Source organism: Narcine bancroftii, chromosome 2 (genome assembly GCF_036971445.1).
Source record: "Narcine bancroftii isolate sNarBan1 chromosome 2, sNarBan1.hap1, whole genome shotgun sequence".
NCBI lineage: Eukaryota > Metazoa > Chordata > Chondrichthyes > Torpediniformes > Narcinidae > Narcine > Narcine bancroftii.
The window spans coordinates 139,632,655-139,702,219 of record NC_091470.1 but is presented as its reverse complement, the minus strand read 5'-3'; the positions used below and the strand labels follow the sequence as shown (position 1 = coordinate 139,702,219).

Genomic DNA, 69,565 nt, shown 5'->3' with positions numbered 1-69,565 from the left:
GAGACCGGCAGTGCGCATGCGGAAGAGACGCACGGCGGCCGTGAACATCCGCATTGTGGTGGTGTGCGAACGATCTGCGAAGGGGTTCCGCTGCGCAGGCGCCGTCCGGACCCCCGCCAGCCTCAAAGATGACGGCAGTGGATGCTGCCAGTCTTGGGGAAACTTCCGGCGCCGGGAAGGAGGGTCTCCCTGACAACCGGAGGCAAGATGGCGGCGGGGATGTACCTGGAGCATTATCTGGATAGTGAGTAATACGGCCTCAAATGGGGGCAAATAAGGCCTCAAATAGGAGAAGGGCAAATACAGGCTCATATAGGGGCAGGGGGCAAATAGAGGTTCAAATAGGGGCAGAGGGCAAATAAAGGCTCAAATAGGGGCAGGGGGTCAAATTCAGGCTCAAAGAGGGGCAAGGGCAAATAAGGCCTCAAATAAGTGCAGGGGGGCAAATACAAGCTCAAAGAGGAGCAGGGGGTAAATATGGTCTCAAATAGGGGCCAGGGGGTAAATATGGTCTCAAATAGGGGCAGGGGGCAATTACGCCTCAAATTGGGGCAGGGGCAATTACACCTCAAATTTGGGCAGTGTGGCAAATAGGGGCAGGGGACAAATAGTGCCACAAATAGGGATAGGGGACAAATACAGGCTCAAATAAAGGCAGTAGGGCAAATAAGGCCTCAAATAAAGACAGGGGGTGTAAATACAAGCTCAAATAAGGGTGGGGGGTGCAAATAAGGCCTCAAATAGGGGCAGGGAAGCAAATACAGGCTCAAAGGGGCAGGGGGTAAATATGGCCTCAAATAGGGCAAGGGACAATTACGCCTCAAATTGGGGTATGGGGGGCAAATATGGCTTCAAATAGGGGTAGGGATGCAAATACAAGCTCAAATGGCGCAGGGGGCAAATGCAGGCTTATATAGGGGCAGGGGGTAAATAGGGCATCAAATAGGGGCAGGGGGCAAATACAAGCCAAATAGCAGGGGCAAAAACAGGCTCAAATAGGGGAAGGGGGAAAATATGGCCTCAAATAGGAGCAGGGGGGGCAAATACAGGCTCAAATAGGGGAAGAGGGGGCAAATATAGCCTCAAATAGGAGCAGGGGGGCAAATACATCCTCAACTATGGGTGGGGTGGAGGCGAGTGGGTATTAAAGGGGAGGGGGTGAGATTTTAAAGGGGAGGTTGGAGATTTTATAGAGGGGGAGTAAATGGGAAGGGGCAGGGGCAAATAGGGACAGGGGCAAATATGGCCTCAAATAGGGGCAGGGGGAAAATACAGGCTGAAATAGGGGCAAGGGCAAATAGGGGAAGGGGGCCAAATAGTGCCTCAAATAGGGATGGGGGCAAATATGGCCTCTGATAGGAGCAGGGGGGAAAATACAGGGTCAAATAGGGGCAGAGGGAGCAAATATGGTCTCAAGTAGGGGTGGGTGGAAAATACAGGCTAAAATAGGGGCAGGGATCAAATACAGCCTCAAATAGGGGCAGGAGGCAAATACAGCCTCAACTAGGGCCAGGGTGGAGGTGAGAGAGTATTAAAGGGGAGGGAAGCAGTTAAAGGGGAGGTTGGAGATTTTATAGAGGGGGGCATTCCCGCCCACCCCGTCAACCCCGTCACAGAGGCCGATCGTTACTTGGGTTGGTGGGGATGAGACGAGACCATGGCAGGGCGGATGGGAGATCACAGAGAGAAGGGCAGAAGAGCCTGGACTGGGAATTGTGAGGGGAGGAGTAGGAAAGTGGAACCGAGACATGAGCTTCTCTCTGTATCAGCCCCCACTCACTCACTCCTGTCACTCCTCCTTCTCCCAATCCCCTAGGTATTGAGAACCTTCCCTTTGAGCTACAGCGGAACTTCCAACTGATGCGGGACTTAGATCAAAGAACGGAAGGTGAGGACTGCCCCCCAAAACCCCATCCTCCCCATGTCTCCCCTTCCCCCACACTGTCATCTTCACTCGCCCCCCATAATATCCCCCCTTTCCCCCTCAATCCTGAGAGTCCATTACCCTCCTCAATCCAAAGGACCGACACTCTTCCCCGCTCTATCTCACAGGTTCCGAGACTCTCTCCCTTCAATACTGGGGAGTCCGAGACCCTCCATACCACACCCAGCAGACCATTCATCCCCTCACCCGATCCTACACTGTCAATTGTCACCACCCCCCGATCCCACACTGTCGATCATCGCCACCTCCTGATCCCACACCGTCAATCATCAACACTCCCCGATCCCGCACCGTCGATCGTCAACACTGCCCGATCCTACACCATCAATTGTCACCACCCCCCGATCCCACACCGTCGATCGTCACTACCCCCCCTGAACCTGCACCGTCAATTATCAATGTCTCCTGATCCCACCCCGTCGATCGTCAACACAATCCCGCCCCGTCGATCGTTAGTGGAAAGAAAATGGTCTAGAACCACTGTTTTAACCTGGTGCTTCTCAACCATCTTCCTTTCCACTCACACGCCACTTTAAGTCATCCCTCTGCCCTCAGGGCTCTGTGATTAGTCAGGGATACCAACACTTCAAAACAAACCTCATTTTAAAATGCCAGAGCTCTGCTCAAGCCAGACACTCCGGAACTTTGAAGAACGCCTAAAGGTTGGTGTTAATCGGACACACTGTGGAGTAAATGGATGGTGGTTTTGGAAAGCAACAGAGTATCGGGGTCTGGAGCCGCAACCTATCGCCTGCAGTGGTCTCTCTGGAAGCTTGGCTGTAAACCCGATTTTTGGAAGACAAGTTCTGAGCTCAGAACCACCACCCCCCTCGGTGATGACCTGGAAGAAAAAGGTCGCCGTTCCGGGGAAAAAAACCCGGCAAGACCCTTGAGTGGCCAATCGGGAGGGAATCGGCCTGCGCGTGAGTGAGATTGGACTGTGAACCTCTTCTGGACTTTCACGATCATAATCTGTTCCAGAATTCAATAAAAGTTTTCACTTAATAATAAGCAAAACTAAAAGAGTATTATTTGAGACATTATATTTCTCTTTCGTTCGTCGAAAGGAAATAATGAGCTTTGGAAGCATCTTCTACCATTCAGAGCCCCATTTGACTCCTTATCATTAAGAATTAATGATGAAGAGTAAAAAGAAGCTCTTTTTGATGTCATGGTTTTTTACGTGAAATCTTGCTCATAATCCCTTCTGTTTCATACAATTCAATTCAATGTTTCCACCCCATCGGCCACACCGGTGTCTCTCCCCCACCCCAAAATCAGGGGTTTTCCAGACAATTGCCTCTTTGATTTTTCCGCTTTGATTTGTTGCTGACGTGAATGATTTTAAAAGAAACCGCCACAATCCATCCCCTTTTAAAACATATCAAATATAACCTTTCCAGACCTGCGGATTTATTTCCTTGCCTCCCCATGGTGTCCCTATGAGCCCGCAACCCCTTCTCAGAGCAACAAGGCCCGGATCCAGTCTGGTGGAGAGCGGACTTTACGAAGTCCCCGTCGAAGTCCCGCTGCGGGTCGTGAAAGCTCTCCTTTCCCCCTCCCATCCACGGACCGCCCCAGTTTCTCCCAAGGTGGCCAAATGGATGTGGCCGCCACCTCCTCTCCCGGAAGCTCATCCCCTTCACCGAGAAAAGACGTTCCACCTTCCCCCCCCCCCCCGTGTTCCTTCTAAACTTTTGCCCCTTAACTGTTTCAGTCTCTCCTCCTCTCACTTGACAAAGCCTCTCCATGTCAACTCTACCCACCTCTCCCCCTCTTAATACCTCCCCTCAACCTTCTACGCACCTAATCTGCTCAATGTAATCTAGACGCTGAAATCGAGGTCAATCTTCTCTGCACTCTCCCCACCTTTTTGATCCTCCTTCCTGTAATTCAGTGACCCAGATCTACGCGCTCTGCAGCAAATTTGGCCTCACAAATGCCTCAAGCGGTCTTGCTGTTATCTCCCGGCTTCGATCAATAAAGCCCAGCATCCCAAAGGCCCTCTTCACCGCACTGAGACCCTGCCTTCAGGGAAAAGATGCACCATGGCTCTGCTCCCTGATGCCCTCCCGGGTCCTTCCAAACTGAAGCATGTCTCAGCATGAAATGCCGTCCCCTTCCGATCTGTCCCGCAATCGTTGCAAATCTCCCTCACTGTCTGCGACCTCAGTATCATCCACACACTTACTGATCCATTCCTCTCCCCCCCCCATCATTAATGTATTGTTATGAGTCCAGAGGACCCCAAAACCAAGCAGCAAAGGATATTCACTGAGCAAAGGGTTACTTAAACAAAAGTTGCTTTTAATTATCTTTAAGCATGAAAACAGAATCACACTTTAACTAACTTAACCCCTTTCTAGTTCTAAGCGCATGTGTATGATGTATGTGTAAGTTCAGAAGAGTTCTTTGGTTCACAGTCCAATCTCACTCCTCCTTCACTGGTTGCAGGCAATTCTCAAGACTGTGTGCAGAATTTAACATTTATAAAGTTCACCAGGCTTTGGTGAATGATTAATGGTTACCACTCAGGAAGGCTCTTGTTGGTTTTCAAAGAGGGACTTATTGTTCGCTGGATGCCACCACTGATTCCTTGTAATCAGCCTCGTCAGCATCTCGCCGAAGAAACCTGCCACATCAGGTCACCACAGAATTCCTTTTTGTTCCAAGTTAAACATTAGGCAGCCAGTCCTCTCCTCTTATGTGGACCACAAGGCTGAACTAAGCACTCACAACCCGTCTTCCAAGTGGGGTTTTTTTGCAAGCTTGCCCTGTTCCAGTCCCAGCTGCTGACTGTAGCACTGCAGAACTCAATCCTCTCTCTCAGAGAGAAAGCCTGTTTTACTCTCTCTTGGCTTGTAAAATCACATGACCCTCTTAGACCAGCAAGTTCCCCTCCAGACAGCCTGCAGCTCCAATGAGTTCTTTCATCTGTTGCCTTTTTGCAAATGACAATCCATCAGTGACATCTCTTGGACACTCTCCAAAGCTTTTGCAAAGGCTCTTGGCACCCAGATGACTGGCATGAGCAGAAGTCCGGTATTTTAAAGTGTTGGTATGTGACCTACACTTAAAAAGCCTGCCCCAATTTATCTCCCAAAAACATGTCTATAATCTGTCACCTTCCTAACTAACCTTCCATGTGGGACCTTATTGAAGTCCATATAGACAGCATCCACTGCTCTATTCTCATCAACATTCCTGCTCCCCACTTCCAAAAAAAATCCAACAAGATTGGTCAACCGTGACCTTCCACGCACAAATCCATGTTGAGTATTCCTGATCAGACCCTGTCTCTCCAGGTACTATCTCCAAGAACACTTTCCATTAATTTACCTACCACCGACGTCAAACTTACAGGATGTAGAATCTGAATTGAAAAATGAATGACGAGCATCTAAAGAAGATGAATTCACCATGTCGGGGCTGAAAATTATCTTTCTTTCCATCTCCCCCCTCCCCCCCTCTCCCCCCCCCCCCCCCACCACAACAGACCTGAAGGCAGAGATCGATGAGCTGGCGGGCGAGTACATGAACCGGTCGCGGACGTTGGGCCCCGAGCGGAGGCTGCAGCTGCTCCAGCGGATCCAGGGGGCCTATGGCAAGTGCAAGGAGTTCGGCGACGACAAGGTGCAGCTGGCCATGCAGACATATGAGATGGTGGGTGCCCCCAGAACCTTTGTGGAGGATGGGGAATGGTGCCAGGTTCCCCACTTCCACCCCTGGGAATGAGGGGAGGGTGTCCCGGACCCCCAGGGTAAGGTCGAAAGGGTCTCAGGCCCCCAGGATCAAGGGGAAAGGTTCTGATTGCCTGGGAATGAGGGGAGGGGGTGTCGGTCCCCCCGGGAATGAAGGGAGGGTTTTCTCAGACCCCCTCCAGAAGGAGAGGAGAGGGTCTTGAACCCCTGGGAATGAGGGGAGAAGGTTTTGGACCCCCAGGATTGAGGCGAGGAGGGGCTCTTCACCCAGGCTGATACCCCCACAGGTGGACAAACACATCCGGAGGCTGGACACAGACCTTGCTCGGTTCGAGGCTGACCTCAAGGAGAAGCACATCGAGTCGAGTGACTGTGACAGCACATCCAGCAAGGGGAAGAAGAGTAGGTGCCCTCTTCCCCAGTCCCTCACTCCCCCTCCCACTTCTCTCCGCCCTCTCTTCTCTATCTCTCTCTCTCCCACCCCCCACTCTCTATCTCCTGCCCCCCCCCCCCACTCTCTATTTGAAACGCTATGGGCAGATGGGCGGGATGCATCCATGGACAGGATGGGTCTGGAGGGACGTGGGACAGGTCCGTGGTCGAGATGAGTCTGGGGGCACGTGGGTGGGACAGTTCCATGGATGGGGCAGGTCTGGAGGGTCGTGGGGCAGGTGTGAGAGACAGATCCGTGGACAGGAAGTGTCTGGGGAATGTGGGGCAGGTGGGAGGGACGGACCCATAGATGAGACAGGTCTGGAGGGTCGTCGGGCAGGTGAGAGCAACAGACCTGTGGACGGGACATGTCTGGGGAACATGGGGCAGGTGAGAGGGACAGACCCGTGGACGGGACAGGTTTGGGGGAGCGTGGGGCAGGTGGGAGGGATGGATCCATGGACGGGATGAGTCTGGAGGGACGTGGAGTAGGTTGGATCCGTGGACGTGACAGGTCTGGAGGGACGTGGGGCAGGCGTGCCGGTCGGATTCCACCCCATCCCCTCCGGTGACCGGCTCTCGCTCCCCCCCCCCCCCCCCCCACACACAGAGGGCCGGGGTCACCGGGAGAAGAAGACGGCTCGGAATCGGTCGAAGATGAAGGGCTCCGACGAAGAGGCGCCAAAGATCGGGCAGAAGAAGCTGAAGATGGCTCACACGTGAGGATCAGGGAAGCCCCCCCTTGTCCGTCTACTGCCCCTTCGTCCGTCCCGGGGTGAATGTATGCGAGGGAGGGTAAGATTGTACTCTTACCTCCCCCCCCCCCCCTCACTATCTGTCCATCTCCCCACCCCGCAGGGTGGAGTTCGTGGCTCCCTCCATCAGTTTCGGGAACGTGCACCCATCAGACGTCCTGGACATGCCGGTCGATCCCAACGAACCGACCTACTGCCTCTGCCACCAGGTGTCGTACGGAGAGATGATCGGGTGTGATAATGCTGATGTGAGTGTGTCAGATAGGGGGGAGAGAGACGGGGGGGAGGGCAGAAGGGGAGGGGGGATGTGTCGCATTAATCTTAATCATATATTTAACCTCTCTCTTCCTATCTGTCTCTCCTCCCCATTTCTCTCTCCACCATCTGTCTCTCTCCCCATCTCTCCCACTTTCTACCTCACCTCTACCCCGTCTCTCTCTCTCTCATCTCTCCCTCTTTCCACCTCACCTCTACCCCGTCTCTCTCTCTCATCTCTCCCTCTTTCCACCTCACCTCTATCCCGTCTCTCTCTCTCCCCTCATCTCTCCCTCCACCTCATCTCTACCCTGCCTCTCTCCTCGTCACTCTCTCCCTCTTTCCACCTCACCTCTACCCCGTCGCTCTCTCTCCCTCATCTCTCCCTCTTTCCACCTCACCTCTACCCCGTCTCTCTCATCTCTCCCTCTTTCCACCTCACCTCTACCCCGTCTCTCTCTCCCCTCATCTCTCCCTCTCTCCACCTCATCTCTACCCTGCCTCTCTCCTCGTCCCTCTCTCCCTCTTTCCACCTCACCTCTACCCCGTCGCTCTCTCTCCCTCATCTCTCCCTCTTTCCACCTCACCTCTACCCCGTCTCTCTCTCTCATCTCTCCCTCTTTCCACCTCACCTCTACCCCGTCTCTCTCTCTCCCTCATCTCCCTCTTTCCACCTCACCTCTACCCCGTCTCTCTCTCTCTCTCCCCTCATCTCTCCCTCTCTCCACCTCATCTCTACCCCGCCTCTCTCTCTCTCCTCGTCCCTCTCTCCCTCTCTCCACCTCATCTGTACACCCATCTCTCTCTGTGCACCCCCCTCTCTAACCCTCAGTGCTCCATCGAATGGTTCCACTTTGCTTGTGTTGGACTCACAACGAAACCGCGAGGAAAATGGTGAGAGTGTGTTGGTACCTGCAGGGACTGTGATGGGGCTGGCGGGGATTCCACTGGGACCTGCAGGGACTGTGATGGGGTTGTGGGGATTCTACTGGGACCTGCAGGAACTGTGATAGGGCCTGCGGGACTGTGATGGGGCCTGCAGGGACTGTGATGGTATGAGAAACAGAAGTACCTTCACAGATTTCGCTCGAGACAAAAATTGAGAACAAAGAACATTTATTGTACAACAGTGCAAAGTTGGGTGCTTCCCCTTACCATGGGAATGCACACACATACTGGGGCTCACCCAACTTTTATACAGTTCATTTCAGTGTAAAGATACCCTCCCCCCTCTTAACATTCTTCTGCCTCCTGGATTGATTTGGCATTTGGTAATTCTGTCTGCCTACTGCAGTTTCTGTAAACTTGAAAGACCATGGGGTATCCTGTCTGGGTCCCATCATGTCATTGTCCTTATTCATGAATCTGCCTTTGTTCTTATTCACACATCTCAACCCCCAGGACTTACTACCAGAATTTGCTAATTCTTTCTATCACTATAAGACCCTTCTTCTATTATACTTGCGTAACCCTTCCTCACACTCTTTATCGGAATTCATCCCTATTCAGCACTTACTTAACTTCCTCTAGTCTAGTCTATTATTCTTTATTTCATTCATACTAACTTTACTTCCTATATTCTATTATCTTTCACAATGGGGTTGTGGGGATTCTACTGGGACCTGCAGGAACTGTGATGGGGCATCCAGGGATTCTACTGGGACCTGCAGGACTGATGAGGCCTTTTGGGATTCTATGGTACTTGCAAGAACTGTGATGGGGCCTGCGGGGATAATACTGTGCTGTGGGGACTGCGCTGGGAATACGTCGTGGACTCTTCTGGACAAGAGAACAGTGTGTTTGACCCTCCTCTCTCTCCCCCCACTCCCCTCTCTTACACCCCCCTCCCCCCCCCCCCCCACCTACATCGCAGGTACTGTCCCAGATGCCTTCAGGAGAGGAAGCGGAAGTAACCGGAGATCACGGCTGGTTCCCCACCCGCTGCGCCCTTCTCCCCCACCTTCGGGCGGGGGGGGAGGGAGAAGAAGTCCCCTCCCCGACCACCACATCCTCCGCGTCCTAACCCCCCTTCTCCCACCTCCCCCTACAGAATGCAAAACTCTGGCTCGTCCAGACTCTCTCCCCCCACCCCCACCTCCGTTCACCGGTGTGGGAGCCCAGGGAAGAAGTGGGAGCAGGGAGGGATGGTGCAGGAAGTCAGCAAATTCAGAATAAAGCCAGTTCAAGATTTCGGCGTCTGGTCCTTTAAAACAATTGTTAATTGATGGGTAAGAAACTTTCTCTGTTCTCACAAAGGAACAGCAGTTGGCCAAAGATTCGTGCTCGGACCCCGTCCCACGGCCCTATGGCCGGGCGCAGTCCCGACGACCTTGCCGCGGTTGCTGGCAGACAGCCACGAGGGAAGAGTCCAGGGAGGGAGGACGATCGGCAGGAACTTCGCAAGGTGTCTGTGGAGATTCGGAGGCTCCTGCTGGCGGGGGAGGGTGGGGGCCAGGACATCGCCGCCAATGCTCAGGAGAGTGGGAGGGTGTTATTCACTCAGCTTGCTACGCCAGACTTTACTCCGTTGAGAGGACGTTGACACGAGGCGACGTCTTGGTCAAAGCTGCCTCAGTCACTACTACCATCGGTGGAGGAAGTGTGAGAAATGCCTTCGCGTTCACAAAATATGCTCGAGACAAAAGATGAGAACAAAGAACATTTATTAATATTTACAACATTGCAAGGTTGGGTACTCTTCCCTTACCTCGGGGAAAGTACCCCGAGGGTGGAAAGCTTCTTTGTTTTTATACAATTTTCACTTCACCTCCCCTTACGTTTGTCCTTCTTGGATTGGTTTGGCACTTTTCCCTATTCGTCTGAGTCTTGACTGACTCCAACTTTCTCTTATCCCGTGCTCACACCTCCTTTCCCCACCCCCTATTAAACAAGCTCTTTATGTGTACGTGCATATTTCTATGTCTGCTTAAATTCCTGTTATCTTGTTTACTTTGTTCTGCTTTTTTCATGCGCCATTTTACACAAAGAACATTTTAGCTTTTTCCTTGCTATTTCTGTCTACCTTCTATAACTGTTTCAGAACTCCTACCATTAAAATGATAACTGTTTCTAAACTACAATTAAAATAATAACCATTAAAATAACTGTTTCTAAACTCTTACAATCCACCCCTTAAAAAGAGCTACGCTTTCAAACCTGTCTAAATAATAGAAGTTTCTTTTTCCCATAGTTTCAGAAGGTTCTTTGCCGCCTCAGCATAATCCTGTTGTTGCAGAACCGTAATGGGACTGATTTGTCGAATGGCTCGTCTAACCAAACACTGGAGGCAAGGAAGGATGCAAGGGGTCAGTATTAAGGCAAGAAGTATAAAGGCAGAAAAGATAAGTGCTGAATGTATCCATGACCAGGAGCCACTAAACCATTTATACAACCATGAGCCAACGGCGGGGTGCCATGTTTGCACAGGCACATGGGAGAGTTTCCGTATACCTGAAGAAATATCTTTAACAGCTTGTCCATTATTATCAATTTTAAGGCAGCAATTAAGAGAGATTCAGCTTGCCACACACACCACCTTCTGCAGCCAATAAATAGTCCAGGGCTAGGCGGTTCTGATAAACGGTAGCCCGGATTTGCTGTTGTTCCTCTGCCAACAAATCTAAGGCAGTAGCTGTCTGGTTAGTAATTATTTCTAGGACAGCCTGCAAACGAATTAAACAATCAAGCATGTAGATTGGACTTCAGTACCCCCATGAGCCATCCCGTGCCCACGTAGCTGGTCCATAGTACAAAATTATGCGTTCAGGGGGCCAGTCATCCCCCCATTTGCCGATCTCAACCGAACGGCGTCGTATGGGGGAATGTAATCGAGTGGAAATATGTTCATCGGAATCTGGAGGAAGAAGATGAAAATGTGGTTGAATCATACCAATACAACAAGTCCCACTCCAGTCGGGTTCAAGGTGTGTATAAGCCATATTCCCACAAATCCAATATAATCCGTCGGGTGCATAGCCGGAAGGACTAGAATCTTCCCAGTAGGATCTCAGTGCAGGAATAGCCTGATACGGATTGAAACCAGTGCAATTCCAAAACTCAATGTCAGCAAGGTCAGAAGTGTCATTAATGGGAACCGGGGGTACACAGGGAACATCTGATCAATTAGAAAGGGACAGGAAACCGGTAGGAAGGGTTGGAACTCAATTTCCACTAGTAATATTTTTCCAGCGCCGGCAAGCCAAATCACCCTTTGGGTACCTGCCGTGTTCTTTTACCAAGCACTCAAAGCCTTGTGGATGATTTTCCATCTTTCAAGACTCACGGGATTGACCAGAAGTGCTAGTGGAAAGATTGGAGGCAAGAAGTGTACGATCATCTAATGGCTCACCTCTCCATGGCCAAGTTCCATCCCGGGTTGGTCCACTACAAATCCAACAGTTACGGACCCAAAGCTCCTGGACTGTAAGCTGGTGTAAATCAACCCATAAGTTATCCCCAAGTCTGTGTCTATTCACCTGTTTCCTGGCCCTCTCATACAGGCTCCTGCGGACTCCATGTGGGGAGGTGGTAGTTGGAGCCATGGTCGTTTCCAGTTCCAGGTACGTTGCCGTTCGAACTAAGGGGTCCCCTGGATTGCCGAAGCCAGGAGACATACATATCCGGCCCCGGGGTGGACAGCCACGAGACCCACCGCCCCCATGACAACAAAGAGCCAAAAACGTCCTGCCCCCGAAGGAGCAAATCTTAAAGATAACATTCGCTACGCATTGGACTGGCACATTTGACCAAGCCTCAAAGATCCTCTCCTGTCTCATTCCACCTCCCTTCTCACCTCCCTCAGTGCTGCCCTGTATCCAGTAGGACTTTTCACAACCCAGCTGGGAACAGAGGGGTAAGGTAGTCCTCTTACAAATATTTTTCACACAGCTTGTAACATCGATTAGTTTATCAGCAGCAATGAAACAACCCATCCCCACAATAGAGAGTAAAAGACACATTTTTAACATTTTCTTGGATCCTTCTTTCGCAAAGTCAATTTAAGTCTATTGGGGTGTAACTCGGACCACCACTCGGAGTCCCATGGGTCCTCGTGAGTCTCGGGGGGCGAACGATACCACTTTACTCGCTGAACATGCGTCCAACCCTTTTCTCGAGTGCGAACTGCAGTGCCTGTAACAAGAAGGATACAAAAAGGACCATCCCAGGTTGGCATCAACTTAACATCTTTCCAACTCTTTATCAATACCCAGTCACTGGGTTGAATGGTATGTATGGGGAATTCCAAAGGCGGCGTCTGTGCTAGAAACCCCCTTCTCAGATCAGCCAACGTGGTGGAAAGTTCCTGCAGATACTTAGATATAAATTGGTCATTTGCCTCCGGTATTGGGAGGTCTGTATGGGAGCCCAGATAAGGAAGGCCGAACATCATTTCATACGGGGAGACGGCAATATCACGACGGGGAGCGGTACGAATATGAATCAAAGCCAGGGGTAAACATTTAAACCAGGAGAGACCTGTCTCAGCACACAGGCGGGTGAGCTGAAGTTTAAGCGTCTGATTCATACGTTCTACACGTCCTGAACTCTGAGGGTGCCATGGGGTATGTAATTGCCAATCTATGCCCAAAAATCTACAGACCTCTTGCAGCACACGGGACGTAAAGTGCGGTCCTCTATCCGAGTCAATGGTCTCGATAATTCCGTATCGTAGAATTAATCGAACCACTGTTCTGGCTCGGTCATTTGAAGTAGGACAAGCCTCAACCCAAAGGGTAAAGTGGTCCATCATTACTAACAGGTACTTATAATTACTGGACCTGGGTAATTCAGTGAAATCAACCTGCATGCGCTGAAAGGGGCGCATAGTCAAGCCACGACCGCCACTCATGGACTTACGCATGGAGGCTTTATTTACCCATTGACAATAGGGGACACCCCTGAACACTTTGCTTAGCGAAGGTATAAATACCAAAGCAATAGTACCGGCTACTAAAGGCATCAACCAATGCCTATGTTCCCCAGTGTGATTGCAGAAGGAGTCCGGTTATAACCTGTCTTGCTACTGCCGGATTTAATACTTTAACCCGCCTGTTGTCCACCACAGTCCATCTCGGATCTTATACATCCCCTGTGTCTCCATCTGCCTCTGCTCTGCCTCGGTAAAAATAGGATTTTTCTGTAACTCCTGGGGTACAGGTAACAACACGTACATTTGTATAGTCTCTCCCATGGATGCTTCCTTTGCGACCTCATCTGCCTGTCTATTACCTCAGGCTTCGGGGCTTTCCCCTATCTGATGTCCCCGTACATGGATCATGGCCACCTCCTTAGGCAGCATTAAAGCATCCAAACATTTGATTATTAAATTTTCATGGACTAATTTTTGGCCCTTTCCTGTAATTAACCCCCGTTCCTTCCAAATTTTTCCAAAGGTTATGTACAACTCCAAAAGCATATTTAGAATCTGTGTAAATTGTTCCTACTTTCCCCTGTAGTCCCTGGAGGGCTCGACACAGTGCATATAATTCACATGTCTGAGCCGACCAGGGACCAGGGAGGTGACCAGCTTCGATAACAGAACCATCTTTTCCATCCACTATGCCATATCCACTGTAATGAGTTCCTTCTATACAACGAGAAGAACCATCTATAAACCATCTCTCTCCCTCACATAGAGGCTCATCCCCTAGATCGCTCTGGATCTTAGTTTGCAAATCTATTATTTCCAAGCACTCATGTTCCAGCTGATCATAAGCCGTCTCACTTGATGGAGATACTAAGAATGCAGCTGGGTTCTGGTCCCGATTAGTAACCAGCGTCAAGTCATCTCGGTCCATCAAAATTGCCTCATATTTTAGAATTCTCGAATCAGTCAACCATCTACCCGCACGCTGTAACAGAATAGTTCTAACTGTGTGCGGGGTATGGACAGTCATGGGTGCGCCAAAGGTAATCTTTCGACCCTCTTCTACCAGGACAGCGGTGGCAGCAATAGCCTGGACACACTCCGGCCATCCGTGGCAAACTGGGTCCAATACTTTGGACAAAAACGCCACTGGTTGCCAGAGCCCCATTCGCTCCTGGGTCAATACACCTGTAGCTGCCCCATCCTTTGCATTAGTAAATAAGTCAAATGGTTTATTCAAATCACTGGAGCCTTGGCGAGACAACTCTTTATCCTCTTAAATCCCTCCATTTCTTCCTCTGTCCAGACAACAAGAGAATTATCTAGGCCAGCTAACTTATCATACAAAAATTTTTACCAAACTAGAATAATTTTCTATCCAAATTCGGCAATATCCCACCAGACCAAGGAAGTTCCTGAGCTCCTTGGGAGGTGGGACCTGCAAAATACCATGTATTCTCTCCGGGCTTATTCGCCGACACCTCTGACTAATTAGATGGACCAGGTATTTTACCTCTGGCTGCACAAATTGCAATTTCGCCTCACTTACTCTCAGCCCCTTTTCTCCCAGAAAGTTTAACATATCCACCGTATATTGTTTGACAGCCTCCTGTTCTTTTCCTGTGATTAATAAATCATCTACATATTGTATTAGTTGACAGACTGATCTTTTTGGAGCTTCTTCCAACACTTGTTCTAATACCTGGCCAAACAGATTAGGGGACTCTGTAAAGCCTTGTGGGAGAACTGTCCAGCGATACTGGTTCTTTCATCCAGTATATGGATTTTCCCATTCAAAGGCAAACATGTCCCTATTACCCTCATCCAGAGGGCAAGCCCAAAATGCATCTTTCAGGTCTATCACACTAAACCATTTACTATTTGGATCTATTTTTCCCATAATAGTATATGGATTAGGCACAACGGGCTATCGGGCAGAATTACCTTATTTAACTCTCGTAGGTCCTGTACCAGCCGATAAGTACCGTCTGGTTTTTGAACTGGCACTATTGGGTTGTTAAAGGGGGACATACAGGGTTCAAGTAACCCGTCCAATAATAATTGATCAATTACGGGTTGCAGCCCCTTCCTTCCCTCCATTGGGATGGGATATTGCTTTCGTCTGACGATCTGACTGGGGTCTTTTAGCGTGACCCGAAGTGGGGGAACATCCAACCCCCCTCTATTTCCCTTCTTGGCCCACACCTTGGGATCGATCAACTCACGATCTTCTTGTGTCAATGTGTAGAACTGGACCCCAATTCCCTTTCCTTGAGGCCGGGTCCCGATACCCAATAAATCATGCAAATCTCGTCCCAGCAGGCAGACTCCTGCCTGGGGAACCAGTAGAAGGTCTCCCGTTATTACTTTTCTCCCTATTTGTATCCTGAGGCCCCTTACTTCTGGAACCTCAAAATTAGATCCCCCAACTCCCGAAATGACTACTTTTCCATTAGGCACCGTTCCTTTGGGTTTGGTTAGAATGCTAGAACGAGCTGCTCCTGAGTCTACCATAAAGATCATGTCCTCTTCGTGGGGTCCTATGCTTAAGTTTACCAATGGTTCTCCATGCAGTCCCATGGCACTCTTTACGGGAGAACCCTGACTTCCCTAATCTTCCTCCTCCATCAGGGCATAGGACCGTGTGTCCCTAGCCCTCTGGGGGCATTCCCTCTTGAAGTGTCCCTCTCTCTTACAATAGTAACAAACCTTGGGCCCTGTCTGCCATCCTTTGTTGGGACCACCTCTTGGGGCCCCCGCTTGTGGTCGGGGACCCTGTTGTTCATCCCATCCTGGCCCTCCTCTTTCTCTCATTCCCATCCATCCACTTTGACTTCCCTGCTGTCCATCTACGACTTCCTTTCCCGCCTGCATTAATATCTTCACCTTTCTTTTCTGCTTATCCTCACTTCTCTGAACGTAAGCTCTCTGGGCTATTTGTAGAAGTTGTGATAATCCCTGTTTGTGCCAATTTTTAGTCTTTTGGAGTTTCTTTCTTACGTCTGGGGCTGAATTTGTAACAAATCCTGTCAAAACTAACTGTTCCCCCGCCGGCGACTCTATATCTAACCCCCCATATTGCTGTATTGCCGCCCGCAATCCAGTCAGAAAGCTGAAGGAGGGAGGAGTCACGTGATGGAGTAGTGGCCGGACGGTGAACTCCAGCCCTCTCCAGAAAAGTCAGAAAAAACAAAGCAAAACACAAAGGCACAGAAATAAAAATCAAAGTAAAGTGAATATAAAGGTGGAAAGAAGATGGCGACGAAAAAAGAAAAGTTGAAACCAACGGTAAGAAGAGAGGAAGAGAAGACAACGGAAGATGAAGGAAAAGGCCTTACCTGTTCGAAGAGGCCCGCGGTGGAGAGAGAAACCCGCTCCCTCAGGTTGGTCGAATATGGACTACAAAAATGGCTCACTGAGCCGAGTAAAAGTGCGCAACCGCGCATGCGCGATACGCATGAAAAAAAACACTCCGACGGGATGGGTGACCAGCTGGGGAGTCGATCTCCACAGCCGGCAACGACAGCTGCAGAACACCTGCAGCAAGAGGAGAACACAGAAGACAACGAAAACAAGAAAGAAGAGAAGAAAAGGGCAACAAAGAAACAACAGATGGCCAACCCAGAGGAAGAAGAAGAGGAAGAGTACAGTGAAATAGAAGAAGAAGGGAAAGGCAAGATAAAGGATTTACTTTCTCTTATTAAAGAATACATGGAGTAATTTAAAGAATGGCAAGCGCAGGAATTTGATGATTTAAGAAGAAGTATAAACAATACAGAAGAGAAAATGAATAAAATAGATATGACCTTATCAGAAATGGGAAAAAGAATGGACAAGGTGCAAGAACGAGAAGCAGCAGTAGTAAAAAAGAAATTAGAGGAATCTAATAAAAAAGTTAAAGAGACACAAGAACTGTTAGCCCAGAAAATAGATATAATGGAAAATTCTTCTTCTTCTTTGGCTTGGCTTCGCGGACGAAGATTTATGGAGGGGGTAAAAAGTCCACGTCAGCTGCAGGCTCGTTTGTGGCTGACAAGTCCGATAACATAAAGATAGTGGGCCTTAAGGAAGATGAAGAAGGCAAGAATATGAGAGAGTTTATAAAAGATTGGATCCCTAGGATCCTAGGATGTCCAGAACTACAGCAAGAAATGGAAATAGAAAGGGCACATAGAGCATTGGCCTTTAAACCACAATCACATCAAAAGCCAAGATCTGTTTTAGTAAAATTCCTAAGATATACTACAAGAGAAAAGGTACTGGAGAAAACAATGGAAAAAGTAAGAGAGGACAATAAGCCACTGGAGTACAAAGGGCAAAAAAAATCTTCATTTATCCAGATATAAGTTTTGAACTCCTGAAGAAGAGAAAGGAGTTCAATACAGCAAAGGCGATTTTATGGAAGAAAGGGTATAAATTTATACTAAAGCATCCAGCGGTATTGAAAATATTTATTCCAGGACAACAAAACAGACTATTCTCGGATCCAGAGGAAGCACGAAAATTTGCAGAACAATTACAAAATAGACTGAGAGATGAAGACGTGTAACGAGAGTACAAAAGACTGCAAACTAAAAAGACATAAGGTTTGAGCTCCTGAAGAGGAGGAAAGAGTTCAAAACATCGAAAACGATCTTATGGGAAAAAAAAACTATTCTCGGATCCAGAGGAAGCAAGGAAATTTGCAGAACTACAAAACAAACAGAGAGATAAAGACATGTAATAAGAGTAAAAATGACCACGATTTATATGTATGTGGGTAAAGAGGTATATGTGTGTATATGTATAATGTGCATACATGAATGTATCCGTATTTAGAGGGAAATATAGATAGTATAGACAAGAATTAATAAGGGAAGGAAAAGGAATAGAGGGAATAAGGAGGGAATTAAAAGAGTGACCTTTGTCACATATGAAAAGCAAAACCTTTTCTGGGGGGGGCTGGGTGGGGGGGTATTATGGTCACTGCAAAATCAGCTGACGCTTGCGAGTGAATTCGCAAATCCAAATGGAGAGGGGAGATGTGGTTGTCCGACAAGGGATAAAGGACAACTCAGGAGGGGAAGGGGGGATTGGGGCTAAAGAAGTTTTAAATAGGAGAATAAGGAAAATGTTTGATGTTTTAGGAATGTTGTCTTATAAAGGATTCAAAACAAGAAAACAGAAATGGATAAGAAGGAAAAGTAATGATGGAGAAACGGAAAGGGAAGATAAACAAAGTATAAAATGGCTACATTGAACTATATGACTTTAAATATTAATGGAATACATAACCAAATTAAAAGGAAGAAACTGCTAAATTTACTGAAAAAAAATTGATATAGCATTTGTGCTATAAGAAACACATTTAACTGAATTGGAACATAAGAAATTAAAGAGAGATTGGGTAGGACACGTAACAGCAGCATCGTATAATTCAAAAGCAAGAGGAGTAGCTATATTAATTAGTAAAAATGTGTCATTTAAAATAGAAGAGGAAATAATAGATCCAGCAGGGAGATATGTAATGATAAAATGTCAGATATATTCGGAGTTTTGGAATCTACTCAATGTATATTCACCTAACGAAGAAGATCAAAAGTTCATGCAAGATATCTTTTTGAAGATAGCAGATACGCAAGGGAACATATTAATAGGAGGGGATTTCAACCTGAATTTGGATTCAAATATGGACAAAACTGGGAAAAAAATTAACAGAAAGAACAAAGTAACCAAATTTATAATTAAATCGATGGAAGAAATGCAACTTTTGGATATATGGAGGAAACAACACCCAAAGGAAAAGGAATATTCATATTACTCGGCTAGACATAAAACATACTCAAGAATAGACCTATTTTTGTTATCAGCTCGAATGCAAGATAGAGTAAAAAAAACAGAATATAAAGCTAGAATACTATCGGACCATTCACCCTTAATATTGACAGTAAAGTTAGAGGACATCCCTCCAAGAATGAATAGATGGAGATTAAACCCCATGTTGCTTAAAAGGCAGGATTTTAGAGAATTTATTGAAAAACAAATAAAAATGTATTTTGAAATAAATACGGAATCAGTGGAAGATAAGTTTATACTATGGGATGCAATGAAAGCATTCATTAGAGGGCAAATAATAAGTTATGTAACCAAGATGAAGAAGGACTATCATCTGGAAACAGAGCAGTTGGAAAGGGAAATAGTAAATATAGAAAAAGAATTAGTAATGAAGGAAGATATTACTAAAAGAAGAGAATTGGCGGATAAAAAAATAAAATATGAAACACTACAAACATATAAGGTGGAGAAAAATATAATGAAGACAAAACAGAAATATTATGAACTAGGTGAAAAAACGCACAAAATCCTAGCATGGCAGCTTAAGACAGAACAAGCTAAGAAAATGGTATTGGCATCAAGGAAAAAAGACAAACAAATTACATATAATCCAAAAGAAATTAAGGAAAACTTTAGAGAATTCTATGAACAATTATACCGAACTGAAAATGAAGGGAAAGAAGGGAAAATAGATGAATTTCTGACTAAAATTGAACTACCAAAACTACAAATAGAGGAACAAAATAAATTAACAGAGCCATTTGGAATAGTAGAAATACAAGAGATAATAAAAAAACTACCAAATAAGAAGACACCAGGAGAGGATGGATTCCCAATAGAATTCTACAAAACATTTAAAGACTTATTAATTCCGCCCCTCCTGGAAGTAATCAACCAGATTGATGAAACACAAAGCTTACCAGATTCATTTAAAACTGCAATAATTACAGTAATACTAAAGCAAGGGAAAGATCCACTCTCACCAGCATCATATAGACCAATATCTTTACTTAACACAGATTATAAGATAATAGCTAAACTATTAGCAAACAGATTAGCAGAGCATGTCCCAAAAATGGTAAATTTAGACCAAACTGGATTTATCAAAAAAAGACGCACAACAAACAATATTTGTAAATTTATTAACTTAATTCATGCAGTAGAAGGAAATAAAGCACCTACAGTAGCAGTTGCTTTAGACGCAGAGAAGGCCTTTGACAGAGTAGAATGGAATTATTTGTTCAAAGTATTGCAAAAATTCAGTTTACCGGAGAAGTATATTAATTGGATTAAAGCATTATATAAGGGACCGTTAGCGAAAGTGACAGTAAATGGACATGTATCAAAGCAATTTAACTTAAGCAGGTCAACACGGCAGGGATGCCCACTATCACCTTTATTGTTTGCGTTAGCTATAGAACCACTAGCAGAACTGATAAGAATAGATAATAATATAAAAGGAATAAAAATAAAAGACAAGGAATATAAAATCAGTTTATTTGCGGATGATGTTATAGTGTACTTAACACAACCAGAACTATCAATAAAAGAATTATATAAGAAATTGAAGGAATATGGAGAAGTGTCGGGTTACAAGATAAACGTAAATAAAAGTGAAGCAATGCCTATGAATAATGCGGATTTCTCAAAATTTAAGAAGGAATCACCATTTAGATGGCAAATGCAAGCAATAAGATACCTAGGTGTACAAATAAACAAAAATCTCGGCCAACTATATAAACTCAATTATTATCCACTAATGAAAAAATTACAGGACGATTTAGAGCATTGGAAAGATTTACCACTAACACTAATAGGAAGGATAAACTGTATAAAAATGAACATTTTTCCAAGGATATTATACTTATTTCAGGCATTGCCAATACAACTGACAGAGAAATTCTTCAAGGAGTTAAAGAAAATAATAAGGAAATTTTTATGGAGAGGGGGGAAACCGAGGATAGCACTAGATAAATTAACAGAATGGTATAAACAAGGAGGCTTACAACTGCCAAACTTTAAAAATTATTATAGAGCCGCACAATTAAGATACCTATCAGATTTTTATCAAACAAGGGAAAAGCCAGATTGGACGAGATTAGAATTAGATAAAATAGGGGAAAAGATACCTGAACACATATTATATAAATGGGATGAAAAATTGGTACAACATAGAAGTTCTCCAGTATTACATCATCTCCTCAATATTTGGAAGAAGATTCATGTAGAAAGAAATAAAACAAATTATCAATTACCAAAACTAATATTGACGCAAAACAAGTTACTCCCTTTTACAATAGATAACCTTTCCTTTAGAGAATGGGAAAAAAAGGGGATTAAAAGAATAGAAAATTGTTTTTCAGGAAATAGATTCTTATCCTTTGAACAAATGAAAGATAAGTACAATATAACTCAAGATACAGCGCTGGCATATTACCAATTGAGATCCTACTTGAAGGATAAATTAGGAAGCAGTTTGAGTTTGCTAGAGGTAAGTAACTTTGAATATGTGATTACAGATACAATGATAATCAAAAGATTTATAACAAATATGTATATTAAACTGCAAGAAAAGGAGAATGAGGAAACAAATGGTAAAACTAAACAAAAATGGGAACAAGATTTAAATATAAAGATAAAAAAGGAAACATGGGAGAAATTATGTTCTGGAACGATGAGAAATACAATAAATACGAGGTTACGTATGATACAATATAACGGAAACACAGGCTATACATTACACCTCAAAAGTTAAATAAATGGGACCCAACAGTATCTGATAGATGTTTTCGATGTAAAAAAGAAATGGGAACAACAATTCATGCAATCTGGACATGTGAGAAAGTAGAAAAACTTTGGGAAGATCTAAACCAGATATTAAATAAAATTACAGAAAACAATATACCAAAAAATCCAGAGATCTTCCTCCTAAGTAACATAAAAAACAAAGAATTTGGAATTGATTTGGATGGTGCACAAAAAAGATTTGTTAAGATAGCTCTAGCCGTAGCAAAAAAATGTATTATGTCAACCTGGAAATCGGAAGATAATTTGAAAATACAACAATGGTATATAGAAATGAATAAATGTATTCCATTAGAAAAAATAACATATAGTTTAAGAAATAATATTGAAATATTCGAACAAATATGGGAGCCTTATATTAAATACAATAGCGAAAACCTACCGGGGACAATCATTACCTAAGTTGATGGAAGGAGAAGGAAATGAAAAGAATGGACTCAGTAGAATTTCTGGTGTATTTTTGTTGAGTGACAACATTGTCTGACTGGTTAAATGTATCCTAGATTGTATACCTTAAATGGACGGGAGTGGGGGGTGGGGAGGGTGGGTTGGGAGGGGGGGGGAGAAAATGGCACTGTATATGTGTGAAAAGGAAAAAGTGTGTACCATGGTTAATGTGATTTATGGTGTGAAAAATAAAAAATTAAAATAAAAGAAAGCTGAAGGAGTCTCCTCTGGGCCCTGAGAGACTTCAAAAGCCTTTTTAAAATTTTGCCCCTTGGATACCGACTCTCTCATTCCCTTTATTAAATTAACCCTATATTCTTCCATTCGAGTTCGGCCTTCAGCAGTTTCTTTATCCCAATTTGGATTCACCAAGGGAAACTTATCTTCTCCTGTCATAGCTCCTGGACCTCCTTGGTGTTCCCGATCCCATACTCTAATTCCCGCTTGTCTAATCATTCCCCTCTCATCTAGAGTAAACAAAACCTTAAAAATGGACATTAAGTTCATCCCAGGTGTAAATATTTGGTCCCAAAAACTGATCTAATTGCTCTGCACAGGCTTGGGGGTCTTCTATCAAATACTTCATTTCTCGTTTAAAATTCCTCACTTCCATACGAGTTAGCAGAACGTTAACAAATCCCATCGCACCTCCTGGACCCCCCAAAGGGGACACGTGCACCTGGGACGGGTCCAGTCCCCAGGCTCCTGGTGAAGCGGGGTCTCCCTTATGTCATCTAGGACTCAAATCAAATTCCCCGGCTTCTTCCTCACAGAGGGTTTCACACTGCTCTTCCGATAATCCCGTACAACCTGGGTTATATGCCTGGGGGGTAAGAGGCGGCGGAGGGCCCTTAGTTTGTAACCTAGTCCTTATCGTATTTTCTCGTTCATTTTCATTAATGAATCGTGGAGGGGTTGGAGTGGAAAACGTAGGGAGGGAAGGATAAAGCGGGCGGGGAGGAGAGGGCAAGGGAAGAGCTGGCTCGGGATATAGTGGAGGTAATGCCTACAAGGGGTCCCAATTATCAGGGAGAGGAGCCAAGGGCTCCTGTTCCTTAGGTTTTGCCGGATCCCTTGTAGTCATTACCATTTGGTTCGATTCTACAAATAACCAACAGGCAGCGTAATCCCTGCTCTCGGAGTCATCAGGTCTATTTTCATAAAGCCACGTATTCTGTGCCTGACATACCCAATCCTTATCTGAACCGTATTTTGGCCAAAATACTGAAGACCCCTTAATTGGATTCTCAGGCCACTCATGGCAACAGTACTAGATCATTTTCTTTTTATCTTTCCTCCGGATCTTTCCTGCACCCCAATTCATCAATTGCCTCCCCAATGGGCTTCCCGGGGGGAATTCTGTCAACTGGTCCTATTCTCAGACCTTTCTTTTTGCTCCCTCCCCCACCCATGGTGGAAAAAATAAATCTTACCCGGCTGTTGAGCCTTCCCAGCTGTCCCGTTGTTTGTTCTCAACGCCTCTTCTCGGATATCACTCGCTACTTCCACTGGCCGGACACTCGATGACCAGGAGTCCGGCTAAATCAGCCGGGGTGCACCAACCCCCTTTCAGACAAGCACCAGTCAGTGGAGGGAATGTGATCCCGGACGAACCCCCAAGTTGTGAGAAGTGCCTTCGCGTTCACAAAATATGCTCGAGACAAAAGTTGAGAACAAAGAACATTTATTTATATTTACAACATTGCAAGGTTGGGTACTCTCCCCTTACCTCGGGAAAGTACCCCGAGGGTGGGAAGCCTCTTTGTTTTTATACAATTTTCACTTCACCTCCTCTTACGTTTGTCCTTCTTGGATTGGTTTGGCACTTTTCCCAATTCGTCTGACTCTTGACTGACTCCAACTTTCTCTTATCCTGTGCTCACACCTCCTTTCCCCACCCCTTATTAAACAAGGTCTTTGTGTGTACGTGCATATTTCTATGTCTGCTTAAATTCCTCTGTTATCTTGTTTACTTAGTTCTGCTTTTTCATGCGCCATTTTACACAAAGAACATTTTAGCTTTTTCCTTGCTGTTTCTGACGACCTTCTATAACTGTTTCAGAACTCCTACCATTAAAATGATAAGTTTCTAAACTCCTACAGAAGAGTACAGGAGCCTAAAAGATGAGCTCCTTCCCTCCTGCCACCAGATCCCTGAATGGTCGACGAACCAAAGACGCTGCCTTACTTTTAGTGCGCTACTTTTTATATATAGTATTGTTGAAAGATGGTTCACAACACGTTTGCATTCCAACGTTGCTACAAAAATAACGAATTTCCATGAGAGTAGGTCCTGGTTCTGAATCCGACACGTTACGTAGGCCCTACCCCGACCGTCTCGGATCATCGGAAGCGATCACCCAAAGACAAAACGATGGGAACCGGCAGAAAATTGCGCAGTTCCAGGCCACTGGATGCGCTGACATTGCAGAAGATCCCCCAGATGCGAGGGAGGGCCCATCAGGGGGGTCACCGGCGAGACTCCACGGGGAGTTCTGGGCCCCTCGTCCTGGAAGGGGAAGGACTGTGTTGGAATCTAGGGGTTAAAACAGTATGAAATAAATGATTAATTAATAAGTGTATATTTACTGCATGGTTCGGGGAAAAGAGGAATGTGATTAAGTGGCAATCACAGCATGGAGCAAAGTTGGCTGAGCAAAATTGTCTGCTCCAAAATACAGGGAGAGGAAATGCATAAAACGATTTAGGAGGAATGCTCAAACTAAAGGAGGTGGTGAGTTGCACAGGAGACACAGGCCAGACCAGAACAAAGAATGGCCTGCAAGAAACAAAGGGAATGGAAAGCCAGTCTAGGAGGAAGATTAAGGCAGGAGGAGGTGTTAAAGAGAACAGCAGAAATTGGCCAGACAAGAACAGAATGGTGATTAGAAATATCTGGGGATGAATTAATTTCTGATCAACACAACAGGATAGTCTGGCCTGGAGGATTAAGATGGGAGTGCTACACCCCAGATATCTGCAAAACAGGAGATGACTTGTGATAACCCTTATGCAAAAAGATCTAGCAAAGGAAGACAACTTTGGTTCTGTATGAAAATGAAATCTAGCAAAGGAAGCCAACTTTTGTTCTGTACGATAAGGTTGATCTATATAAGCTGAGCCAACTGGACAATAGGGGTCAGTCTTGGGGAGTAGCTCACTGTGCAGGTGACCTATGAACTAACGACTGACCCAGAGCTCTGTTAAGTTTTATTCTTGTGCTTGGTGTTAGAAATTAAAGTACCTTTAAAGAAATTGCTCGAGACAAAAATTGAGAACAAAGAACATTTATTACTACAACAATGCAAAGTTGGGTGCTTCCCCTTACCCTGGGAATACACACATACACTGGGGCTCACCCAACTTTTATACAGTCAATTTCAGTATCAGAGTGCCCTCCCCCTTACATTCTTCTGCCCCCTGGATGGGTTTGGCATAGGCAATCCTTCCTGCCTACGTGCAGTTTCAGTACACTTGGAGGACCAGGGGGTATCCTGTGGGTGCCCCATCATGTCATTGTCCTTATTCACACCTTCCTGATTCTCTGGGCTACAGTCTCTTGATATGCAGAGTTGACTCATTCTATCTAGGGTTGGCTAATTTCATATGTATAAATCTGTGTATGGTTAGCTAATTAGAAATGTATGACTTGGTACTTCTGTCCAGGGCTAGGAGACCCTTATCTGATCCAGACTACCTCAACTTCCTACATTCTATTGTACCTTACCATTCCTTATCTTAGTCCTATGGTCTTGTCACAAAGACTAGAAGATTCTTATGTTAATCGTGCTGACTCTGCTTTCCTGCATCCTAAGCCCCAAGCTTATCCTGTTTGAACTGGTTACAGCCATTTTACTGATGAACTTTAGTTTCTTCCATGTTCATAATTTTAGATCAATTTTCCCATCTCTCACATTGGTAATAAACTGACTGTTGAACCGAATACCTTCTCCTATCACTTCATTCAAAGAACACGCTGGACTCAGACCACACATAGACTAAATTAAGAGTAAGGTAAAGCCAGAGTCCGACAACTGGCGTTGGAGAGGATGAGAGGAAGATCGGCCAGAAAGACTGGGGCTAATGCACGAGGAATGTTTCACGACCCTTGGACTCCGTTGGAGTGGAGAAGAAGGAGAGGGGTTTAAACCCGTCAGAACCCAAAACCTATCGAACCGGGAGACGTGACGATCAGAGACGCCGGTGAGAGGGCTTGCAGGAGAAGATGGGTCGAAGGGAACCATACCCCGCCGGCGCCAACGGGAACAGCAGGAAAGGATGGCGGGGAAAGGCCGAACTGTCTTTTCCTACTACCGGGCAGGTCAGAAGCGCGATTCGGGCCAGAAACTCGGCGGTCCGTCATCCTGACGTAATTAAACTAGTTAAAACCTAGTTAAGAGCTAGTTAAGGGGGTCGACTGCGCCACGTGGAGGCGGGCTCCACCGCGACGCTGAGGGGCGCCAAGGAGCACAAGTCGTCACCCCATCACGTGAGCCTGTCACCTCTCCGCGACCGAAACGCGTCGTTAGATCAAACGTCTCGACCCACGCCGCCATCGGTCGGTCGGCAACGTGTATCTGGGTGAGTTGCGGAGAGGAGGGGGGGGTGGGGTGGCGGCGGAAAAGCGAGCCCGCCCATTAGTCGACTGCACACCCTTCGCCCACGGTGATTGGTGAACCGGGAACAGCGGCGATTGTTTGGTGGTGAAGCCAAAACCTCACGTGGGGCAGCGATTGGAGCAAGGCGAGGGTGTGGGTACAGGCGCGGTCCCATTGGTCAGGTAGACCGCGCAGGGATCATGACGTCACGAAGTTGCGGTGGAAGGTGCAGGCCATTGGTCTATTCGAATTCTGCGCAATTAACGGCAGTGAAACTAACTCGACGGCCATTGGTCGGATAGCAAGCAGCCTCAGGGGGACCGCCTCTGCCCCACCGTAGCGAGGTGTTCAACCCCATTGGTCGGTCGTGCGGGCCAGTGCTGTCTGCCAACTGAAGGCGTGGGGGAGGGTGGTGCGACCATTGGTCGGCGCTGAGGCTGACCGGGCGGGATTGGATGGGAGGGAGAGAACAGTGACGGCGCAGGCGGGATTGGTCGAGCGGGACGCGGGATTCGGGCGGACGACGTAGGCGGGATTGGTCGAGCGGGACGCGGGATCCGGGCGCTGATCGGTGGTGGAGCGGCCTCGAGGGAGAGAGAGAGTGTGTGTGTGAGTGAGAGAGAGAGAGAGAGAGAAAGAGAGCGAAGTGGAGGAGAAGAAGGGGGAGGTGGGGGCGAAGGGGGAGGTGGGGGCGAAGGGGGAGGTGGGGGCGAAGGGGGAGGTGGGGGCGAAGGGGGAGGTGGGGGCGAAGGGGGAGGTGGGGGCGAAGGGGGAGGTGGGGGCGAAGGGGGAGGTGGGGGCGAAGGGGGAGGTGGGGGCGAAGGGGGAGGTGGGGGCGAAGGGGGAGGTGGGGGCGAAGGGGGAGGTGGGGGCGAAGGGGGAGGTGGGGGCGAAGGGGGAGGTGGGGGCATGGATGTTCACTGTCTCTTCCCCCATCCCCCACAGGCGATGGAGTTCGATTTCGTTATCCCCCAGGTTCGATCGGAGTTACTGAGGAGTGGGCGGGTGAACCAGTACGTGGTGGAGGAGCTCCTGCCTGTTAGACAAATGGCAGTGCGGTTGACCGGTAGGGTACAGGTCTTCTCCCCTCCCTCTCTTCATCTCCCCAACCCCTCTCCGTGCCCCCTCTGGGTTTTGGGGGGAGGGGTGGTCAAGGGGAGGTGATCGAAGGCGGGGGCCTTGGGCCACAGGGCAGAGGCGGTGTCTCCTGTCAGCAGTGGGGGAAGCGGGCGGGAGCCTGGGGACGGGTGGACATTGTCTTCCTCACTAGCCGTGCCCCTCTTTTTCTCCCCCATCCGCTCTCATCTGCGTCCCGAGCAGCTTTCGAGTCAGACCTGTGTTCTCAAGGACCGACAGCCATCCTGCAACATTTCGATGTCCTCTACAGTGTCTTGTGGTGAGAGTCTAAACCCAACCCCCTTCCCCCCGCTCCAACCCCCCGCTCCAACCCCCCGCTCCAACCCCCCGCTCCAACCCCCCGCTCCAACCCCCCGCTCCAACCCCCCGCTCCAACCCCCCGCTCCAACCCCCCGCTCCAACCCCCCGCTCCAACCCCCCGCTCCAACCCCCCGCTCCAACCCCCCGCTCCAACCCCCCGCTCCAACCCCCCGCTCCAACCCCCCGCTCCAACCCCCCGCTCCAACCCCCCGCTCCAACCCCCCGCTCCAACCCCCCGCTCCAACCCCCCGCTCCAACCCCCCGCTCCAACCCCCCGCTCCAACCCCCCGCTCCAACCCCCCGCTCCAACCCCCCGCTCCAACCCCCCGCTCCAACCCCCCGCTCCAACCCCCCGCTCCAACCCCCCGCTCCAACCCCCTTCCCCCTCTGCCCATTCCCAATACTACTTTCCACACCTTCATCTTTCCTAATTACATGCTCTTTTCTGCAGTCAATTTAAGTCAGTCCAACCTAAAGTCCAGCAACTCACATTGGACCTTGTGATGAAAGGTGAGAGAAGTTCTCCTGCACTGTCCTGTCACTTACTCCTGGGATGGGGAGACAGTGCGAAGCCCCGTCCCCGTCACACCCTCCCGGGGTGGGGACACGGAGCGAATCCCTGTCATGTCACACATTCTCCTCCAGAAGGCTGCGTGATGAGGCAAAGGCGAGTGTGACCTCCAGTGAACTGCAATCTCTGACCTAGGGGGAGTGGGGGCTGGAGGATGGTCCGTAATCTTGGCGAGCGCGTATGAGACCCGCGCATTCACTGTAAGGCCGGACCAACAGGGAGGGGGTCGCGATCGCCAATCTCTTCCGTGGGCGGTTCGAGATCTTCGCCCCCGGCTGTGGCAGTTCGCGGACACGGGTCAGAGGTCGGAGGTCAGCCGGAGAGAGTGATCGCACATCTTTGGTAATCTGATGGCAATCGGAGGTGTGTGTTTTTCCCAACTCCCCCCCCGACTCACTACACCCACTGGATAGGAGCAACAGGCCAAGGTGGGACGCGTGCCTTGAACGGTCGGCCCTGAGGAGTGCGGTGGGACAGAGGGATCTGGGAATGAGGGCAGAGAAGATTTACGAGGATGCTGCCTGGACGTCAGGGACCGAGGTTCGGGAAAGGATCAACAGGTTCTGGACTTTATGCCCTTAAGCCCGGCCTTGGTCTGTCCATCGATGTCCCTCCCGCACCACCCACCCCCACCGCGTTGTTCCCAGCGGGGGGCCTCGTGTTGTGGGGGATTGGGCTTCTTGCTGGCTGACTGTCCCTCTGCCATTCCAGCCGTTTCCCGCCACACTGAAGAGCTACCCTGCATGCTGGGGGACGGGGCGCTGATGCCTGCTGACAAGGCCCGCTGCCTCAACGCCCTCAAGATGGGCGTATACCTCCTGACGCAGCTGGCCGAGGCGTTCGAGGAGCGCGCAGCAAGGGGGGCCAGAGTGGGCCCCTCGGGTAAGGTGAGGGGGTGGAGTGGGAGTGGGGGGTGAGAGAGCGATGGAGGTGAGAGATGGGGGTATGGAGGGGGAGAGAGAGGGACGGGACAGAAGGGGAGGGAGGATAGAGAGAAGGGGAAAGAGGAGACAGGTGAGAGAGAAGGGGAAACCGGGGAGTGAGGGTAGAGTGGGAGAGAGATAGAGGGGAGTGTGAGTGGGGGAGAGAAGGCATTGGGAGGGGAGTGGGAGAGAGGGAGGGAAGAAATGTGATGGGAAGTGAGCAGGGTGAGAAAGGGGGGGGAAGAGAGAGGGAGAAAGAAGGGGACAGAGAGGGAGGGGAGAGAATGCACCCCCACCCCTCACCTGTAGCCTCCTGTTCCAGGTGCGGAGAGCCCAGGCCGCAGTGGGTGAGGACGACTGGGAGTTGGGGAGGGTGGAGGTTGTCCACCTGCTCAGCCACCTCCTTCAGCTGGAACTGAGGCCACTCTGGGCACTGGGTCTGGTGGAGGCCGACTTCACCCGGTGAGTCTCTTTCTCTATTCCCCCCCACCATCCTCTGTCTCCTGCCGCTCACTGTCTATCTCCCCACCAGCGTGGTGTCCAGCTGCTGCTACCGACTGCTGGAGAACCCGTCGGTCACGTCAGCCCGCAGCCGGCCCCTCCGTGAGGCTGTGGCACATCTCCTGGGGATGTTGGTCAAACGTTACAACCACATGATGGGTGAGTCCCTCTCCTTCCCCCCCTCTCTCCCTTCCCCCCCTTCTCTCCCTCCACCCCCCCTCTCCCCAGCACTCTCTCCACCCCCATATGCTCTCTTTCCTCCCCGTACCCCAACTGACGGCTCTCTCTCTCTCTCTCTCTCTCTCTCTCTCTCTCTCTCTCTCTCTCTCTCTCTCTCTCTCGCCCTCCCACCCACCCCAGGGGCCACACTCAACGTCATCCAGATGCTCCAGCAGTTCGAGCACGTGCCCGGCATTCTGGCTCAAGTTGTGGGCATCTGGGCCACAGACTACGGGGCGAAGACGATCGTGGGTGAGATCATGAGGTATGGGGAGCCCCGAGACCCCCTCGCTCCCTGCCCCTCCCCCAACTCTTCCAACCTTGCACTCCTGAGACACGCTCTCCATTCCCCACACCCTGCGCATCGTTCTGTGAATCTCCTCCATGCCCTCTCCGTAGCTGCCTTGTCCTTCCTGGCATGAAGGCAACATTCTGAGCGGGGTCTCACCAGAGATTTGTAAAGTTGCGACGTGACCTCAACTCCTGATCTCAATCCCCAGTGTCCCACAGGCCTTCTGAACTGCCCCATCAACCTGGGCAGTGACCTTGAGGGGTGTACGGATTCAGACCCCAGGGTCCCTCTGTTCATCCACACTCATTAACCCTGGACTCAGCCATCTGGTTTGTCCTTCCAGACTGCATCACCTCACACTGATCCGGATTGAAATCCGGTTTTCCGCCCCACTCCCCTGTCCATAGCCCGGTCGGTGTAACCTACAACAACTACACCCTCCGCAACACCATTCCCCATCCTTTCTGCGTCCCGTTGTAACCTTCTACACCATCCACAACCTCACTCCCCATCCTGTCTGTATCCCGTTGTAACCTACAACCTCTACACCGTCCACAACCCCTCTCCCCGTCCTGTCCGTATCCCTCTGTAACCTACGACAACCTTCTACGCTGTCCACAACCCCACTCCCCGTAGACGCTTTGTCCTGTGGTGACCTACGACAACCTTCTACACTGTCCATAACACTGCCTCTGACTAGATCTTTCTAATCGAGCCCCTATTTTGCCTTTCTAGAGGAATTTCCTTCCTGAATTAATTACTGAAAGGCTTTTGGGGCTTAAATATTTGCTCCCTTCGATCCTGGAGCGGGGTCACGGGGCTCTCCCACCACGGAAACCATGCCTTTCAACGTTCGAAATGTATCACTGAGACATCTTCCCCCCACCCCACCCCCACCCTTCTCCTGAATTCCAGCAAGTTCAGGCCAAGAGCTGTCATGGGGAAGCCCAGAATGGACCTTGGGGACCCCCACCCCCGCTTGAACTGGCTGGCTCCCAGTGTCAAAACATTTGTATTTAAAAGAGGACGTCAAAACTGCTCTCGGGTTCCAGTGGCTAAAGTCTCAAAGTCCGGTTCCCCTCAGGGAATGTCAGCAAGGTGTTAGAGGGTTGATACCCAGAATAACAGATCCCCGGGAGTGGGGCACGGGCCGGGATCTGATCCGAATGGGGTTTATATATAGAATAATAGATCCCTTGGGGTGGGGCACAGGCTGGGATCTGATCCGGGTGGGGGGGGGAGGGGTTTATATATAGAATAACAGGTCCCCGGGATTGTGACAGGCTGGGATTTGATCGGGGGAGGTTTATATATAGAATAACACGTCCCCGGGAGTGGGGCACAGCCTGGGATCTGATCCGGGAGAGGTTTATATTATAGAATATCAGGCCCCCAGGAGTGGGGGACAGGCTGGGGTCTGATTGGGGGGGGGGGGGGGGTTTATATTATCGAATAATAGACCCCCTGAGTGGACACAGTCTGGGATCTGATCCAGGGGGGGTTTTATATCGAATTACAGACCCCCTGAGTGGACACAGTCTGGGATCTGATCTGGGGGAATTTATGTATAGAATAATAGATCCCCGGGAGTGGGGAATGTCTCACGAAGCGTGTGCCTCTCTCTGCCCCCTTGCAGGGAGATAGGGCAGTGCAGCGAGGGAGACGGGGGCCATGATTCACCGGTGGTCCGAGCCTTCTCCACCTTCCTGTCCGAGCTCTCAGAGCTGGTCCCGGCCGCGATGACCCCTCACACCTGCCTGCTGTTGGGTCTGCTGGACAGAGAGGTGAGGGGGGGGCTGGGTCGAGGGATCACCTGCTACAGTTTCCAGTGGTGGAGGGGTGGGGCAGTGGTTGCCATCTGGCAATCCACGTCACTGGTACTTTGTCTACACCCCTGAGTCCATCTGGGAACCTCCATCTCTCTGCCCCGATCTCCGTCTGTGAACCTCCGTTTCTCTCCCCCGATCTCCGTCTGAGAACCTCCATCTCTCCCCTATCGATCTCCATCTGGGTACCACCGTCTCTTCCCCCCCCTTGATCTCCCTCTGGGAACCTCTATCCGTCCCCCGTGATCTCTGCCTGCGAACCTCCATCTCTTCCCCCATGGATCTCCATCTGGGAATCACCATCTGTGCCCCCTCGATCTCTGTCTGGGAACCACCATGTCTCCCCCCCCCCACCTCCGATCTCTCTCTAGGATCTGCTATCTTCCAACCCCCACCCCTGTGGCACTTCATCTCTCCTTGCCCTCTTGACCTCTCCACTGCTGTGCCCACTAACCCTCTCTCCCATTTTGTCCATTCCAACCCCGCCCCAGCAGAGCTACACCCTGCGGAACGCTGTCCTGACCTGTGTGACCCAGATACTTCGGCAAGTTCTGAGCGGGCCTGGCCTGGAGGAGGGGCTGAGGGGGCTGCGGGACACCTTCCTAGACACTCTCCAACTCCACCTGCATGACTGCCACGCTCTGGTGCGTGCTCGCTGCCTGCAGCTCCTGGGCATCGTGGTGAGCAGCAAGGTGAGTTGGGGCAGGTCCATAAAGATTCTGAGATGTGATCGCTGATAGCACGAGGTTCCATTCCCACAATATCGGGCATAGGTTGGGAGTCACGAGAGCAAGGGAAATTTAGCACTGGCTCCTCACGACTGGGTCCTGATTTATTACTGTACGAAAAGACGCTGTGGTGTGATTGCTACTACCATGATGCTCCCCTTTCACAATATTGGGGACATTGAGATTCATGAGCAAACTAATGAGGTTGCACCATTTAGTACTGACCCCTCAGACACTGAGGACCTGTCCTAACCTGCCTTTTACTATACAAAAGAAAAGAGGCTAATCACGAAAATGACTAATGAGGGCGTGTCATTTAGCACATCCCACACTCTGTGCAGACTGGTCTTAACCTAACCCATTAGTGTAGAAAATGATTCTGAGGTGTGATCGTTGATACTGCGATGCTCCCCTCCCATCCGATTCAAGGATAGTATAGTCACAAACAAATAAGTGAGTGTGCTCCATTTAGAACTGACTGCTCGTATCCTGGGGACCAGCCCTAACCCAACTCTGTTACGGCACGAAAAGATAATGAGAATGGATTGCTGATATGGATGCTCCCATTCCATAATATTGGGGATTCGGGAGAGTCACGAGCAAACCAACAAGTGTCCACCATTCAGCCCTCATGCTGCGGGGAGGAGGGAACTCATCCGAGCCTGATCTGTTATGGTACAAAAAGATCCTACGGTGTGATTGCTGATACCACAATGCTCCCTCCCTGAATATTGGGGATGGAGAGAATTCATGAACAAGGCAATACGGTGCATCATTAACTGCATACCTGGAACCCGTCCCTGAAATGTGATTGCTGCTATGGTGACACTCCCCCTTCACCAGCAGGGAGGGGACCACAGGAGTCAGGCGAGTAGGGGCACCAGTGGGCAACTGTTGGGGAAAGGTTGGGAAATGGAACAATGTGGTTGGAAGCAGGAACAAGCTGAGCGGTCAATGAACTGTGCTCCTTGTTCTTCCCCCCCCACCCAACTTTACAGGCTTTGCCTGTGAGACAGTTCCTCCCGCTGGTGACACTGGTGACGGGACGACTCTGCGACAAAGCAGTTAACGTCAGCAGCAGGCCATCAATCTCCTGGGTCTGGTGGTGGCGAATAACCCCTTCACAGGCAAGGTGAGGTGGGGTGGGGGAGGGGATAGGAAAGGTGAGAGGGAGGGGTAGGAGGTGGTAGAGATGGGGTGAGAGATGGAGGGAATGGGGGTGGAGAGGGGGAATGGTCCTACATACGGAGCCTCATTGGGGGGGACAAGTACGACTCACATGGACACTCACTAGGGGGGAGAACAGGTTCCACAGAAACGGACCCTCACTGGGAGGACGGGTCCCACACTCACAGACCCTCATTGGGGGGGGTGGGTCCCACTCACACGGACCCTCACTGGGGGGTGGGGTCCCACTCACATGGACCCTCACTGGGGGGGTGGTCCCACTCACATGGACCCTCACTGGTGGGGACGGGTCCCACACACACAGACCCTCACTGGGGGGGGAGTGGGTCCCACACACACGGACCCTCACTGGGGGACGGGTGCTACACAAATGGACCCTCACTGGGGGTGGGGGGGAATGGGTCCCACACACACGGACCCTCACGGTGGGGGGGGAACGGGTTCCACACACACGGACCCCTCACTGGGGGGGGGACAGATCCCACACACACGGACCCTCACTGGGGGGGGGGGGAACGTGTCCCACACACACACACCCTCAATGGGAGTGACGGGTCCCGGACACTCACTGAGGGCTTCGGAACCTGGACCGTTACCCCGTGTTCCCTCATCTCCCAGATCAACATCGAAGACGTGCGATCTGCTCACACCAAGCAGATGGAGAAACTGGCGCTGATGAGGGAGGACGCACAGAAGATGGCAGGTAATTGAGCCCACACCTCAATCCCTCACCCTATATAAAACACCCTCTCCCCCATGTAGAAACGGTCATCCAATCTCCCTACTGAAGTCACGGTCCAGTTTACCACCAGCTGCTGGGACAGCCTAATGAAACAGCGTTCTCGGCGCGAGACGGGCAGCATCAACAGGACAAATTATTTGACTGGGCAGAGAAATGTTCTTCCCTGGAGGGCGGGGGTCTAATGTGGTCAGTGTGGCCAGTTTCTTCAGTGTTCAAATCTGATCTCTCTGGCCCTCTTTCCCTTTCTCTCTTCCCCCTGTCTCTCTCATCCCTATCTGTCCCCCTCACTCTCCCCTTCTCTCTCCCCCCCCCCCTCACTCTCCCTTTCTCTTTACCCCCTCCTCTCTTCCTCCCAATAGGGGTGGTTGTAGACCCTGCTGAGGAGTGGAACGCCATGCTCCCTGAGATCCACTCTGCACTCCTTTTCCAGGAGGTGGAAGGGGGAGAGAACGACAAGGAATGGTCAGGTTTGGGGGAGGGCGATCCCTCCTCCCCCAGCGGTGTCCGGCTTCGCATCCGCTCCCTGCTGAAGAACGGCAAATATAGGTAAGGCTGGGATGAGATTGGGGTCCGCACTCCCACTGCCCTCTGAGTGATGAACCTTCACCCAAGCTTCACACCCCCCCCCCCCCCCCCCCACCACCTTCATCTAGACGGCAGCTCATTCCACTCTCCCAGTTACAGGGAAAGGTTCAGGACTATATCCCCTGAAGATTTACTGAGATGTTGCCCGGACATCAGGGACTGAGTTACTGGGAAAGGTTCAACAGGGTCGGGACTTTATCCCTGAAGATTTACTGGGACGTTGCCCGGACATCAGGGACTGAGGTACTGGGAAAGGTTCAACAGGGTCGGGACTTAATCACTGAAGATTTACTAGGATGTTGCCCTCTCTTTCCTCCCCACCCACCCCTCACTCCCTCCACACAGACAAGCAGCCCTTCTGGCACGTGGGAGCCAACAGCTTTTCCTGAAGAGTGAAGATCTCGGGAGTGGGGACAAGGAGGAGGAGGAGGAGACTCTCCTTCAAATTCTGGAGGCCTGCATCAGAGCTGAGGGTAGGACCTGTGGCGCATGGAGGTGAAGCCGCGGATGGGGCCCAGAGGTCGAGGTTGGGAGGGGGCCTGGAGAGAGGGGAGGGGGAAGGAGAGGAGTGAATGCTTCACTGGTAATGGAACGAATCCCCTCTTTGTTCGTAAAGAGGGGACATACTGTCATGTGCCAGAAACCAAGGAGATCTGCCCACCTGACTTTTGTAGAAGTAAGTGGGCCAACTGTCATGACAGGTCAACTATCAATGTAAAGGCCAGGAGGGAGGGGAATGTTACTGAGACGAGGGGTGGGGTGGGGTGGGGTAAGCCCGTGAGGAGAGAGAGTGAATATCTGGATCAGTGGGACTTTGGGGAACAGAATCCATACGTCCCTCAAGGTCCCATGGGTCGGTAGGGGAGTTCCGAAGGCTTACAAGACGTTGGGTCGAGTCCGAGTGTCAAGGGGGGGGGGGGTGTCCCACTTAGAGCATCGCGCTCAATTCTGGCCGTCTGGTTGCAGGAAGAATGGGGCAGCTGTGGAGAGTGTGCAGAGGAGACTCACTAGGGACTTTTTGGAGCGTAGAAGGATGAGGGGAGACTCGAGAGAGAGGGTGACCAGGGCATACGATAGGTGCACACGGCAAGCGCCCATTCCTCGGCAGGATCAGCGAACAAGGGGAAGGGAGGGGAGTTCAGGGAAGACGTTAGGGGGTCAGTTTTTTTACACATATAGAGTTGTGGGTCCTGTAATGCCTAGCCAGGGGGGTGGCAAAGGCTGGAAAATTGGGGAGGAGAAAGAGAATCTTGAAAGGCAGGAAACTATGTGGCAAGGAGGGTTTAGTACATTTTGTTCAGGAAGGAAAGGTGTTGAGAATGATGTAGACGATTATTGTAGGTTACAACAGGATACGGACAGGATAGGGAGTGGGGAGAGAGGTCGTGGAGGGTTATCGTAGGTTACAATGGGATACAGACAGGATGGGGAGTGGGGAGAGGGGTTGTGGACGGTGTAGAAGGTTGTCGTAGGTTACAACAGGATCTGGACAGAGTGGGGAGAGAGGTACTGGACGGTATAGAAGGTTGTGGTAGGTTGCAATGGGATATGGACATGGTGGGGAGAGGGGTTGTGGTAGGTTGCAATGGGATATGGACGGGTGGGGAGAGGGGTTGTGGACGGTGGAGAAGGTTGTGGTAGGTTGCTATGGGATATGGACATGGTGGGGAGAGGGGTTGTGGTAGGTTGCAATGGGATATGGACAGGGTGGGGAGAGGGGTTGTGGACGGTGGAGAAGGTTGTGGTAGGTTGCAATGGAATATGGACAAGGTGGGAGGGGTTGTGGCGGGGGAGAAGTTTGTGGCCGGTACTTGCTGGAATTTGAAGAATAAGAGGATTACATAGAAATACATCACATTACGAAAGGCACAGGTGGGTTATGTTGTTCCCATTGGTGGGGAGAGATCAGAACTCGGGGACGAGCTACAGGGGAATAGATTTCAGACGGAGATGAGGAGGAACCGTGGTGGGAAACCAGATTCAAAATTGATTTACAGGGAAAGGTTCAATAGGTTCGATACTTTATCCCCTGAAGATTTACTGGGATCTTGCCCGGTCGTCAGGGACTGAGTTACAGGTAATCTGCCCTCCGATCTGTGCCAGGTCTTAGCAAGCAGTCGGTCACCCAACTCCAGTCCCTCAGGAGGGGGGAGGATGGACCCTCCGACCTGGCTCGCCAAGAAGTCCTGGTGACGTACTTGCACGACACACTCATCTTTGCCGAGAAGATCCAGGGCGCCATCCAGATCGTTGGGACGCTGCTGGGTTCCAAGAACCCCTCAGGTGAGTCCGATGGCAGACAGCTGGGGGCTGGGAGGGGTGGGGGGCGGGTGGACAGGGGTACGGGGACTGACACTGTGAATGGTGGGGAACAGAGTCATCGGGGAACGGGGACTGACATGGTGAACGGTGGGGAATTGGGGTGACCGAGGTGTACGGGGACCAACACGGTGAATGGAGGGGAACAGGAGGACCTCGGGATATGGGGACCGACACAGTGGGGAATGGAGACTGAAATGGTGAACGATGGGGACTGACACGGGGAAAAGCGTGGAACAGAGTGACGATGGGGACAGACACGGTGAATGTGATTTTTGGCTCTTCCTCTCCCGACCCCATCCCACCGCAGTCGTGCAGGATGCTGCGCAGTTCCTGGTGACCGTCTCAGAGTTCGGCGTGCCAGGTTCGCTGGAAGGGATGAGGCGGATGCTGCCCCTGGTGTGGTCAAAAGAGCCGGGGGTGAGGGAAGCGGTGGGTCCGCGCCTATAGGCGGCTGTACCTGGGCGCCGGCGACAGGGCAAGGTGAGATGGAAGGCATCCAGTTGAAATCCCATCCCTCACTGTCCCCGTCGCCTCCCCGGGCGGGCCCCGTCGCCTCCCCGGGCGGGCCCCGTCGCCTCCCCGGGCGGGGCCCCGTCGCCTCCCCGGGCGGGCCCCGTCGCCTCCCCGGGCGGGCCCCGTCGCCTCCCCGGGCGGGCCCCGTCGCCTCCCCGGGCGGGCCCCGTCGCCTCCCGGGCGGGCCCCGTCGCCTCCCCGGGCGGGCCCCGTCGCCTCCCCGGGCGGGCCCCGTCGCCTCCCCGGGCGGGCCCCGTCGCCTCCCCGGGCGGGCCCCGTCGCCTCCCCGGGCGGGCCCCGTCGCCTCCCCGGGCGGGCCCCGTCGCCTCCCGGGCGGGCCCCGTCGCCTCCCCGGGCGGGCCCCGTCGCCTCCCCGGGCGGGCCCCGTCGCCTCCCCGGGCGGGCCCCGTCGCCTCCCCGGGCGGGCCCCGTCGCCTCCCCGGGCGGGCCCCCGTCGCCTCCCCGGGCGGGCCCGTCGCCTCCCCGGGCGGGCCCCGTCGCCTCCCCGGGCGGGCCCCGTCGCCTCCCCGGGCGGGCCCCGTCGCCTCCCCGGGCGGGCCCCGTCGCCTCCCCGGGCGGGCCCCGTCGCCTCCCCGGGCGGGCCCCGTCGCCTCCCCGGGCGGGCCCCGTCGCCTCCCCGGGCGGGCCCCGTCGGCCTCCCCGGGCGGGCCCCGTCGCCTCCCCGGGCGGGCCCCCGTCGCCTCCCCGGGCGGGCCCCGTCGCCTCCCCGGGCGGGCCCCGTCGCCTCCCCGGGCGGGCCCCGTCGCCTCCCCGGGCGGGCCCCGTCGCCTCCACGGGCGGGCCCCGTCGCCTCCCCGGGCGGGCCCCGTCGCCTCCCCGGGCGGGCCCCGTCGCCTGATTCATGTGCTCCCCGACCTCTCTGCAGAATGAAACCACAGGCTTCTGGTCAGCGACCTGACGGCCCTGGTCGTCGACTCCACTGTGGAACGCATCAAGTGTCTGGAGGAGCTGGTGAGTTTCATACTCACTTCACCCCCACCACTGTTTCCAAATCCTGTCATTCCCCCCTCCCCATTCCTGCTCCCAACACCCTCAACAACTTGTCTCATCCCTGGGGGGGGGGTCATTAAATTTGACAATCTCTCTCTCTCTCTTCGATCTATCTCCCCACCTTCCCCCTCTCTCTCCCGTCTCTCCTCCCTCCTCCTCTCTCTCTCTCTCCCCCCCCACTTTCTCTTCCCCCAACACCCACCTCCCCGCCAGGTCACTGAGTTCGTTAAGCAGCAGGAGGTGGACCCAGCCGTCATCCAGCTGTTGTGGGAGCGTTTCACTGGAAAGATTCCCTGTTCGGCTGAGGAGAGGAGGGCAGCAGTGGTTCTCCTGGGCATGGCAGCTCGGTGAGAGGTCTCAGGCAGAGGGAATGTGTTACTGAATGGGGCTTCGCTCTCTCCCCACCCTGGGAGTGTGTGATGGGACGGGACTTCACTCTCTGTCCCTCCCCGGGAGTGTGTGACGAGACGGTGCTTTACTCTGTGTCCCCACCCCCCCCAATACCCAGGAGTATGTGACAGGACGGGAATTCATTCTGTCCCACCCCGGGAGTGTTTGACGGGACGGTGCTCCGCTCTGTGTCCCCGCCTCGGGAATGTGTGACGGGACAGGGCTTCACTCTGTGTCCCACCTTGGGGGTGGATGACGGGACTGGGCTTCCTCTCTGTGTCCCACCCACATTCACTCTCTGATTACCCATCTCCCCCATTTCCCTGTCTCTTCCACCAGAGGAGAACCAGAAATTGTGGGCAGTAACCTTGAGATACTTTTCACGGTCGGATTTGATACCGGTGCTTGTCATGACTACCAGCTGGCCCGAGATGTCTGTGTCACAATCAGCAAACTCTCTCTCACCAGGAAGGTAAGGCTGTCTGAAATAAGGACAGGGAGGGGAGCAGGGGACTGGAGGAGGTTACAGAGACAGGGAGGTGTGTCGGGGTCCGGAGTGGGTGACAGCGACAGGAGAGGTGTTGGAGACCGGAGGGTGTGACAGAGACAGAGGGGGGTGGTGTCAGGGACTGGAAGGGATTACAGAGGCAGGGAGGGGTTTCAGGGACTGGAGAGGGTTACAGAGACAGGAAGTTGTGTTGGGACCGGGAGGGGGTTACGGGGAGGGGCGACGGCTTGTGACTGATTCCTGTTTCGGTTCCCCTCCCTCACAGGGCTCCTCTGGACAGAGTTGCCTCCCCCTCCGACTGCCTGCAAACCACCCCCTCTTCACCAGGCTCTGCACGGCTGTTGCCGAAGGTAGGCTTCTGGTGAGGCGGAAGGGGTGCAAAGTCTACTAGTCCAGGACGCAGCCCCCTCCTCCAGTGAGACCTGGGCTACGGGGTGCTACTCGCTGGCCTGGGCGGAGTTCCTGCCCTCTACCACCCCCCACGTGGCTGTCCTGATCGATGGGCAGCACTATCCTGGACACGGGGTTTCTGCAAGAACCGTTGTCTTTCGATGGGACATGTCCAACACCCGAGGGAGATCTGCACACCGCCGTTCACTCCAGCCCATGTCCCAGCAACATATGAATAAATCTGGGGATAAAGTCCTGAACCTGTGGAGCCTTTCCCTGTAATTCAGTCCTTGACGTCCAGGCAACGTCCCAGTAAATCTTCTCTACCCTCTTTCTGTCTGATTGAGATCTTTCCTGTCATTCGGTGACCAAATCTGCACACAATGCTCCAGATTCTCCCCCACCGGTGTCTTGTACATCTTCACCAGATCATCCTGGTCTCGATGCTATGATTTATGAGGCCAATGTGCCAAAAGCTCTCTCCACGATCCGTCCCCCTTGTGACGCACTTTCAGGGAACGATGTCTCTGCGCTTCCCCGATTCCCCTCTGTCCCACTGCCCTACTCGGGGCCCAACCATCCACCGTGGACTCCTGGCCTTGGTCTGACCCAACACATTGCCCTCGTCACACTGCTCGGCCCTGAGGTGTGTCAACCTGAACCCAGGTGTTGGCTGTTCCTGGTCAGTCCGCGATGGTGGGCGCAGGGCGGTAACGATCTGACATTTTCCCACCCCGCTCAGGTTTCACAGACCCTTCCCCTCACTGGCACCCCTTCGCCGAAGCCGCCGTCTCACTGGTCTACCATCTGGCCGAGGGCCCCGACCGCCTCTGTGGGCAGCTCCTTGTCTGCTGCTCCCGGCTGCTGGTCTCCCACAACGAAGGTCCCATCCCCCGGACACGAAGGATCACAGGGCAAAGGTGAGGAATCGGGGACTGCTGGGGGAGGGGTTGGGGTGAGGGGAGGATCAGTCTCACCTTGACGTCCAGATGGGGCTTGTCTGTGATCTAATGTGTGATCTCTCTCCTGCATCCTCTCCCCTCCTCTGTCTGCCCCCTCTTTCTCCCTCCCTTCTCTCTTCCCCTCTCTCTATCCCCTCCCCCTCTCTTCTCCCTCCCCCCCTCCCAAATTGGCAGGCCACCCACCCATCTCCTCACCCACCTGCTGACCCTGGTGGGACACGTGGCCCTGCAGCAGGTCGTCCACCTGGAGCGGGCGCTGGGACCCGAGCTTCAGCGGCGTCGGCAGGAGCGAGATGGAAGGCGTGGCGAACGGCAGGTGGGTCGGGGAGTTGCGGCAGGGAGAGGGGACGGTTGAAGTGTGGTTGAGTGGCTGGGGGCAGTTGTCTGGGCAGAAGGGAGTTTCCCGCTGCCACTCTCCCTCCACCGGTGATTGATTGGGTGCAGGCTGCGCCCTTCTGTGTGACCAACCCACGTTTCAGTCGCTCCTTCCTTTCCACGAATCTCACATGACCCCAGTGCTCAGGCTTCCAGCCGTGCGAGGAGGAGGCAGCAGGAAGCTGAACAGCTGCGAGACTCCCCCCACCACCTCCATGCTCAGGCTTCCAGCTGGTCAAGAAGCAGGCAGAGAGAAGCAGAACAGCAGCGAGACGCCCCCACCCCACCCCCTGTGCTCAGGCTTCCAGTAAGGAGCAGGTCGCGGGAAGCAGAATATCAGCGAGACGACCCCCCCACCCCACCTCCATGCTCAGGCTTCCAGGCGTGCAAGAAGCAGAACAGCAGCGCTGTGTAGCATTCCCCGCCCGAGCGCTCAGGCTTCCAGGCGTGCAAGGAACAGCAGCAATGCGCCCCCCCACTCCATGCTCAGGCTTCCAGCCATGCCAGGAGCAGGCAGCGGGAAGCAGAACAGCAGAAACTTGACTAAATTTAACCCCCAACAATGCACGAATATACATGTGTGTGGCATAACTCTGGAAAGTCAAGATAAGGCTCAGTCTTAGAAATCCCATGCTGAAATCCAAGAACTTCAAAACCAATGACCTGAAGTCTTCACGAAGGCGGTTGGCGAGGCTGGGTGACCCGACTTGCGATTCCTTGTCGAGTTGCCTCCTGGTCACAGCTCCCTGGCCCCCCTGAGAGCAGGGAATTTGTACGGACACGTCAGTTTAATTGGAGGGGTGGGGGTGAGAAACATGACCAGAAAGAGAAAATCTCAGTAAAATGCAAAACCACTGGGGGGTCATTCATAGAGGTGGGACGTGAGGATCCGGGAAGAGTAGACACGATAGCAGAATTAGGGATTCTGATCCCGCCCCCACCCAGGGATTAATGTGTCTCCCTTCTCCGTTTCCCTGCTCGGCAGAGGTCAAGCGTGTCAGCGATGGAGGTCGACCTTGGTCTGTCGGGGGTATCAGCTGAGGACCCTGAGGGCGAACTGGTTCGTCGCGTGTGTGATGAGGAGCTGCTGAGAGGTACAGGAAGGGGGAGAAGGAGGAGAGGTGGGGAGAGGGGAAGAGGCAGGGATGGAAAGAGGGGAAGGGGGAGAGATGAAGGGCAGGAGAGAAGTGGGGATGGGAATGAATAGGGAGAGAGGGGAAGGCGGGAGAGGGGGGCAGTGTGGGAGAGAGATGGGAATGGGGAGAGGGGAAGGGGAGAGATGGGGATGAGGAGGGGAAGGGGAGAGGGGGGCAGGGTGGGAGAGGTGGGGATGGTGATGAGGGGGAAGGGATGGGGATGAGGGGGAAGGGGAGAGAGATGGGGATGAGGGGGAAGGGGAGAGAGTTGGGGATGAGGGAGGAGAGGGGAAGGGGAGGGTGTTTTTCGTGGGGAGGCGAATGACATCTGGTGACTATTTTTCTTTTCCCCCTCCTCTCTTCCCACACCACACACACCACACACACACACACACACACACACACACACACACACACAGATGGGCAGCTGCTCTCCGCCTTCCTCCCTCTTGTTGTCACTCTGTGCAGCCAGCCTGGTCTTCACAATGATGCTGAGCTCTCCACTGTCTCCTGCCTCACCCTGTGCAAGCTCGCTCTGGTCAGGTAAACACCCCCACATTTCCCCTCTGTTCCACAAGCACAGGGCAGTTCGCGGCAATCCGGAGAGGGGTGGGAGACTGGTGGTGAAGTGGAGAGGTGAAGAGAGGTTACAACGGGATACGGCCAGGACAGGGAGAGGAGTTGTGGATGGTGTAGACGGTTACAATGGGATACGGATAGGATGGGGAAGTGGGGAGAGGGGTTGTGGACGGTGTAGAAGGTTGTCGTAGGTTACAATGGGATATGGACAGGACGGGGAGTGGAGAGAGGGTTTGTGGACAGTGGGACACAGAGCGAGGCCCCGTCCCGTCACACACTCCTTTAAAACTTTCAGACATACGGATATCAGAGAACGGGATGTTGGGAAAGGGGGGGGGGGTTGGGGGATGAAAGGAAATGGAGGGTGGGTGAGGAAGGAGGGGGGGCAATGCCTGAGTGTTTGGTGGGAGAGAGCGGTGGGGTAATGGAGGGAGGGAGGGAAAATGCGTGGTGGAGTTGGAGTCACGGGAGAGACGGGATGAAGAGGAGAGGTAAAAGGGGAGGGGGAGAGATTAGGACAGGACAGGAAGTTGGTTCCAAGGAAAGCCCTGAGCTTATCTCTCTACCCCCCTCCCCTTTCCACTCCCCCTTCTCACTCCCTCCCTTTCTCTTTCCTGCATCTCCCTCTCCTTTCTCCCTCCTCTCCTTTCTCCCTCCTCTCCCCCTTTCCCCGGACATGCAGCCAGGATTTCTGCGAGAACCACCTCCGTTTGCTCTTCACCCTCCTGGAGAAGAGCCCCATCCCCGCGATCCGGGCCAACACCCTGGTGGCGCTGGGAGACCTGTGTCTCCGCTACCCCAACGTGATAGAGCCCTGGACTCCTCACCTGTACGCCAGGTCAGTGACCCCCCCCACCCCTGGGGTGGGGGGCAGAGGGGAAACGTCCGTGACCCCGAGGCAGGGGAGGAGGGGGGGTTAATGTTGCCGTGACTGAACCCTGCTGTCCATCCGTAGGCTGCGCGACACGTGCGAGACGGTCAGGCGGACGGCCACTGTGGTGATGACGCACCTGATTCTGAAGGACGTGGTGAGGGTGAGGGGCCAGATCAGTGACATGGCCTGTCTGCTTGTCGACCCGCAGCCCGACATCGCCCGGCTGGCCCGCAGCTTCTTCCACGAACTGTCCAGCAAGGTGAGGGGGTGGGGGGTTCTCTGCCCATCCATCTCCCCTCTCAGTCCTGCCTCCCCTCCCCCTCTCCTCTCTCTCCCTTCCACTCTGCCCCCTCTCCTCTCTCTCCCTTCCACTCTGCCCCCTCTCCTCTCTCCCCTCCTCTTTGTACCCCCTACCTCCTCTCTCCACCCCTTTCTCTCCCCTCCATCTTCTTTCTACCCCCTCTTCCCCCATCTGTCCTCACTCCCATCTCTCTCCCCCTCCTGCCTCTGGATCCCCTCCATCTTTCTCTTCCCTCCCTTCTCTTTTTTTTTTTAATTTTTTTTATTTTTCACACCATAAATCACATTAGCCATGATGTACACTATTTCTTTTTCACACATATACAGTGACTTTTTCTCTCCCTCCTCCCAAGCCACCCCCCCACCCCCCCCCTCTCATCCATTTTAGGTATACAATCTAGGTTGCATTAAGCCAGTCAGACAATGTTGTCATTCAACAAAAATACACCAGAAATTCTACTGAGTCCATTCTTTTCTTTCCTTCTCCTTCCATCAACTTAGGTAATGTTTGTCCCCGGTAGGTTTTCGCTATTGTATTTAATGTAAGGCTCCCATACTTGTTCGAATATTTCAATATTATTTCTTAACCTATATGTTATTTTTTCTAATGGAATACATTTATTCATTTAAATTTAGTAGTTTCTTCCTTTTAATTTGGTTATGTATTCCATTAATATTTAAAGTCATATAGTTCAGCGTAGCCCTTTTATATTTTGTTTATCTTCTCTTTTTGTTTTTCCATCATTACCTTTCCTCCTTTTCCATTTCTGTTTTCTTATTTTCAACTCTTTATAAGACAACATTCCTACAACATCCAACATTTTCCTTATTCTCCTATTTCTATCTTATTTATCCCCAATCTCCCCTTCCCCTCCTGAGTTGTCCTTTATCCCTTGTCGGACAACCACATCTCCCCTCTCCATTTGGATTTGCGAATCCACTCTCAAGCGTCAACTGATTTTGCAGTGACCGCTATTTCCCCCCACCCCGCCCCCCCCCAGAAAAGATTTCACTTTTCATATGTCACAAAGGTCACTCTTTTAATTCCCTCCTTATTCTCTCTATTCCATTACCTTCCCTTATTAATTCTTGTCTATACTATCTATATTTTCCTCTAAGTACAGATACATTCACGTATGCACATTGTCTCTATTCACTCTTATACCTCTTTACCCGCATACATATCAATCGTGATCATTTTTACTCTCATTACCCGTCTTCCTCCCTCAGTCTATTTTTGTAATTGTTCTGCAAATTTTCGTGCTTCTTCTGGATCCGAGAATAGTCTGTTTTGTTGTCCTGGAATAAATATTTTCAATACCGCTGGATGCTTTAGTATAAATTTATACCCTTTCTTCCATAAAATCGCCTTTGCTGTATTGAACTCTTTTCTCTTCTTTAGGAGTTCAAAACTTATATCTGGATAAATGAAGATTTTTTGCCCTTTGTACTCCAGTGGTTTGTTGCCCTCTCTTACTTTTTCCATTGTCTTCTCCAGTACCTTTTCTCTTGTAGTATATCTTAGGAATTTTACTACAATAGATCTTGGTTTTTGTTGTGGTTGTGGTTTAGAGGCCAATACTCTATGTGCCCTTTCTATTTCCATTTCTTGCTGTAGTTCTGGACATCCTAGGGTCTTAGGGATCCACTCTTTTATAAACTCCCTCATATTCTTGCCTTCTTCATCTTCCTTAAGGCCCACTATCTTTATGTTATTTCTTCTGTTATAATTTTCCATTGTATCTATTTTTTGAGCTAGTAGTTCTTGTCTCTTTAGTTTTTTTATTAGATTCCTCCAATTTCTTTTTTAAGTCTTCTACCTCCATTTCTGCTGCTACTGCCCACTCTTCCATCTTGTCCATTTTCTTTCCCATTTCTGTTAAGGTCATCTCTATTTTATTCATTTTCTCTTCTGTGTTGTTTATTCTTTTTCTTAAATCATTAAATTCCTGTGTTTGCCATTCTTTAAATGACTCCATGTATCCTTTAATAAGAGAAAGTACCTTCTTTATCTTGCCTTTCTTTTCTTCTTCTATTTCACTGTACTCTTCCTCTTCCTCTTTTTCTTCCTCTGGGTTGGCCATCTGTTGTTTCTTTGTTGCCCTTTCCTTCTTTCTTGTTTCCATTGTCTTCTGTGGTCTCTTCTTGCTGCAGGTGTTCTGCAGCTGTCGTTGCCGGCTGTGGAGATCGACTCCCCAGCTGGTCCCCCCTCCCGTCGGTGTGTTTTTTTCCATGCGCGGTTGCGCACTTTTACTCGGCTCAGCGAGCCATTTTTATAGTCCATTATTTACCGACCTGAGGGAGCGGGTTTCTCTCTCCGCAGCGGGCCTCTTCGGACAGGTAAGGCCTTCACCTTTTTCCTCCTTTGTCTTCTCTTCCTCTCTTCTTACCGTTGCTTTTGATTTTTCTTTTTTTGTCGCCATCTTCTTTCCACCTTTATACTCACTTTTCTGTAACTTTTATTTCTGTGCCTTTGTGTTTTCCTTTGTTTTTCCCGACTTTTCTGGAGAGGGCTGGAGTTCACCGTCCGGCCACTACTCCATCACGTGACTCCCCTCTTCCCTCCCTTCTCCATCTCACCTCTCTCTCCCACCTCTCCTGAGATCTGGGGCAGATCGGAGGGTGTTCGCCGTGGAGGAGGTGAGGGGGGGTGGTGGGTTTTTAAATCGTCGATCAGCGCAGGGTCAAGGCTTGTCGATCCACTGCTCCATATTTACCCCTCCCCGCCCAGTGAAGCATAAATGTGGGGGTGGGGGTCACATGAACGTGTTGAGTTCATTCACTGCACTGAGCCTCGCTCAAAGCAAAGTGTTCATCGCACTTCTCTCTACCTCTTGCACAGGAAAATTGCGGAGGGAGAGAGCGCGGGGAAATTGAAGTGGAAGAGAGCATGGGGAAACCGAGGTATAAAGAGCGCACGGGGAAATTGAGGCAGGCAAGGGCGCGGGGTAACCGAGACAAGAGTAGTAAAAGTTAATCCATGTTAGATCAGATGCTGCTGATGTTGTGCCACTCTCCGACAAGACCAGTTCTGGGATTAAGGGGCAGGGAAATTTCGAACTGCTTTGCTCCAGTATTTTCTCTGTCCAGAACATGTGAAAGAACAAACGTCTCCATTGGGGCATTGATCTCTGCGGGGCGATACATTAAAAAGCAAGATTTTAGCATGTGAGCCTCTTGGGCTACTTTAAATTGTAGGAGAGAGTGATAAGCACTTAAAGAAGAAGGATTCGCCCACTCGAAAGTGACAGCCGGGCTCTTTGAAACAAATTCTATCTGGAGGAGCATCTCCTCAACCACCTGACAATTTATTAAAACATCCGCGTACAATTTTTAACGGAATGTGTTAACTGATCGCGACGGGAAACAGACAGCAGGGGGCGTTAGTTCACGCAGGTGTGAGAAACAGAAGTACCTTCACAGAATTTGCTCGAGACAAAAATTGAGAACAAAGAACTTTTATTATACTATTACAACAATGCAAAGTTGGGTGCTTCCCCTTACCCTGGGAATACACACAGATACTGGGGCTGACCCAACTTTTATACATTTCATTTCAGTACAGAGATACCTTCCCCCCAACATTCTTCTGCCTCCTGGATTGGTTTAGCATTAGGTAATTCTGCCCACGTGGATTCTAATTTCTTATCAGTTTATGTGTCTTCCTGCAAACTTGTTAGCCAGAGAAGTATCATGTCTTTGTTCTTCACTCATTAATCAATCCCTAAGACTTGCTAAAGCTATCTACTTGTTATCCTGTTTTGAAGATCCTTAGTTTATTACACTTTTACAACCCTTCCTCTCATTCCAGCATCCCTTCACCCTGATTTAACCCATAATACTTCATCTCTAATGAGCACTTGCTTGACTCCTCACATTCCAGTATCCCTTCACCTTAAGTTAACCCATAATACTTTATTCTTAATTGGCACTTGCTTGACTCCTAACATTCCAGTATCCCTTCACCTTAAGTTAACCCATAATACTTTATTCTTAATTGGCACTTGCTTCCAGTATCTCTGGACTCCTAACATTCCAGTATCCCTCACACAGGTGAGGGAGATGTTCGCGGCCACAGTCGGGAGGTAGATCTGAGGCCACAGTTCCTGCAGGGATCCTGGGCCCCTGAATTTTCTCACTGCTCAGTTCATACCTCCACCCCCTTTTTTTTGGACTCCCTCCAGGACAACGCGGTGTACAACATCCTTCCCGACATCATCAGCCGTCTGTCGGACCCAGAGTGTGGCATCAAGGAGGAAGCATTCCGGACCGTCATGAGGTGGGCAGGGGACTGGATGAGCCGGTCCACAGTCAAGGCAAAGATCAGGGAGGGGGAACGAGATTACGGGGCAGCGAGGAACGGTTCCTAGAGCTTCCGGCAGGAGGTTGGCCGATTGGCTTCTTGGGTCAGAGAAGGGAATGGGCATATGGAATAAACTTCTCGACCAAGGGGCGGAGGCCAGCTCAGTATTTCCATTGAAGAAGTAGTTGGATCGGGATGTGGGCAGGGGAAGGGGCTCGGCATGGACTAGAAGGGCCAAACTGGCCATTTCCTGCACTGTAATTGATATAGGGTCAATTGGTGTTGGGGGGGTGGGGGGCAGAAGGGGAGACACGGAGAGGGGGAAGCTGCCAAATGGGATATACATGGGTCGTTGATCTTCCTTCACACCAGGGTGTCTATTTCCCCCCCCCCCCCCACATCACAGTCAACTGTTCAACTACATCAGTAAGGAACGACAGAGCGAGAGTCTCATCGAGAAGCTGTGCCAGAGATTTCGCACCGCCTCGTGAGTGTCCATCGAGGGGAGGGGTGGGGACTGCACCCCCTTCATTCCTGTGCACTGGCTCCCCACCCTCCATACTAACCCCCTTCGCCCTGACCCCACTCTCCATATTAACCCCCTTCGCCCTGACCCCACTCTCCTCACTGACCCCCCTTCACACCGACCATCCTCACTGACTCCCTCTTCTCTCCCCTCCAGGCAGCCACGTCAGCTCCGGGACCTCGCCTACTGCCTGTCACGGCTGCCGCCTTCAGAGCGCTGCCTGCGCCGCCTCCTCGACCAGTTCAACGCCCTCCGTGGGAAGCTGGAGGACGACGTCGTTCACTCCCTGCTGTTGGCCACAGCCGCCAGGTTCCGGCGCGCCCTGAGGCTCGAGGTCAGGGTGAGTGGGGTTCCTGGCAAGAGGGGGGCTGCTCCCCATCACAACCACCCTCCCTATTCCTCTCCCATCGGCTCGACCCTCGCTCATGCCCCTCCCCCACCCCTACCGTCGTACACCGTCTTAGAACGACCCCCTTCTCTCTCCCACCTCAGGGTCTGGTGGACGAGTTGGAGCAGAGGATTACCAGAGCTCGTTCTGGAGAGTTGGCGAATGTGAGGGCATCGCGGCCAGCAAAGACCCCAGGAAAATCAGGCAAGGGGAACGGTCAGTCCCCGGTCTCCGTATCCCTCGCGTTTCCCCCGTCTCCGTATCCCGCACACGGTTCCCCCATATCCGCATCCCACACAGTTCCCCCAGTCTCCGTATCCCACGGCGGGAGTGACCTGCACACTCCTGTTTAACCTGCTGTCTGCTCTGGCAGAACTGGCAAAGTGCAGAAAGAAGTCCACGGAGATGCCGTTATCTGTCCCGAGAGTCCGCCAGCCTCGCAAAACATCCCGCAAGGTCCGTATCTCGTTCTCCAGTGACGAAAACTATGAAGGTTTGTCAATTCTTTATTAGACAGGGAGGGGTATTGGGGACCACAGGTGGTTAGAGATAGGAAAGGTGTAGGGGACTAGAGGGTGTTACAGAGACGGAGGGGCGTCAGAGACCAGAGGGGATTACAGAGATAGGGAGGGGTGTCGGGACTGGAGTTGGGAAGGGGTGGAATGTGGATCTCTCCCACTGACCAGTGCCCTCTCTCTCCTCAGATGAGGAGGCCTTGCTGATGGAGAGCGAGACGCCCAAAGTCACCTCCCCTCTCCGTCGGTGCCAGCAGCCTCGCAGAACAATGACCGCTTGCAACTGAGCACGGACTGTCCACCACCTGGGAGTGGGGGGGGGGTGGGTGGGTCTGTGTTTGGATGGGGGTGCTTGTCTCTGCATGTACCTCCAGCACGTCTGTGTACTTACAATGTTGTGTCTGTCTCTTATGCTGTCTGTGACACCCTGTCTCCCTCACCCCTGTCCGATATGTCCCCATCCCCTTCCCCCCAAATACAGTTCCTGTTGATGAAAATTCACCTTCCATTGTGTAATCGTTCACCGAGAGCGGAAGGAGAGGCGTCGGGGAAGGGGTGTCGGACCAGAGGGGGTTACAGAAACAGGGAGGGGTGTTGTGGACTGGAGGTGGTTACAGAGATAATGAGGGGTGATCACAGAGGGGGTCATTGGTGAAAACGAACACATGTTCAGGCACCAGAGAGAATGAGGTGTATTTTCAACTGTACACCTCACTGCTTCTGATGGTCATCAATCTCCGTCCTCAGGGTCATGTCCAGACCAACCGGCAGCAGAAACGGGATGTGTCCCAACCTCCCGTGGCCGCAGACACTTGCTGGAAGGCCGATGAGTCTTCTGGTCGACATTCCGACCAGAGAGGGAGGCGGGAGGGGTCAGACACTAGTTGGACTTGGACCAGATCTTGCCACTTGCCTTCGTAACCTGTGGGGAGGAAATGAGATGGAGTGAGGAGGGGTCCCTCAATATAATGTGTTAGACATTATATGTGGAGAGAGAGAAAAAAGGTGTACCAGGGGGAAGTGGGAGAGAGAGAGAGGTAGGTGTCCCAGAGAGAAAGCAAGAGACAGGTCCTGGGGGAGGAGAGAGCCCCTCCTGGGAAGAATGCAAAGCCCAGCCCACGCACCCTTTGACCTTGGCCATCTTCTTTCCTGCTGCACGGATCTCATCGGGGGCTGGCGAGTCCCTGGGCTCGAGGACCTGCTGCTCTGTGTCCTGTGAGGCGGGGACTGAGGTGGCTTTCAGCGTCTTCTTCAGGTTCACCACCTGTGGGGGGAGGGGGAGAGGTCAAGGGTCATTCTGGGAGTTGGTGGTGGAGAGAGAGACCGGTGATCCCTCTGCACCGTCTGAACACAGAATGAAGTCCCGTCACACACTCCTGTGGTGGGGGGGACACGGAGGATCTCACCTCATTCTCCACCTGGTGTCGGATTTTGAGGTGATGTTCCCGATACTGATCTGCTCGGGCGATCTGATCCTCAATCCCGGCGAGAACCGTCTCACAGCCATTGCACCTGGGTGGGGAGAGAGAGAGAACAGAGGGTTGGGGGGAGAGAGAGAGAGAGCAGGGAGATGGGGAGAGTGATTACAGGGGTATGGGGAGGGAGAGCAGGGGGTTGGGAGTATCATACACCAATAAGGTGACTGAGACAGAACTTGGTGATTACCTCCCTCACATCCTCCCGGGACTCCCACCGTATCCAGACCCTGGGTCGTTGTCCCCATTCCTGGACCCCAGATCTCACTCCTGAACATCTGCATCCAGACCCTGGGAACCCCCACGTATCGACCCCGGGAACACGCCGCATCCATACCCTCTCCCATAATCCAGACCCCGAGACCCACCCTCCGTATCCGGACCCTGGACCTTCCTCCTAACCAGCCCCCTTGGAGCCTCCCTGATCCAAGCCCCTACCCACCCCACTGGAGCCCCGGCCCTACCAGTCCTGCAACGTGGAGGCAATGGCCTGGACATCCCGCGGGCGGATGTCGCGGCCCAGGCTGCAGTCCACCTCCAGGGTCTGCCGGCGCTGGTCAAGCTTGCCGTGGATGATGTCAGCATAGATGGCCTCGATGATCAGGTCCTCCAGATCACGCAGGTTCGACAGGTCCAGCTCCCGAAGCAGCAGGGAGTAGGGGATGCACTGGGGGGAGGGACCAGGCAACCATAACCCTTCCAGTCTGGGCCCCTTTTCCCCCTCGTCCACTGACCCTCACCCAGCCCATAACCTTCCAGATAGATCCCTCTCTTCAATATCGACTGGTCTGGGCCAGAACCTCGTGGTTTTCCCCACCGGCCCCGAGTGAAGAATATCCCCACCACTTGTTTGAATCTCTTTCCCCACACCTCCTCAGTGGGGAAAAGGCCACCCACAGTCACTCTGTCTGACCCCCCCCCCCCATAATTTTAAACATCAATCTTCTGCATTCCAGGGATAAAGTCCCGAACTTTTCCTGTAACTCAGTCCCTGACGTCTGGGCAACATCCAGTAAACTCTGCCCTTTCTCGATCTTGCGGAAATCCTGATAATTTTGTGACCAGAATCACACACAATATTGCATTTTGAGCCTGAACAATAGTTTTGTACAACCAAGTCAGCTGATTTAATTGGTCTGAGCTACAATCCCACAGAGTTGACTTTGCTCTGCTAATTGCCAGAAGAGCAGTATTAATGAGGGGGGGGGGGGCGATGGGGGTGGAGAGGAGGGTGGGGGGGGTGGTGACTCACCTTCAACCTGTCAGCCATAGTAACAATGGAGAGGTGACGAAGTTTGTTCTTCTGGGCAAGTGAGAGTTCAGGAAGGCTCCCAGCTTTAGCTGCAGGGACACAGAAGGATATCAGTGTGTGTGGGACCCGTCTCCCCTCCAGTGAGGGTCAGTGTGTGTGGGACCCGTCACCCCCAGTGAGGGTCAGTTTGTTTGTTTTCTTACCAACATAATCAGAAAATGTCCCGTAGGCGAAAAGATGCAGGAGTTGGTAACAGTGGGAGTACGGACCCTCCATTATCTGCAGGAAAGAAAAATTGTGTCAAAAATTATCACCCCTGTCACCCACTTCCCGGGGTGGGAACAGAGCAAAGCCTTATCCCAACACATTCCCGGGGTGGGGACACAGAGTGGATCCCTCATCTCCTCGAGGGTTCAACATGCCCTGTCCCGTTCTGCCTTTGAGGACAAGCCACACCTCGAGTGGCCCCCTCCTGTACGCACGGGTTTGATGCTCTCCATCCCACCATTGGTGACCCTGGCACTCAACAGGATACGAGCGAGGTTGAGGCAGGAGAGAGAGGCTTCTCTCCCTGCGGCAGGACTCTGTGGGAACTGGAACGTCGCAGAAAACAAGCCCCCTCCCCTCTAGACTGTGCCGAACCATTATCCAGCCCTGTCCGTAACCGTCCAGACTCCTGTCTACGTCACAATTTGAATTCCCTTTCAATGTTCAAAACCTGGCCTGTGTTCACCATCTTGGCTCATTCCACACTCTCTGAAGTCTTTCACCCTGAATCTGTGTCCTCTGGTTTATATCTCAGTGAGGAAAAAGCCGACCAACATTTACTCCGTCTGTCTCCCTCAAGTCTCCCCCTCGTTCTCCTACCTTTCCCTGTAACTCAGTCCCTTATTCCAGGCAATATCCTAGTAAATTTTCAGGGGATAAAGTCCCGAACCTGTACAGCTTCACCAGAACATCCTGGACTTGATGCTCTGATTTCTGAGGCCAATGTGCCAAAAGCTCTCTCCACGACCCTGTCGTCGTTTCCACCCCCCGTGACACCACTTTCAGGGTACAATGTCTCTGCATTTCCTGGATCCCCTCTGTCCCACCGCCCTCCTCAGGGCCCGACCATCCACTGCGGACATCCGGCCTTGGTTTGTCCGAGCCCTTTTCTGCGTTTAACTCCATGGGTTTCCAGCGGTTTCAGACCCCTCTGCAAGGCACAGTATGCGAACTGGCCGATCTGATGGACCGTGTTATTGTCCAGATAATTGATATAGAGAGGTCCTAACACTGATCCCTGAGGCAACACTACTCGTTGGAGGTCTCCAGTCTGGAGGCAACCGTCCAGCCAATGTGGCATCTTCAAGGACACCGAGCATCTGCGCCTGTCCTACCTGCGTACTCTCCCACTCTCCCAACCCCAGAACCCCACCTCCTTGACGCTGGGGATCTCCAGGAAGTCTCCAAAGACATAGACGCCTGGGGCTTCCAGTAGCTGGTCGACCAAGGGTTCCAAGGCAGCTCCCCTGGCCTGTCTCGCCTGCAACAAGAACTGCTCGAGGGGTGGAAGGGTCCCCTTCGTCTCCATAACTGTTCGCGAGGTTCCTAGGGAGAGGGAGGGTTTAATTAGATCCGAAACAAAACCCTTCTTACTCTATGGGAATCTTTACGGGTTGAAATACAAAACGGCAAGCGGGGGGGGGGAGGGGGGGTAAAAGGGCCTTTGTGGCTGTAATGTACGGGCCCCCAAAACACCACCTGGGAAGCGGACTGCGAGAAGTAGCGGAAGGTTGGAAGGTAGTGTTTACAGGACGGCCACTCCGATCAGCCCACCAAAGGTTGGGGGGCGGGGGGTGGTATTAGGGGTTCGAAGGTTGTGGAGCCCTCGGGGAGCAGCGCTCACAGTTCGCCTTCCAATCCGGAAGGGAAGAAGATGATATCGGGTGCGTCAATGTTCAACAGTCTCCACCAACCCCTTTAGGTTCGGACATCTCTCACACTCCTCAGCACCTTGATGAAGGGCTCAAGCCCGAAATATCTGAATAATCTTAACCTTTGCGACACAGAGGCGCTGTTTGACATGCTAAGTTTGTCCAGCATTTTTTCACATAATCGGGTGTTTTCACCGGCAGGAAGCCAAAGGTTGGGGACAAAAGGGATCCCCTTCGGGTGGGCAGATTGTGACTGGCGGAGTTCCGCAGGGGTTGGTGTTGGGGACCCACCCATGTTCAAAGGTTTCGCAAATCGCAGAAGGAATTGAAAGCTCGCAGAGAAACCGGGACGACGGGGGAGAATGGGCATAGGAAAGGGGCAGACGAGATGCAATGTTGAGAGACGCGCATTTGGGCAGGCGAAATACAAGGTCAGATTATGATCGAGATGGAGGGAAAATTCCAGACCTCAGAAGGACACGGACTCAATGGGAAAGTGTAACCACAGATACATTTAAGTAGAAATTAATCACTAATGTTTATAAAATTGGAAGATTATGGGGTGGGGTGGGGTGGGTGGGGGGTGAAGGGTTTATATGGAGGCTGGACTATGGTGTAGATATTACAGGGGATTTATATGGGGGCTGGACCATGGATGGGGATACTACGGAGAGGGAGGCAAGGGATTTATATGGGGCTGGACCATGGATGGAGATACTATGGTGAGGGGGTTTACATGGGGGATTTCTAGGCGGTGATCGTTTATAGGGGAAGGGGTTTATATGGGTGCTGGACGATGGATGGGGATGAAGGGGTTTTAATTACAGACCCATTAATGGCTCAACACCTGGATTAAATCCCCACCTGCTCCGGGCGGCCAAACGGATTCGTTCCTCCAAGAGCGATCGTCCTGCCCTCACGGCGCCATCTTGCCATTTGCATCACCACCTCCAGCGCCCTCGCTTCTGATTGGCTGCTCTACCTACCGCCTCGTCTCCCGATTGGACTCTTTGGATGTCCGTCACCCTGACGCCTCGAGTCCCCCTTCCTCCCCCCCCCCCTCGCTACCGATTGGCCGCATCCCTCCCGTCTCGTCTGCCGATTGGACTCTGCTGATCGTCAGCCGGAACTTCGCACGCGCTCCCAACGCTATCTCCACCGCGTGATTGGTCGGGTTCATCCTCGCTCTTTCGTGTGATTGGTCCGTGTCCGCTGTCTGTCACCCGAAACCCCACTCGCGATCCCAACGGCGCCTCCGCCACGTGATTGGCCGAGTTCTTCCTCGTTCTTTTGCGCCATTGGTCCGGGCCAGCTATCCGTCACCCCAACCTCCTTCGCGCTCTCATTATTGCCCAAACCCACCTGCCGCCTGATTGACGGGTTCTTCCTCGTTCCGCCCCGTCATTGCTCCCCTCCACCTGTCCGTCATCCCTCCTCCTCCCCCCCCCCCCACTGGCTCCATCACCGTCCCTCAGACGCGTTTGATTGGCGAGTCTCGCCTTCCGACCCCGCAGTGCTTCCTTCCTATTGGCCAACATCGCCTGTCCATCATCTGGTACACAGCGACGGGCCAATCAGTGTCTGCCTACCCTTCCCCATTTCCGGCCTCATCGAAAGGTCAATGGACCCCATTGCTCCGCTTCAATGCGCTTCATACTGCCCCACTTCCTGCTGGACCGGAAGAAGGTCATTCCGTCTTCTGTCTCCCCTGACAGCCACCTCCATCCCACACTTCCGGCGTCACCGGAAGAAGGTCAGACCCGCCGGCCGTTCTCCAGCCTTACCACGAAGAGCTTCGCCTCCCCGGCCCCACATCCGGCTGCCCCCGGGAGGAAGCGGAAGTGGCCGGGCCGAGGCTCGAGCTGTTTTTTTCTCTCCTCGTTCCTCCCCCCTCCTCCTCCCTCCCGCGCGCTCCAGGCCGTTCCCGCCACCGGCGCCGCCGACGAGGTGACGGAGGCAAGAGCGGCGCCGGCGGCCGCAGGTCGGTCATCCCCGGGGCCGTGGGGGGGGAGGGGGGGCGACTAGTCGGCGCCCGGAGCCCGATTAGTAAGGGGGGAGGGGCAGGAGCTAATTGTCGACGGGAAGCTCTTGGGGATGATTATCGCCGATCAGTTGTTTATCGCCGATTAGTTACGATAGATGATCGTTTATAGACGATTATAACCGATTAGTGTCGGTAATGGGTCGTTTACAAGTTATTAGTGACAATAGAGGATTGTTTCTCGGCGATTGTAACCGATTAGTGTCAGGACTGGGTCGTTTACAAGCGATTAGTGATGATAGAGTGTCGTTTATATTAGTGACAATCGCGAATCGTTTATAGGCGATTGTAACCGATTAGTGTCGGGACATGGTCGTTTACAAGTGAATAGTGACGATAAAGGGTTGTTTATAGGCGATTGTAACCGATTAGTGTCAGGGCAGGGTCGCTTACAAGCGATTAGTGACGGTAGAGAGTCATTTATAGGCGATTGTAACCAATTAGTGTCAGGACTTGGTCATTTACCAGCGATTAGTGACGATAGAATGTTGTTTACAGGCGATTTTAACCAATTAGTGTTGGGACAGGGTCGCTTACGAGCGATTAGTGACGATAGAGTGTTGTTTACAAGCGATTTTAACTAATTAGTGTCGGGACTGGGTAGTTTAGACTGGGTAGTTTACGAGCGATTAGTGATGATAGAGGGTTGTTTACAGTCGATTGTAACCAATTAGTGTCGAGCAGGGTCGTTTACAAGCGATTAGTGACGATAGAGGGTTGTTTATAGGCGATTTAACTGATTAGTGTTGGGACAGGGTCGCTTACGAACGATTAGTGACGATAAAGTGTTGTTTACAAGCAATTTTAACTAATTAGTGTCGGGACTGGGTAGTTTAGACTGGGTAGTTTACGAGCGATTAGTGATGATAGAGGGTTGTTTACAGTCGATTGTAACCGATTAGTGTTGAGCAGGGTCGTTTACAAGCGATTAGTGACGATAGAGGGTTGTTTATAGGCGATTTAACTGATTAGTGTTGGGACAGGGTCGTTTACAAGCAATTAGTGATGATAGAGGGTTGTTTACAGGCGATTGAAACTGATTAGTGTCGGGACTGGGTCGTTTACGAGCGGTTAGTGACGATAGAGGGTCGTTTATAGGTGATTATAACCGATTAGTGTCGGGACAGGGTCATTTAGAGCGATTAGTGATGATAGAGGGTTGTTTACAGGCGATTGTATCTGTTTAGTGTCGGGCAGTGTCATTTACAAACGATTAGTGACGATAGAGGGTAGTTTATAAGCGATTGTAACCGATTAGTGTCGGGACAGGATAGTTTACAAGCAATTAGTGATGGTAGATGATCGTTTATAGGTGATTGTATCCATTTAGTGTCGGGACAGGGTTATTTACAAGCGATTAGTGACAATAGAGGGTTGTTTACAGTCGATTGTAACCGATTAGTGTCGAGCAGGGTCATTTACAAGCGATTAGTGACGATAGAGGGTTGTTTACAGTCGATTGTAACCGATTAGTGTCGAGCAGGATCATTTACAAGCAATTAGTGACGAAAGAGGGTTGTTTATAGGCGATTTAACTGATTAGTGTTGGGACAGGGTCATTTACAAGTGATTAGTGATGATAGAGGGTTGTTTACAGGCAATTGTAATCAACTAGTGTTGGGGAGAGTTGTTTATAAGCGATTATAACTGCCCAGTACACTCTCCAGGACCCTGTCTCCCCCCTTGTACACTCCCCAGGACCTCTCTCCCCCCCACCCCCCAGTAGGGACCCCCATCACCCCCCCAGTACACTCCCTGGGAACACCCACTACCCCCCGTACACTCCCAGGAACCTATCTTCCCCCCCCCCCCCCCCCCCACCCCCGTACACTGCCCGGGACCCCCCCCTCTCTCTCCTATACACTCTGTGGGACCCCTCTCTCCTCCTCCCCCCCCCATACACTCCACGGGACACAGAACACACATACTCTCCCCCCCCCACCCCATTCATTCCCCGGGACACACATACTCTCCCCCCCACCCCATTCATTCCCCGGGACACACACACACACACACACACTGCCCCCCACCGTACACTCCCCGGGACCCACTTCCCCCCCACGCCATACACTCCCCGAGACCCAATCTACCCCCTGTACACTTCCCAGACCCCCTCTCTCCCCCTGTACTCCCCGGAACCTCCTCTCTCCCCCTGAACACTCCCAAGGACCCCCCTCTCTCACCCCCCCACATTACACTACCCGGGACACCCCACACTCCCTGGATCCCCCTATCCCCCCTGTACACACCCCAGGACCTCGTCTCCCCCTGCTACACTCCCCGGGACCCCCTCTCTCCCCCTGTACACTCCCCGGGACCCCCATCTCACCCCGAACACTCCCCGGGACCCCCATACACTCCCTGGGATCCCGTCTCCCCTCTACCCCCCCCCCCACCGTACACTCCCTGCAACCCCCCCCCCCTCACCCCGTACACTCTCCAGGACACCATCTCCCTCCCGAACACTCCCCGGGACCCCATACACTCGCTGGGACCCTCTCTCTCCTCCCCCCACCCCCCACACTCCCTCGGAATCCCCTCTCCCCACTGCACACTCCCAGGGACCTCCCTCTCCCCCCGTACACTCCCCAGGAAAACTTCCCCCTCCATACACTTCCCCGGGGATGGGATGGGGATAGCAGACCATGTTTATTGTGTGTATCCCACCCCCCAGGGCACCTGACATCCTCTGTTCTGTGCCCAGGTATGGAAGATTCACACTACAACAGCAGTTACTTCTGGACCCCGATACCAACTGTGGCTGGACAGGTCAGAAATGAACCCTCACATCTCCCTCTCCCCCTTCCTCTCCCCCCTTCCTCTCCCCCCTTCCTCTCCCCCCTTCCTCTCCCCCCTCCCTCACTCTCTCTCTCTTTCTCTCTCTCTCCCTCTCCTCTCCCCATCTCACTCTCTCTCTCTCTCTCCACCCACAGTTTGAGAATGTCATGTTCATCAACAAGATCAAGGAGCAGCTCCTGACGGACAAATCCTGCCCCACTGCGTCATACCAAAGCCCCCCACAGCACTCTGGCGGGGCAGACCCCTCAGGCACCCCAGGGGAGACAAAGCCCCCCGTCCCCTCCCCCTCTTCTGATGGGGTCACCATCCTGCCTCTTCCCTCCGCCACGCTGATGACAGGTGGGTGTCCGGGGGGCATGAGGGGGGTGGTGGGGCTTGGAAGGGGCTGAGGGGAGGGGCCAGGGGTCAGAGGGAGGAGATGTGTCTTGGATGGAGGGACAGGGTCTCAATGGGAGGCTAGGGGGTGTCAGAGGGAGGGGAGGGGGTCCCAGATGGAGGGACCAGGTGTCGGATGTCGGGGGGATCGGAGTGGGCGGAAGGTATTTTTTCCTGGATCTACCAATTTTCTCTCTCTCCCTCCACCTGTCTCTCATCCCTTTCTCTCTCACCCACTCTCATCCCTATCTGTCCCCTTTCTCCCTCTCCTGCTGCCTCCACCTCTCTCCGCCCCCATGTCTCTTTCTTTCCCCCCTACCCCCCCCAGGACTGGTGATCTCCCCCTGCTCCGGTCCGTCAGCCACCGCCACCTCGACCCTCCCCTCCCTCTCCCTGGCATCGCCCCTCTCTGCCGGCGAGACACTCCCCCACCCCTCCGGAGAAGAAACCCCCGTCAGGGGAAGACGCGGCTCAGAGCCCAAAACCTCCCGGCCCCCCGCAAGAGGAAGTGTCGTCACGTCGAAGGAGGAGTGGTTGTCCCGTTCCCAGGATCGTCCGAGGAGGAGGCTTCCAGAGATGGGAGGTCCTACAGGTAGGTCTCAACCCCCCCCTTCTTCTCTCTCCCCCACCCCCAATCTCCTCCCCCTCCCCATATCTTTGTCTCTTCTCTCCCCCCTCCCTTCCCCCTCTCTCTCTCTCCCTCCCCTCTATTTCCCTCCTCTCTCCCCCCCGCTCGGTCTCACCTCTCTCCTCTCCCCACAGGTGCCGGACCTGCCCGCTGACCTTCCTCTCCAAGTCGGACATGCAGCTCCACAGTAAGTCCCACTCCGAATCAAAACCTCACCACTGTCCCCACTGCTCCAAGACGTTTGCCAACAGCTCGTACCTGGCCCAGCACGTCCGCATCCACTCAGGGGCCAAGCCGTATGCCTGCTCTTACTGCCAGAGGAATTTCCGGCAACTGTCCCACCTTCAGCAGCACACACGGTAGGTCAGGGGGGCCGAGAGGAGCGGGGAGAGAGAGGGGTGGGGGAGAGAGGGGATAGAAGGGGGGAAGGGGCAAGAGAAAGAGGGGGGAGAGTGGGGGCAAAAGAGAGAGGGGGAGTGGGGGTGTGAGAGGGGGGAGAAAGGAGGGAGAAGTAATTTGGGAGTGGGTGTCAAACTCTCACCTCTCTCCCCCCTCTGCAGAATCCACACAGGAGACCGGCCGTACAAATGTGCACAACCGGGATGTGAGAAATCGTTCACCCAGCTGTCCAACCTCCAGGTAAACCCCTCTCCACCCCATCTCCCCCCCCCCCCCCCACCCCCTTCCCCCCACCCCCCTCACTCACACTCTCTCTCTCTCTCTCTCTCTCAGTCCCACAGACGGCAGCACAACAAAGACAAACCGTTCAAATGTCCCCACTTGCCATCGAGCGTACACCGATTCCCCGTCCCTCCAGGTCCACCTCAGCACGCACACGGTGAAAAATACACTTCGGTGAGTTCCCGACCCGCACGTACGCCCCTGACGGGCATCGGAGCCCGCCGGCTCGCGCCTAGTCATCATCTTCACCGGAGACCTTGGGACATTTCCCTGATGTCAGAAACTAAGTTACGGGGGAAAGGTTAACAGGTTCGGGACTTTAACCACTGAAGATTTACAGGGATGTTGCCCGGACATCAGGAACTGAGTTACAGGGAAAGGTTCGACATATTCGGGACTTTATCCCCTGAAGATTTACTGGGATGTTGACTGAAAGACTGACCACGGAGTGAGTCTCCTCCGCTCCTCTCCATGGCAGCTGCGTCCATCTGTCATGAGGCGGCTGGAAATGAGTGCGAGGCTCCATGCCCGATGCACACCAACGACGAATGAACCCCGGCATACCACACGTGCGACCTTGAGGGGTGTACGGATCCGGACGCCCGCGGTAAAGTGTCCGGCTGTTCACCCCTGATGGAGCCACTCTGGATCAAGTGAAGGGACATGGGTGGGGGTTCATGGGGGTTGGTGGCCGGCTCCCACGACGATTCCCTGAGGGAATGATTTTCCGGGGAGACAGTCTCAACGTTCGGTGGGCGCAAATATTTAGAGGGCGGGGGGTTGTGATGCTGGGGGGGGTTGGGGGGCGATGATGTATTGGCTGTGAAATAAACTCTCTTCCCCCCCCCCCTCTCTCCCCCTCCCTCACTCCTCTTGCTCCTCCCTCTCTCTCTCACCTCCCTCACTCCTCTCCCCCCCTCACATTCCCCTCTCTCCCTCCCCTCCCCTCCTCTCCAGGAGACGTACCTCATGAAACACATGAAGAAACACAAGGTTCCCGATCGACAGCCAGAGGCTTTCGAGGCGCCGGCCGGGGGTCCAGGTGGAGGGGCGGGACCCGGCGCCGTGCCCCTACGACCTGTTCAAGGCAGATGCCCGTGAGGAGGCGTGCCTCTCCTCCGGTGGCCTCCGGGTCGACACCTTGGGCACCTCCTGAATGGGCGGGGGGGGGAGAATCCTGGAAGGGGGGGAGGAGGAGGGCGTGAACAGGCCCCTCACCAAACACCCCACCCTTGCGCCCCCAATCACCTGCCATGTCCCAAACTGAGAGGTCGATCCCTTTGCCAACCTGTTGGAGTCATTTTGTTCCAAGATGGACACCGTGGCCCTGATTCGCCCATCTCTATCTCCCCCTCCCCCCCAATCCTCCCGCACTGAAACATTGGCCCCTTGGCTCGGCTGCTCCTGGCCTCCATCTTGGAGGGAAGACGAGCCTGTTCACGTCCATCACCTCAAGCCTCCGACAAGAAGCGTGCGGAGGCGGTGAAGGTGGGGAGGGGGGAGGCAGGCGAGGAGGACAGACGTGGCACCCGGCCCCACAGAAGTGGGTGTCCGAGGGCTTTGGGCCTATGGTCGCCAGTGGCAATGGGAGCCTGTGTCCCAACATGGCCACCCTTCTATCAGGCCCCACTGTTGAGGTCGTTCTCCCTCTGTCCCATCCCCTTCTGCGATAAGATAGAGACATTGATTGATATATAAATATAAAACTTTCTCACCTTGTAAAGTAAAAAAAATCTGTTTTATACAGGCGGCAAAGTTTTTAACGTGTTTTCCCCCGCTCCCTCTCTCTCACCCACCGCCCCCCTCGATCTTGCCGCCAAGCACTTAGTAAGGGTAATTTCATCTTAATATATCCCATGGCCGTCTGACCAGCCGGGGTCAGGGAGGGAGTGGGTTGGGGGGGAGATGCAAACTGACCAATTGGGGTCAGGGAGGGAGGGGAGGGAGGTGATTTCAATTTCAACTGATTAATCCCTCTGCACCTTCCTGTAAATAGACTCGCGGAAATAAAGTTTGTTTTCTTTCTGTTTCAGGTTTCACTCTGTGTCCCCACCCTATGAGTGTGTGACGGGACAGGGGCTTCACTCTGCGTCCCCACCCCGGGAATGTGTGACGGGACAGGGTTTCGCTCTGTGTCCCCCACCTGGGAGTGTGTGACGGGACGGAGCTTCTCTCTAGCTGCTTTCAGTGGCCACAAAGCCCAACTGTAAAGCTGCACAGAATACTCCTGTGCAGCTGTCGCGTGGCCATCTGAAACCGAAAAAGCCAGCCAGGAGGGTTACCTAACCCTTCTCCGAGAGGTATAACTATCCTTGGAGTATCAATTGTGGCAGCTGAAAGCAGCCCGGCTGCCAGGGGGCGGACTGCTGACATCACAGTGACATCATCAGCCATTGACTCCTGAGACAAGGAAACCAGATGAAAGCAGGCTTCTTCAAATTTTATTTTGCACCCTCTCCCGCTACTGGTCTCCCCCTTCACCCGCCTGACTACCACTGCCGGTCTCCCCCCCCCTCACCCAATCAACTCCCACTGCCGGTCTCACCCGCCCGACTCCCGCTGCCGGTCTCTTCCCCCCACCTCCCGCCCGACTCCCGCTGTCGGTCTCCTTTCCTTCCTCTCCGACCCCCGAAGCGGGGAGTTGGGTGGAGGGGAGACCAGCAGCAGGATTCGAGCGGGCATGGGTGGGTGGGGGGGGGGGGGAGACGAGCAGCAGACTCGGGCGTGAAGACCGGCAGTGGGACTCGGGTGCGTGAGGGTGGGGGGAGACTGGCAGCAGGAGTCGTGCCTTGACGCGCTGCTATGACGTGAGGTTAGCCTGAGCGAGACTAGGCACCTGTCCAGAGTAGCCGGCTTTCACTGATAGGTGGATAGCAGTCAGCTGGCACGTTTGGATGCCAGAAAGCCGTCCATTTCTGTGGGCACTTAAACGTGATAGCTAAACTCTAATAGCCTCACCTGCAGGGGCCTAATCTATGAGACGTATTGAACCCACCCAGCTCCTCCGATGGACATCAGGATGGACCAATCATATGTAAAAGATACGACTAGACCAATAAGATTGGATGAACCGCCCATCTCAGATAGACATCCCAATAAGATTGGATGAACCGCCCATCTCAGATAGACATCCCAATAAGATTGGATGAACCGCCCATCTCAGATAGACATCCCAATAAGATTGGATGAACCGCCCATCTCAGATAGACATCAGGACAGACCATTCGTAATGCAGAGACAGCGTAGTGGTTCGTTGAGAAGGAAAATCCCGCTACCCGACAGATGAACAGGCGGAATGACAAATCAGCTGGAAAATATGCCTCCAGCATCGATTAACTACAGGATCCTCCAACCTGATCGGAGATCAAACGCGTGTCGCAACTACAGGCAAGGAAACAGCTTCGGTGATTAAGAATTAGTCCAATCATAAGGGCTCAACCTCCTTACGAACAGATGGACCGCGGTGTTGCCACAGGCCCCTCATGGATGACAAATAAGACCGTCTCCCCAACAGATCGACGTCACTATGACCCAATCAGGTGGCGGATGGCCACACCCGACCATTCGCAGGCATGGATATCGCCCATTTGGCAGATCTGCCTAGGCAATCAGCTTCGAGGATTGCCTGTCTGACATTCACGCGTCCGAGAATTCGCCTCCCAGCCTGATGGACGTAGCAGGCATGGACGTCGTTGCGAACCAATCTCTTCTCAAGGGTCAGAGGCGGTCATTCACAGCGGCGAAACTGCTTACACAAAGGTTGGATGGCGGAACGGACCAATCAAAATCAGTAAAGAAACAGAGAAGCGACGTTGCAGACCAATCAAGTGGCGGTACAGCCTGGGGACCTCGAGGTTACCCCTTCCCATCGCAGGGAAAGGGGTCGGCGGCCATTTGATGACGATAAGAAAGGGCAGCGGTCGGCCATCTTGGAGAAGGTTCCTAGCGGCCATTTTGCCGACGGCGTGAGAGGGGTGGCAGCTGCCATCTTGGTTCAGGGCATTCACCGGTTACCAAGATGACGGGCAGCGAGGCGAGGTCTTGGAACAGGACGGCGGCCATGTCGTTGCGGGGCGTCATTCTCCACGCTCTCAAGAGCGAAGCTTAAAATAAAACAGCGCAGGGTCCGCAGCTTAACGGTAGATCGAGCAGCGGGATTTGCAGAGGCAACGGTAATGAGATGCCACCAACCTGTCGGGCTTGTCCCCGCGTAAATTGGAGAGGGGGGAACAGCAGCAGGTCCCATATACGAAATCAGGCGGCCATTTTGAGCCCGGGCGTCGCGATACGGGCATAATAGAGCTGACAGCGGTAGCCATTTTGGTGCGGGGCGCGGGCGGCCATTTTGGTAAGGGGCCTTTCAGCTTCCCCCTCTCTACCCGCTACCTCCCTCCCCAATTATCACTCCTCTCTCTCTCTCCTGCCTCCCCCTCTCTCTCCCCTTCTCTCTCCCTCTCAATCCTCCACTATGTTTCCTTCTTTCTCCCCTCCACTCTCCACCCTCTCTCACACCCTTTCCCTTCCCTCCCCATCTCCTCTCTCTCATCCCTAGCTCTCTCCCCCTCTGTTCCCCCTCTCTCTCCCCATCTCCACCGCCTCCCTGCCCCCTCTCCCTCACCCCATCTCTCCGCCCCGACGCTCTCTGCCCCCATCCCCGACGCTCTCTCTCCCCATCCCCGACGCGCTCTCTCCTAATCTCTCAGCCCCTCTCCCCCACTCCACTATCCCTTCTCTCCCCCTCCCCCCCACTGCCCTCTCTTTCCCACCTCCCCCCAACTCCCTCCCAACTCCCTCCCCAACTCTCTATCCCACTCTCTTCCCAACTCTCTCTCCCTCTCCCCCTCTCTCTTCCCCCCTCTCCCTCTCCATCCCTCTCTCCCCTCTCTTCTCTCTCCCCTCCTCTCTCTCTCTCCCTCCCTCTCTTTCCCTGACTACCCACTCTCTCTCCCCCTCTCTCTACCACCCTCTCCCCACCTCTCTCCTCTCCCCCTCCCCTACCTTTCCACTTCCCATTCTCTCCCCCTCATTCTCCCCACTTTCTACCCTCTCCTCATCTCACTCCCCCTCCCTCCTACTCTCTCTGCACCTCTCCCTCCCCTCACTCTCATCCTCTCTCACTCCTCCTCTACACCCTCTCTCGTCACCCTTCTCTCCCATCTCTCTCTCTCCCCCTCTCTTCTCCTCCCCTCTCTCTCCCCAACTCTTCCCCCTCTCTCTCCCCAACTCTTCCCCTCTCTCTCCCCAACTCTTCCCCCTCTCTCTCCCCAACTCTTCCCTCTCTCCTCTCCCCAACTCTTCCGCCTCTCTCTCCCCAACTCTTCCCGCTCTCTCTCCCCAACTCTTCCGCCTCTCTCTCCCCAACTCTTCCGCCTCTCTCTCCCCAACTCTTCCGCCTCTCTCTCCCCAACTCTTCGCCTCTCTCTCCCAACTCTTCCGCCTCTCTCTCCCCAACTCTTCCGCCTCTCTCTCCCCAACTCTTCCGCCTCTCTCTCCCCAACTCTTCCGCCTCTCTCTCCCCAACTCTTCCGCCTCTCTCTCCCAACTCTTCCGCCTCTCTCTCCCCAACTCTTCCGCCTCTCTCTCCCCAACTCTTCCGCCTCTCTCTCCCCAACTCTTCCGCCTCTCTCTCCCCAACTCTTCCGCCTCTCTCTCCCCAACTCTTCCGCCTCTCTCTCCCCAACTCTTCCGCCTCTCTCTCCCCAACTCTTCCGCCTCTCTCTCCCCAACTCTTCCGCCTCTCTCTCCCAACTCTTCGCCTCTCTCTCCCAACTCTTCCGCCTCTCTCTCCCCAACTCTTCCGCCTCTCTCTCCCCAACTCTTCCGCCTCTCTCTCCCCAACTCTTCCGCCTCTCTCTCCCCAACTCTTCCGCCTCTCTCTCCCCAACTCTTCCGCCTCTCTCTCCCAACTCTTCCGCCTCTCTCTCCCCAACTCTTCCGCCTCTCTCTCCCCAACTCTTCCGCTCTCTCTCCCAACTCTCGCTCTCTCCCCAACTCTTCCGCCTCTCTCTCCCCAACTCTTCCGCCTCTCTCTCCCCAACTCTTCCGCCTCTCTCTCCCCAACTCTTCCGCCTCTCTCTTCCCCAACTCTTCCGCCTCTCTCTCCCCAACTCTTCCGCCTCTCTCTCCCCCAACTCTTCCGCCTCTCTCTCCCCAACTCTTCCGCCTCTCTCTCCCCAACTCTTCCGCCTCTCTCTCCCCAACTCTTCCGCCTCTCTCTCCCCACTCTTCCGCCTCTCTCCCAACTCTTCCGCCTCTCTCTCTCCCCAACTCTTCGCCTCTCTCTCCCCAACTCTTCCGCCTCTCTCTCCCCAACTCTTCCGCCTCTCTCTCCCCAACTCTTCCGCCTCTCTCTCCCCAACTCTTCCGCCTCTCTCTCCCAACTCTTCCGCCTCTCTCTCCCCAACTCTTCCGCCTCTCTCTCCCCAACTCTTCCGCCTCTCTCTCCCCAACTCTTCCGCCTCTCTCTCCCCAACTCTTCCGCCTCTCTCTCCCCAACTCTTCCGCCTCTCTCTTCCCTCCAACTCTTCCGCCTCTCTCTCCCCAACTCTTCCGCCTCTCTCTCCCCAACTCTTCCGCCTCTCTCTCCCCAACTCTTCCGCCTCTCTCTCCCCAACTCTTCCGCCTCTCTCTCCTCCAACTCTTCCGCCTCTCTCTCCCCAACTCTTCCGCCTCTCTCTCCCAACTCTTCGCCCTCTCTCTCCCCAACTCTTCCGCCTCTCTCTCCCAACTCTTCCGCCTCTCTCTCCCCAACTCTTCCGCCTCTCTCTCCCCAACTCTTCGCCTCTCTCTCCCCAACTCTTCCGCCTCTCTCTCCCCAACTCTTCCGCCTCTCTCTCCCCAACTCTTCCGCCTCTCTCTCCCCAACTCTTCCGCCTCTCTCTCCCCAACTCTTCCGCCTCTCTCTCCCTCTTCTCTTCCCAACTCTTCCGCCTCTCTCTCCCCAACTCTTCCGCCTCTCTCTCCCCAACTCTTCCGCCTCTCTCTCCCAACTCTTCCGCCTCTCTCTCCCCAACTCTTCCGCCTCTCTCTCCCCAACTCTTCCGCCTCTCTCTCCCCAACTCTTCGCCTCTCTCTCTCGCTCTCTCTCCCCAACTCGCTCTCTCCCACTCTTCGCCTCTCTCCCCAACTCTTCCGCCTCTCTCTCCCCAACTCTTCCGCCTCTCTCTCCCCAACTCTTCCGCCTCTCTCTCCCAACTCTTCCGCCTCTCTCTCCCCAACTCTTCCGCCTCTCTCTCCCCAACTCTTCCGCCTCTCTCTCCCCAACTCTTCCGCCTCTCTCTCCCAACTCTTCCGCCTCTCTCTCCCCAACTCTTCCGCCTCTCTCTCCCCAACTCTTCCGCCTCTCTCTCCCAACTCTTCCGCCTCTCTCTCCCCAACTCTCCGCCTCTCTCTCCCAACTCTTCCGCCTCTCTCTCCCCAACTCTTCCGCCTCTCTCTCCCCAACTCTTCCGCCTCTCTCTCCCCAACTCTTCCGCCTCTCTCTCCCCAACTCTTCCGCCTCTCTCTCCCCAACTCTTCCGCCTCTCTCTCCCCAACTCTTCCGCCTCTCTCTCCCCAACTCTTCCGCCTCCTCTCCCCAACTCTTCCGCCTCTCTCTCCCCAACTCTTCCGCCTCTCTCTCCCCAACTCTTCCGCCTCTCTCTCCCCAACTCTTCCGCCTCTCTCTCCCAACT

General features: G+C 52.8%; 3 protein-coding genes, 1 non-coding gene and 1 pseudogene across 7 annotated transcripts; 4 read left to right on the top strand and 1 right to left on the bottom strand.

Annotated features, from left to right (window-relative positions):
- The first annotated feature begins 34 nt into the window (after positions 1–34).
- ing4 (inhibitor of growth family, member 4) lies at positions 35–9,276 on the top strand. Its single transcript, XM_069918185.1, has 8 exons — positions 35–244; positions 1,817–1,888; positions 5,442–5,608; positions 5,934–6,048; positions 6,689–6,797; positions 6,937–7,081; positions 7,921–7,982; positions 8,962–9,276. Exons 1-8 carry the CDS (start codon positions 142–144, stop codon positions 8,999–9,001), a joined length of 813 nt encoding a protein of 270 aa, XP_069774286.1. The 5' UTR covers positions 35–141; the 3' UTR covers positions 9,002–9,276.
- A 16,781-nt stretch (positions 9,277–26,057) lies between these two features.
- Positions 26,058–51,219, top strand: ncapd2 (non-SMC condensin I complex, subunit D2). Its single transcript, XM_069915551.1, is given in 34 exon segments — positions 26,058–26,341; positions 27,564–27,684; positions 27,939–28,014; positions 28,507–28,565; positions 29,338–29,513; positions 29,872–30,011; positions 30,082–30,209; positions 30,411–30,534; positions 32,198–32,345; positions 32,879–33,079; positions 34,114–34,186; positions 34,189–34,247; positions 34,922–35,006; positions 35,405–35,591; positions 35,976–36,103; positions 37,734–37,913; positions 38,260–38,384; positions 38,386–38,432; positions 39,365–39,437; positions 39,690–39,823; positions 40,206–40,338; positions 40,640–40,724; positions 41,507–41,684; positions 41,901–42,042; positions 43,087–43,195; positions 43,657–43,780; positions 44,499–44,654; positions 44,772–44,949; positions 49,175–49,269; positions 49,700–49,780; positions 49,976–50,159; positions 50,312–50,423; positions 50,581–50,700; positions 50,912–51,219. Coding segments are annotated over 34 exon segments (4,155 nt in total). The 5' UTR covers positions 26,058–26,245; the 3' UTR covers positions 51,010–51,219.
- On the top strand, positions 28,705–28,979 carry LOC138756011 (small nucleolar RNA U89). The gene has a single exon (XR_011352690.1). It is a non-coding gene; the product is annotated as a small nucleolar RNA U89 (small nucleolar RNA).
- A 461-nt stretch (positions 51,220–51,680) lies between the features above and the next one.
- Positions 51,681–62,060, bottom strand: LOC138754240 (COP9 signalosome complex subunit 7b-like). Of its 4 annotated transcripts, none has more exons than XM_069918183.1 (7): positions 61,975–62,060; positions 54,870–55,042; positions 53,653–53,728; positions 53,450–53,538; positions 52,662–52,864; positions 52,129–52,234; positions 51,681–51,986 (listed from the first exon to the last, which is right to left on the bottom strand). In XM_069918183.1, the coding sequence occupies exons 2-7, from the start codon at positions 55,023–55,025 to the stop codon at positions 51,696–51,698; spliced, it is 921 nt and encodes a 306-aa protein (XP_069774284.1). In that variant the 5' UTR covers positions 55,026–55,042; positions 61,975–62,060; the 3' UTR covers positions 51,681–51,695. The 4 variants fall into 4 exon arrangements, with proteins under 4 accessions (XP_069774284.1, XP_069774282.1, XP_069774285.1 ...); XM_069918181.1 differs by lacking the exon at positions 61,975–62,060 and adding an exon at positions 56,731–56,808; XM_069918184.1 differs by lacking the exon at positions 61,975–62,060 and adding an exon at positions 56,216–56,369.
- Positions 57,067–63,919, top strand: LOC138754241 (zinc finger protein 384-like; annotated as a pseudogene).
- The last annotated feature ends 5,646 nt before the right edge of the window (positions 63,920–69,565 follow it).

What these genes read in the sequence shown, in the direction of transcription:
- ing4 (XM_069918185.1), top strand. Translation starts at nt 142, where the DNA reads ATGCTGCCAGTCTTGGGGAAACTTCCGGCGCCGGGAAGGAGGGTCTCC. An exon ending in ATCCAGCAAGGGGAAGAAGA is followed by an intron (nt 6,049 to 6,688) that starts GTAGGTGCCCTC and finishes CCCCACACACAG; the next exon opens with AGGGCCGGGGTCACCGGGAG. An exon ending in AAGCTGAAGATGGCTCACAC is followed by an intron (nt 6,798 to 6,936) that starts GTGAGGATCAGG and finishes CCCACCCCGCAG; the next exon opens with GGTGGAGTTCGTGGCTCCCT.
- LOC138754240 (XM_069918181.1), bottom strand. Translation starts at nt 56,797, where the DNA reads ATGACGGACAGGTGGAGGGGAGCAATGACGGGGCGGAACGAGGAAGAA. An exon ending in AGATCCCCAGCGTCAAGGAG is followed by an intron (nt 53,729 to 54,869) that starts GTGGGGTTCTGG and finishes TCTTTCCTGCAG; the next exon opens with ATAATGGAGGGTCCGTACTC. An exon ending in GCCTCCACGTTGCAGGACTG is followed by an intron (nt 52,235 to 52,661) that starts GTAGGGCCGGGG and finishes CTCCCCACCCAG; the next exon opens with GTGCAATGGCTGTGAGACGG.